Here is a 72,089-nt window from a genome sequence, read left to right on the forward strand (position 1 = left end):
TCTAAGGCTCTGAACACCTTAGAAGGTTGGGACCCCAAAGTGGGTCGCAAGCCCATTTTGATGGGGTTGCCAGGGCTGGTTTTAGACTGGTTGGGACCCGGGGCCAAAGCCGAAACCCGAGCCCCACTGCCCAGGGCTGAAGCCTGAGCCCCACCAACCGGTTGCAAGCCCTCTGCCCAGGGCTGAAGCCCTTGATCTTTGGTTTTGACCGCTTCCCCCCACGCCTGCTTGGAGCAGCAGGGCTTGGGTTGGCTCAGGCTTCAGTTCCTCCTCTTGGGGTCATGTAGTAATTTTTGTCAGAAGGGGGTCATGGTGCAATGAAGTTTGAGAATCTCTGGTCTAGATATTAATTCCTTGTAAAGTGACGCTGTTACTCAATACAAGGGTGTCTTCCAGGAATAAACTATCATTATCACCATAATTCAATACTTTAGACATCAAAAGCCTTCATGAGTGTTTGCGAAGAGGGTGGCTATCCAGTGTGTCAAGGAAGCGGAACATCCATGACAAGTGATATTGTCCCTGTTATCTACGTGGATAAACACAGGCACATTGAGAATAAGGTCTTACAGGAAATGAGTTGCAGAGACAGAATTAGACACATTAGTCTTGAAAACACGTGCTTCCCGTTGAGCCTGGACCCTGTCAGACCCTTCACATTTTTGGATTCTAAAGGTGTGACAAAGAGGAGAGTAATACATAGAGCAGCGGTTCTCAAACTGTGGGTCAGGACCCCAAAGTGGGTTGCGACCCCATTTTAATAGGGTCGCCAGAGCTGGTTTAGACTTGCTGAGGCTCAGGGCCAAAGCCCAAGCCAAAGCCAGAAGGCTTCAGCCCTGGGTGGCGGGGCTAAGCTTATAGGCCTCTGCCCTTGGGCTTCGGCTTTGTCCCTGTGGCCTGAGGCAGTGGGGCTTTCGCTTTGCCCCCCGCCCCCACACCGCAGGTAGCAGGGCTTGGGCGGGATCAGGCTTCAGGCCGAGCTCCTGTGGTGCTGTCGTAATTTTTGAGAACCCCTGCCATAGAGAGACGCATTCATGAGTTCTTTTTTTGTTTTGTTTTGACAAGTTTCTGGAGGAAACATCTTCTGATTCTTCTGCATGGGAGTGACGAAACTTTATATTGGAATTCTAAGTTCAAGTTGACTATCCTACACCACCGATTACCAACTATGTAACTGACATACTCAGCAAATAAATGTGGAACAAGTGAAGGGTCCATGTTGCTGGAGGTGGTGGAAAAATGTTTTGAGGCAAACGAGGCTGGAGTTAAGATTTTGCTTGACAATAACAGCCGGATTTTTCACAGGAAGAGACATGTGTCTTGTCACTTCAGTACTTAATATTTGAATAATAAATGGCAGTTTATAATCTTAAGCCACCAATGAACATTTATGTAATTTACATCCTGATCATTCCTTTGGCAAATTAGTATCTCCATGCACAAAGAAGGCAAAATTGAAGGGGATCAGCACATTATTTAGTTGGTCTTTGTTTATGCTTAGATCAGAAGAGAATTCGTCCAGAAGCTTGCCAAACAAAACAAGAATACAATAGAGTCGCCGTAATCATTAGAGTCTTGTAAATTGCATATGAGGAAGCCCAAAACACGAAATGTTATTAACAAAACACTTGATTAACGTCACGTAATGAGGTCAACTAATGTTCAACCCAGAGAGTAGCGTGTGGCATGAGAAATCGGACTACGTGGTTTTATTGCTGTCTCTGCAACGGACTCCTTGGGTGACCTTCCGCACAGCGTGCCTCTGTTTATTTGCATAGACAATAAGGATAGGAACACTCGTGTCGGATGGTAAGTGGTAACTCAGGATGCCAACCACTTCGCAAACAGTCATTAAAGTTCTATATATGCAAAGTGTTGTATGATTAGAATGTTGATTGTTTTGTTCATAGAAGATGCCCATGTTTGAGTAATAGAGTCACTTCAAAAATGTATTTCCGTGGCTCTCATTTCTAGGCCTTAGTCAGGTCATGATTTCTCGCTTCAGAATTTGTAGCTGTGTCGATTTTCATTCTATAGCAGCTAGGTGTTTCTCTTTTCTAGAAAATTCCATTGTATAGTTATTGAGCCAGCTGTAAATCGTTCCGGCTCTGTTGACTACTGGAAGTATTCCCGGCAGAGAAAGACCTGGAAACATGACCTCCAGGTGGTGATAGTATGCATTGTCCTAAACTCATTCCAGAGAGGTCTCTTGCTTGGTCCGTGATGCCTTTTCTTCATCTTCCCGTGGTTCACTTGGGCTCTCTTGGCCGCACTTTCCCATAAGATCTCCCTTCTCTTAGCTGCTCATGGACGGAGATGTGGTTGCTGAGGTGGTATAGATTCAAGATTGTAAGTCCAGGCCTTTATAAAACACTGTGCCACCAACCCCGAACACAGTCAATGAGCAGCCCTGGAACAAATAGTACTGTGTGCTTCTGCCATGATGCTCTACCATTCATTTCAGGGAGCATTAGCTTAGATGCATTATGGGTGGATGTGCAGAGTACGCAGATTACAGGCTCCCTGAAATTGCAGTGCTTAATGGCAGAATATCCCAAACCAATATCAGCATGGATTTGAAAGACCAGACTGGATTGTTGTACATGCTACTGATGCTCAGATCCACCGCTGAATTTCCTTCAGATTCATTCCCACTTCCCAATGAAGTCATGTATTAAACCATGACTGAAAAGGCCGAGCTGTTCCAAAGAGAAGGGATACCGAACACCCGACTGGCGTTAGTTGGTACTAGCAGGGGAACCACAGGGTAATACCCCTTCTGATTTACGGCCTCTTGCCGGACCTGATTCTCTTATAACCAAGGGCGCATTGGGACTTAAGTAGTACCCAGGCACTGGGTCCCTGCGCAGGAGTGAATTGTTACCGACAAGGCCAGATTTACCAAGTGTTTAGGCACCTAACTCACAGAGGTGGCTAACTGAGGAATGCAGCAGAAACGAAACCAGAAGACTGATCTCATGATGCAGAATCCTATGGCTGGCCAGAGGCTGAATTGGTGTAATATCATCCCATGTCCGTGTCCTGGTTTTTCTCCATCTCTCCTGTGCTTCTTGTGGGCTACATCATCTGCATTTTCTCAGACGACCTCAGTTCTCTTAGGTGCTCATGGATGGAGATGTGAGTGCTGAGGTTGTAACTCCAAACCCTTAGAAAGCCCTGTGCCGCCAACCTTCAATTCAAACAATGAGCAACCCTACAATTAACAGAAGTGTATGGTTCTGCTTTGATGATCACCCTAGTAAGGGAGGTCTATTGAGAGATGATTTTGTAATCCCGATAAAGTGAAATTTACCCCAGGGCAGAACAAAAGTCTAGCAAACTTACGTCTGAGAAGAGCTATTTTGAAAGCTAGCGTGGTTCAAAGGCCTGGTATTGCCCTTCTGCAAGGGGTGAAGAGTTGCTAGGGGGAGCAGGGAGTCTGTTCTGTTTGTGAGCTCCAGGGGACCCTTAAAGGGGTAGACAGTTCTTGGACTTGTAGTGTGGGACAATCGGGACCACAGAAGGGGTGGAGAAAAGTTGGTGACCCGACCGGAGAGCCACGTTAGCAGGCAGAGGAACCACCACTGGAGCGAGCATTAGCAGGGGCTTTCCCCAGCGGGAAAGAGGTGAGGCCGTGCCTGGCCACGAGGGGAGGCTAGTGAGGAGTGGACTCTGTTGCAGGAGGTAAGAACAATGGTCTCAGAGCTACCAGGGCGTTAGTTTTCCATGAGTGCGTTGATCTGAAGATGAAATGCCCATTGGTAGATTGCGCAAGGCTTTATTCCACAGGAAGCCGGGCTGTAAAGGTGCTAGTCACCCTGGTATCTCGAAGGAGAGCGAGAAGCTGGTGCGTACCCTGGGCAATCCAGGCACAATGGTGTGTGCCGTACCCTCGAGCAGTGGTAGATTGAGACGGACTTATTCCATTCTGTTTGGCAGGGATATAAACTTTCCTGCCTCAGGGCATTAGCCAATAATGAAGAATAGGTCTGAGTAATTAATAGAAATGAGTCAGAAACTTCTCCTATGGGCAGGTTATCCCACAACTGCCTTCTGCAGAGTTTCTTGAGCCTTCCTCTGAAGCAGCTGTTGTTGGTCACTGTCAGAGCCGATGAAGTGAGCTGTAGCTCACAAAAGCTTATGCTCTAATAAATGTGTTAGTCTCTAAGGTGCCACAAGTCCTCCTTTTCTTTTTACGGATACAGACTGACACGGCTGCTACTCTGAAACCTGGACTAGCTGGGTGATTGATTGGATCAAAATGGAAAGTCTTGTGTTTCTGTATTTCAAAGAATGTGGCCATACTACGGGTCCCATATTAGAGGGCAAAGGTATATTATCTTTAAATCAAATGTATGGCCGGAGAGCTGTAAGTCATCACACCAGCAAGACATGAGGGGGTTTCCATGGAGGGGTAACAGAGTCTGAGGAAATAATCAGAAAGGCTGGGAGTCTGGAAATTGTGAGTTTTAATCCCAGTTTTGCCAGGGCCTGACTGTGTGAACTTGAGCAAATCACTTCCCGCACCTGTGAGCAAATCCCTGGCTGCCTCTGTGCCTCAGTTTCCCTAGCTGTGGAAGTTAACAAAAGCAGAGAGTTGTGTCGCAGAGGAGGTCTGAGGAGTAATGAGTCAGTGTTTATGCATCAGTCAGTTGTTCAGAAGCAGTGCCCAGGCATTGGTTCCCTGCGCAGGAGTGAATTGTTACCCACATTTACAAAGTATTTGGCATCTAACTCATAGATGTTTGTAAAATGAGGAATGGACCAGAACGGAAACCAGAGGATTGCTATCGTGTTTCAGAATCCCTTTAATGCTAATATGATAGGATTACATAGGAACAGGCAGAATGCAGAGTAGAAAATACATTGCCAGGTTTTCCAGGATTACAACAAATGAACTGCTCCCAGGTGATGCATTTCTCATCAGATGTTCTTCTTTCTTTGGTGCCGCTGTAGAGTTTGACAATCAAATCCTGTTTGCAGCCATTTTCAGTTAATTGTGTTATCCCAGCCCCAGTCTAATTAGACAACGCACAATATCAGGAGAGGACTAAGTTCTTTCTCTGTTGTACATCTTCTGTAGCAGTGTTGAAACTGGAAACAAATGGTACATATTTATGGAAAGGCTAGAAAACATAGGCCCTAATTCTCATTGACACTTACGTCCCAGGACGTTGCTTTGTAAAGAGCCTTTGAGCGAGTGTAAATATCATTTGTATGAACTCACAGGCCCCTGCTGCATTGACACTGTCAGAGTGGCCGAAAGGGGCCATGATGGAGCTGAGATTCGGGCCGTCCGATAGCTAGAGTAAAGGAGAGAGTATGGCGGTATTAGAGGAAACTGTCCTAAAGTGTCCCCTGGCAAATAGAAATCTGGTGCAGGTTTCCTGCGGTGCTGAGAACTCACAGCTCCCTTGGGAGTTGTGGGCACTCAGCATTTCCCAAAGCCATTGTCCATGAGCTCAGCCGTGAATCGGTATCTTGCTTTTCGTTTGCTGGTTGTTCCTTGTTCCGTGGCTATTCCTCCTCAGCGAAACATGGATACAGGCCTGTTGGGCCGCAGGGATAGGGGTGGGGGTAGCAGCAGGGGTAGGGGCAGGGGTAGCAGCACTTGAATGGCTTTTTCCAGCAGTATGGCGGGCAGTGTCCATAATCGCCTCCGTAACCGCTTGAGTCCCCATAACCCCACGGTTTACAGAACCAAGGTTTACAAATCTTTTGGTGTGGTTTACAGCACAAAGGTTTACAAATCTTTTGGTGGTGGAACAACATCTCTGTGCGTTGGAAGTAAACCTGAAACACACAGAAAGGAAAAGAGTCAACATAATGCCTTAGAGCCAGTGGAATAAACGGGTCAAAGCTCAGTTCCTGTTGAAATGGGGGCCATGTGGAAAGAGAGAGCGCGTGGTACTTTGGCTTCTAAAGCTTGCGAGTCAGCAATACTTGACCATGTACGTATGGAAAATATTCTTCGTCAGTACAAAACGCTAAGGACCAGAGCCCGAGCCAGCGGAAATCGCCACTGTTCAACGGAGATGAATGGTGCTAAGCTAACTTACAGCAGCTGGGGATCTGCACCTATCATTGCTAGCAGAGCACATAAGAACAGAGAAATTGCCGTACTGGTTCAGAGCAGAGATCCATCTAATGTAGCAATCTGCCTGAGCTGCTGTTGAATTAAAAGTGGTTTATGAGCTTTTTCAAAGCTGCCAAAGGGATTCGAATGCCTATTTCTTTATGAAAATAAACCTGAACTTGTGTCCCAAATGCCTATGTAGCTCTGCAAAAAATTGCCACCCTCGCTTTATGCCATGAATCCGCCAATGCCTGCAACTTAATAATCAAAATTTTTTAGTGGAAACTCCCGTAAGATAGACAGTAATTGGAGTCTCTATGCAAAATTGAAATGATCACTAACGAGACATCTGGATAGCTATGGAGAGATTCAGTCAAATCGCACTTACCCAGCTCACTGAGGAGGAGACGTCAAGAGAAGCGGTTAAAGAACCCTGAGTTGCGAGGGCTTTTATGCAGGTTGTTAGATGGCCTGGAGAACCTGAGACACCCTTTTGCTTGAGGTCTTAATTAGTTAGAAAAACATTCTGCTGTGCACGTCACTCCTTCAGTGGATCTAATTGGTTGCTTCAATCTTCAGGATTGTTGTTTTCTACCTCACATGGTTTGGCATGCATATGACACACTGCAGGTTTCCTTCATCTTAAAAGTTTTCTGAGACAAATTCATTTCTGGTGTCCTTCTAGTGCTTCCACCATAGTTACTCTGGGAATGAATTGGGAGGTTATTAAGAGCTGTATCTGTTGCACAATCTCCTGTCACATAGAGGACTCCAATTTGATCTTTTAAAGCGACCCTGATATGTGTTGGTATGTACTGGGGGCCAAGGGCAGTTCCCCCCGTGGAATTTCCAAGGAGGACGGCACATTGAGGCCCTGTGGCTTGAAATTTCCCTCTGTCAGACGGACAGTTTAAGACCTATGAACCACTGAAGTCCCACTTACAGTTCCAAAAAAGATCGTACCAGGGACCTGAGATTTGCACCGGCTTTTGTGCTGACCCTCTGCTTAGGGGCGTGTTTCCCCTCAGGTTAATTAGAAATTCAATTAGTTGTGGCACCAGTGCTGTGGGATGAGGGTGATCACCATGGCAGAAGCTCACTGTGCTTCCTCTTGCAGGGCTGCTCTTGGTTTGAGGTGAGGGTTGGTGGTGGGTGAAAACAAGTTATGTTTGATAAAGGCTTTGAGATAAACCTTGGAACGTTTCTGGCATCAGTCACATGATCTGCATCCAACAACAGCCAAACACAATTGTTGTCTTGCATGAAAAAGCAGCGGATAAAGTCTCAGATGACAGACAGGAAAGATGGAGATGTGGCTTTCTTAACTAAGGCTGTGGGCTGAGATCAGACTTATTTAAAATCTGATCAGTTTAAGGCATGCTGGAAGACCCTGAGCTTAGAATCATAGAATATCAGGGTTGGAAGGGACCTCAGGAGGTCATCTAGTCCAACCCCCTGCTCAAAGCAGGACCGATCCCCAATTAAATCATCCCAGCCAGGGCTTTGTCAAGCCTGACCTTAAAAACTTCTAAGGAAGGAGATTCCATCAGCTCCCTAGGTAACGCATTCCAGTGTTTCACCACCCTCCTAGTGAAAAAGTTTTTCCTCATATCCAACCTAAATCTCCCCCACTGCAACTTGAGACCATTACTCCTTGTTCTGTCATCTGCTACCACTGAGAACAGTCTAGAGCCATCCTCTTTGGAACCCCCTTTCAGGTAGTTGAAAGCAGCTATCAAATCCCCCCTCATTCTTCTCTTCCGTAGACTAAACATCCCAGTTCCCTCAGCCTCTCCTCAGAAGTCATGTGTTCCAGTCCCCTAATCATTTTGGTTTCCCTCCGCTGGACTCTTTCCAATTTTTCCACATCCTTCTTGTAGCGTGGGGCCCCAAACTGGACACAGTACTCCAGATGAGGCCTCACCAGCGTTCAATAGAGGGGAACGATCACGTCCCTCGATCTGCTGGCAATGCCCCTACTTATACATCCCCAAATGCCATTGGCCTTCTTGGCAACAAGGGCACACTGTTGACTCATATGCAGCTTCTCGTCCACTGTAACCCCTAGGTCCTTTTCTGCAGAACTGCTGCCGAGCCATTCGGTCCCTAGTCTGTAGCGGTGCATGGGATTCTTCCGTCCTAAGTGCAGGACTCGGCACTTGTCCTTGTTGAACCTCATCAGATTTCTTTTGGCCCAATCCTCCAATTTATCTAGGTCCCTCTGTATCCTATCCCTACCCTCCATCGTATCTACCTCTCCCCCCAGTTTAGTGTCATCTGCAAACTTGCTGAGGGCGCAATCCAAACCATCTTCAAGATGATTTATGAAGATATTGAACAAAACCGGCCCGAGAACCGACCCTTGGGGCACTCCACTTGATTCCGGCTGCCAACTAGACATGGAGCCATTGATAACTACCCGTTGAGCCCGACAATCTAGCCAGCTTTCTAGCCAGCAGAATGTTTGTCTACTATGAGGAGAATGATGTTGAAATTGTAACATACACTCCATGGAAAGGTTTCAGAGTAACAGCCGTGTTAGTCTGTATTCGCAAAAAGAAAAGGAGTACTTGTGGCACCTTAGAGACTAAGCAATTTATTTGAGCATAAGCTTTCGTGAGCTACAGCTCACTTCATCGGATGCATACTGTGGAAAATACAGAAGATGTTTGTTTTTATGCACACAAATCATGAAAAATGGGTGTTTATCACTACAAAAGGTTTTCTGGAAAGTTTCCTGGAATGAGCGTGAGAAGCCTTGTTGTGATTCTAAGGCTCTGAACACCTTAGAAGGTTGGGACCCCAAAGTGGGTCGCAAGCCCATTTTGATGGGGTTGCCAGGGCTGGTTTTAGACTGGTTGGGACCCGGGGCCAAAGCCGAAACCCGAGCCCCACTGCCCAGGGCTGAAGCCTGAGCCCCACCAACCGGTTGCAAGCCCTCTGCCCAGGGCTGAAGCCCTTGATCTTTGGTTTTGACCGCTTCCCCCCACGCCTGCTTGGAGCAGCAGGGCTTGGGTTGGCTCAGGCTTCAGTTCCTCCTCTTGGGGTCATGTAGTAATTTTTGTCAGAAGGGGGTCATGGTGCAATGAAGTTTGAGAATCTCTGGTCTAGATATTAATTCCTTGTAAAGTGACGCTGTTACTCAATACAAGGGTGTCTTCCAGGAATAAACTATCATTATCACCATAATTCAATACTTTAGACATCAAAAGCCTTCATGAGTGTTTGCGAAGAGGGTGGCTATCCAGTGTGTCAAGGAAGCGGAACATCCATGACAAGTGATATTGTCCCTGTTATCTACGTGGATAAACACAGGCACATTGAGAATAAGGTCTTACAGGAAATGAGTTGCAGAGACAGAATTAGACACATTAGTCTTGAAAACACGTGCTTCCCGTTGAGCCTGGACCCTGTCAGACCCTTCACATTTTTGGATTCTAAAGGTGTGACAAAGAGGAGAGTAATACATAGAGCAGCGGTTCTCAAACTGTGGGTCAGGACCCCAAAGTGGGTTGCGACCCCATTTTAATAGGGTCGCCAGAGCTGGTTTAGACTTGCTGAGGCTCAGGGCCAAAGCCCAAGCCAAAGCCAGAAGGCTTCAGCCCTGGGTGGCGGGGCTAAGCTTATAGGCCTCTGCCCTTGGGCTTCGGCTTTGTCCCTGTGGCCTGAGGCAGTGGGGCTTTCGCTTTGCCCCTCGCCCCCACACCGCAGGTAGCAGGGCTTGGGCGGGATCAGGCTTCAGGCCGAGCTCCTGTGGTGCTGTCGTAATTTTTGAGAACCCCTGCCATAGAGAGACGCATTCATGAGTTCTTTTTTTGTTTTGTTTTGACAAGTTTCTGGAGGAAACATCTTCTGATTCTTCTGCATGGGAGTGACGAAACTTTATATTGGAATTCTAAGTTCAAGTTGACTATCCTACACCACCGATTACCAACTATGTAACTGACATACTCAGCAAATAAATGTGGAACAAGTGAAGGGTCCATGTTGCTGGAGGTGGTGGAAAAATGTTTTGAGGCAAACGAGGCTGGAGTTAAGATTTTGTTTGACAATAACAGCCGGATTTTTCACAGGAAGAGACATGTGTCTTGTCACTTCAGTACTTAATATTTGAATAATAAATGGCAGTTTATAATCTTAAGCCACCAATGAACATTTATGTAATTTACATCCTGATCATTCCTTTGGCAAATTAGTATCTCCATGCACAAAGAAGGCAAAATTGAAGGGGATCAGCACATTATTTAGTTGGTCTTTGTTTATGCTTAGATCAGAAGAGAATTCGTCCAGAAGCTTGCCAAACAAAACAAGAATACAATAGAGTCGCCGTAATCATTAGAGTCTTGTAAATTGCATATGAGGAAGCCCAAAACACGAAATGTTATTAACAAAACACTTGATTAACGTCACGTAATGAGGTCAACTAATGTTCAACCCAGAGAGTAGCGTGTGGCATGAGAAATCGGACTACGTGGTTTTATTGCTGTCTCTGCAACGGACTCCTTGGGTGACCTTCCGCACAGCGTGCCTCTGTTTATTTGCATAGACAATAAGGATAGGAACACTCGTGTCGGATGGTAAGTGGTAACTCAGGATGCCAACCACTTCGCAAACAGTCATTAAAGTTCTATATATGCAAAGTGTTGTATGATTAGAATGTTGATTGTTTTGTTCATAGAAGATGCCCATGTTTGAGTAATAGAGTCACTTCAAAAATGTATTTCCGTGGCTCTCATTTCTAGGCCTTAGTCAGGTCATGATTTCTCGCTTCAGAATTTGTAGCTGTGTCGATTTTCATTCTATAGCAGCTAGGTGTTTCTCTTTTCTAGAAAATTCCATTGTATAGTTATTGAGCCAGCTGTAAATCGTTCCGGCTCTGTTGACTACTGGAAGTATTCCCGGCAGAGAAAGACCTGGAAACATGACCTCCAGGTGGTGATAGTATGCATTGTCCTAAACTCATTCCAGAGAGGTCTCTTGCTTGGTCCGTGATGCCTTTTCTTCATCTTCCCGTGGTTCACTTGGGCTCTCTTGGCCGCACTTTCCCATAAGATCTCCCTTCTCTTAGCTGCTCATGGACGGAGATGTGGTTGCTGAGGTGGTATAGATTCAAGATTGTAAGTCCAGGCCTTTATAAAACACTGTGCCACCAACCCCGAACACAGTCAATGAGCAGCCCTGGAACAAATAGTACTGTGTGCTTCTGCCATGATGCTCTACCATTCATTTCAGGGAGCATTAGCTTAGATGCATTATGGGTGGATGTGCAGAGTACGCAGATTACAGGCTCCCTGAAATTGCAGTGCTTAATGGCAGAATATCCCAAACCAATATCAGCATGGATTTGAAAGACCAGACTGGATTGTTGTACATGCTACTGATGCTCAGATCCACCGCTGAATTTCCTTCAGATTCATTCCCACTTCCCAATGAAGTCAGGAGAATGATACAGCAATTTAGCATGCCCATGTAAAGAAAGAAAGAAAGGAAAGAAACCTGCAGGGTGTAGTTTGCATGTTGTACCATGTGAGGTTAAGAATAGACTAATGAACATAAAGACTGAGGAAAGACTTACCTCAATTAAAAGAGTCACAACAAACCGTCTAATAAAATGTGTTTTGTAACTAAGAAGGACCTGATGCACATATGGTGTCTCCGTTCCTCCAGGCAGTTTGAGAAAGTGTATAAAAGCTTCCGCCACTCAGGGCTCTTCCAACCACTTCTCTTGACTTACTGTCCTCGGTGAACTAGGTAAGTCTGATTTGAATCAATTTCTCTCTAACTTTTGAGGTGGCACATTAGGAATCTCTTCAATTCAGGACTAAATCTTGTATGTTGACTCTGTGATTCTCAGCAACTTTAAGGAGTTTTTCTGTCATTTTTTGTGACTGTTAAGTTGCAGGCATTAGCGGATTCAGGTTTTAGAAATTAAGCGTGGGATTTGCAGAGGAACATACATGTTTCCAACACAGCATTCCTATGACTCTTAACTGGAAACAGGAAATTGGAATCCCTTTGGCAGCTCTGAATATTCTCAAAGCGCAGCTTTCATTGAGGGGTTTTGGGAAGAAACCCCTCCACTTTCTTCCATATAGGGCCATTTCAGTGTTATTCTACTTCATTGGGAAGTAGCTGCTACTCAATACTGTTTGAGACAGAGTAATTGTTTCAATGGACCTCCAGTCTGATCTAGTATGACAATTCCTATGTTATGTGTGCAACTCGCAGTTTTAGATGCAGATTTTGGCTGGTGTAAATTAGCATAGCTCCATTAAAGTCAGTGTCACTGAGCTGATTTAACGCAGCTGACAATCTGGTCCTTCGAGTTTTGTTCTGAAAATAGAATATTGTCCATTCATTCATTAGCAAGTATTGCTGCCTCACAAGCGTGACAACCCGCAACGCCATAATCTGCTCAAGGAGAGAAGTGGTTAGCATGCTGTGGCAAAATGCACACAGGGCAAGGAACATTATGAATTTTATTCCTGCCATGCTTTGTATAAACATTTTGTCAAAGGGAGTAAATATCTCTTTCCTAGAAAGGGTCTCTATCATATGTTTAGTCTACTGTCAATATTTTTCAGAGAAAGGGACTGAGAGGGTCAAAGAGCTTAGTTGAGAGGGAGGTTAAGAGTAAGTGGAAGAAGAGGACTAGTAGAGGAAATGGGAGGCCACACGTAGCCAGGAACTGTGGGTCTAGGTCATCATTTGCCTGCTCTCTGTCCTTGGTCTCCAATACAATAGTAACTGAGCTTTGATCCTTTATTCCACCGGCTCTCGTGCATTATGTTGACTCTTTCCCCTGCTGTGTTTCAGGTGTACCCCCAACACAGAAAGATGTCTTTCGACGAAAGTATTATCGGCTGTTATGGGGGCTATCGTGGTTACAGAGGTTACGGCTACTGTAGGCCATGGTGTTACCAAAGGCCATACCCGTATGGTTGGTAAGATATGGTAAATGCTGTTACCCTTACCCTTACCAATGGGGCTGTGGGTACGGCTATGGAAATGGTTAGCCATGTTTCGCTGAAGAGGAATAGATCTGGAACATGGAAAGACCAGGAAATGTAAAGGAAGATACAGATTTTTGGCTGAGTTTATGGGCAATAGCTTTCAGAAATGCAGAGCGTCCTTGACTCCCCTGGGAGTCGTGAGCGCTCAGCTCCTCAGTAAATCTGCCCCATACCTCCATTTCCCCGGTTACACTTTATGACTGTTTCCTCTAATACTTTCCAAACTCTCTGCTTCTAGAATGATCAGTTTAGGCATGAATCTCAATTCCATGAAGGCCCCTTTAGGCCACTGTGACACAGTAAGTGAAGCAAGTGCCTTGTGGGTGGGTCAAAAAACATTTACACTCACTTGAAGGCTCTTTAAAGAGCTGTGTAAGGGGCCATTGTGCCAATGAGAATCGAGCCCTATGTGTTCTGGCCTTTTCATGAATGTGCCATTGGTCTCTGGTTTCAACAGGGCTACAAAAGTTGTATATTGGTGAGGCAGCTTAGTCCTGGGATTAAGTTGTGCTTTGTCTCGTTTGATTCTGACTGTGATGAAAGACGTATCTCAAAATGGCTGCAAACAGGCCTTGATTGTCAAAGTCTACAGCTGCAATGAAGAAAGAAGAACATCTGGTGTGAAATGTATCACCTTGGAGCCAGTGATTCATTGCAGATGTAAAGGAACTGTTGCCCCCTTACTAACATTCAGTGGGTGTTTTAGTTGCTAACTCCCAGTACTAAAAAGGGGGACGGGTCGATGGGGAATCAGGACCCTCAGCCTGACAGCCCCCAGGAACAATAGGGAGAGGCCAATGCTCCAGGTCAGCCTGAATGACAGGGCGAGCAGGCTAATCAGAGAGTCAGGAGGCCAGGGAGGTCCCGTCCTCCCTGTGAGCTGGGATTGCCTGGGTCAGACAGAATGGGGCCGAGCTAAGAAGAAAGCAGGGGCCCAAGCTAAGCTGGGGAGCAGAGCTGGGCCAGATCCAGAGGGACCAGAAAAGCAGCCTAGACAGGAGATCCTGTCCTGGGAGCAGAGCTGTAGCCCCAAAGCCAGAGGCACAGCCCAGGGAGAGCAGACTTACCCTGGGAGCAGAGCTGCAGCAACCAGAGCCAGAGGGGCCAGAAAAGCAGCCCAGGAAGCAGGTTAGTGCGGGGAGCAGAGTCACAGAAGCAGCCTGCAGAGCAGACCTGTCCTGGGAGCAGAGCTGCAGCAACCAGAGCCAGAGGGGCCAGAGAAGCAGCCCAGGGAGCTGGAGGCAGAGCAGCAGCAGTGCAGAGACCGAGCGGTGGAGCTGGGGCTGGAGCAGTCCGGAGCTGAGTGTGGTGAGCAGCTGGGGAAACTGAGGGGGACTCTGGGCAGCAGGCCCAGTGCAGGGAGATGCCTCAGCCAAGGGGCTCTGCAGGCCAGGCTTGGAGCGTAACCCCGACAGGGCGGGGGCGACACTGGGAAGAAGGGTCCTACCACTTAGAGCCTGAGAGCGTGTGGCCACCACCAGAGCAAGTGTTCAACCCACAGCATCCCTGCAGCACAGCCAGGGCCCGAGCAGGAGGCCTGGGACTTACAAGGAACAGACTGTGAACTGCCCTGACGTTCCAGAGACACTGTTTGTGATGTTCCCTGCCACAGAGCGGGGTGATGTGTTTCCTTTAACCTTTCCCATTTTTCCTTATCCTTTTTAACATTAATTGTTAATTAAATAACTTGCATTTGCTTTAACTTGTATGTAATTGTTAGTGGGTCAGAGAAGTGCCCAGGGCAGAGAGAGTACCCCGGAGTGGGGACACCCTAGCCCCTGTCCTAGGTGACCACAGCAGGATTGGGGGTCGAGCCCCCCAGGAATCCTGGGCCCAGCCTTGTTGGGGTTATGAGGATTCTGCCAGACAGGAGAGTGGAAGGGGAGTCCTCAAGGGCAGGGAGGCCACTGGGTAAAGGAAGTGGGAGCGGGGACTCAGATCCTTTCACTAGCCCACTTCACCGGGGTAGTGCAGAAGCCAGGAAAGTTCCCCACAAGAGCGGGACTATTCCCCCACTTACACAGACCTTCTTAAACCCTGGAAATATATTATTTCTCCTGTGCATTCCTTTTGTCTCTTGCTGTGTACTATTCTTGTTTTTTTCACATTAAACTGATTCTGTATCATAATACCAGCCTTCTGGTTTTTCTTTCTGCTCCATTCCTTATTCAGCAACCACTGTGGCCCAGGTTCACAGATCTCCTTAGGCGCTGACTCTTATTGAAATCAGTATGAATAAGGCACCTAAACATCTTTGTGAATCTGGGCCTGTGTGTAACCGTTCACTGCTGTGCAGGAAGCCAGTGTACATGCACTGCTTAAATCCCATTGGAGCCCTGTAGTGAGAGGTGGATCAGGTCTGGCAAGAGTCTGCAATTCATAAGAGAGGTATTACCCCTTCGTTCCCTTCTATGTACTGAGTAACCCAAATAACCTTCAGATACCTTCCCGTTCTAAACTCCAGTGAAGTCAGGAAAACGATACCAGAAATATAGTTTGCCAATAAAACTTTAACTTGAAAGACACCTGCAGAGCATATAATGTAATCTGCATACCATACTATCACAGTTTCTGTTAACTGTCCCTGTGATCCCTCTAGGGCAGTCCCTTAAGGTTTCTGACTCCAAGATGTCACCTATTTTGGGTAGAGAGATATTCCTCACTCTCCAACCTGACCAAAGGTTTTAAGGTTGCACAGAACCCTGCCTTAAAGTATGTTATCCCCAGCTAACCAGTCTAAAGGCCAGTTCCTGTATGCTGCTGTCTCTCTGAAATCTGTTAACAGCACATTGCTAATAGTCACAATTCATCACTCTGCTCTTTCTAAGAACACAGAGGGATTCTTAAGATAAAAACATTACAGAGAAGACATGTAAAAACAATAAAAGTTCCTCCATGCATCCTGAAAGCTTGCCAGAGGTCACCATCAGCCTTATGCATCCCTAGCTGGCCAAAGCCTTTCCAGCCCTTCTGCCAGGGTGCAAACCCCCTTGAAGAGAAGGCCTGACCATTTGTGGATGAGAAAGAAGTCCCTGAGTCAGTTCAAACCAAGCCTTTTTACATCAAGTTCTTTTCTTTGTCGTTCTCTGGAAAACCCAGTTCGCACTGGTAATTCATGAATAACCCCAGTGGCACCTCTTTGGAGGTGTTTCCATTCGTCAATGATTTATCTTAATCGCTCTCCACTGTTTTAGTTCTTGAAGAAGCTGTGGTAACCTTCCCCCTTGGAGTAGAACGCAATCATACATACAATCCCTGGCCCACAGTTATACATAAACTTCACACAATGGAGTCCTGTGAAGGTATGGCATAGAATTGCAATATACGTCACAACTCTCATGTGAGGTTGACAATAGACAAATAATCGCAAACACAGAGGAAAACAATTCTGTTGATTGATAGAATGACTTGTGCAACAAAATTTGGTTTGTAACTAATAAGGACCTTATGAAGAAAGGGTGTCTCAGATCTTCCAGGGTTCAGATCCTCAATAGTCCCTGTTGAGATATGGGACTATTCTAATGATGTCTTGTGACCTCTTTTCTTTGGTAAAGTGGGTAAGGCTGATCTGAATCACTCTCAGTATTACTGGTGAGGTGTCACATTGGTGCTAGTTGTAATTTAGGAGTCAATCTTGTGTATACACTCTGTGGTTCTTATGAATTATGGGACTTATTGTGAGATCTTGGACATGTCATTTGCCCCCTTTGTGTGCCTATGTCTGTAAAATGGGAACAGAGATATTTACTTATGTCACAAATATAAAGGGAAGGCTAACCACCTTTAAATCCCTCCTGGCCAGAGGAAAAACCCTTTCACCTGTAAAGGGTTAAGAAGCTAAAGATAATGTTTGTGGCACCTGACCAAAATGACGATTGAGGAAACAAGATACTTTCAAAGCTGGAGGCGGGGAGGGGAACAAAGGCTCTCTCTGTCTGTGTGTTGCCTTTGCCGGGACCAGAGCAGGAATGCAGGTCAGAACTCCTGTAAAGGGCTAATAAGCAATCTAGTTAGATGTGCGTTAGATTCTGTTTTGTTTAAATGGCTGATAAAATAAGTAGTGCTGTATGGAATGGATATTCCTGTTTTTGTGTCTTTTTGTAACTTAAGGTTTTGCCTAGAGGGATTCTCTATGTTTTGAATCTGATTACCCTGTAAGGTATTTACCATCCTGATTTTACAGAGGTGATTCTTTTACTTTTTCTTCAGTTAAAATTCTTCTTTTAAGAACCTGATTGCTTTTTCCTTGTTCTTAAGATCCAAGGGTTTGGGTCTGTGTTCACCTATGCAAATTGGTGAGGATTTTTATCAAGCCTTCCCCAGGAAAGGGGGTGTAGGGCTTGGGGAGATTTTGGGGGGAAAGACGTTTCCAAGTGGGCTCTTTCCAGGTTATATTTTATTAGACACTTGATGGTGGCAGCAATAAAGTCCAGGGACAAAAGGTAAAATAGTTTGTACCTTGGGGAAGTTTTAACCTAAACTGGTAAAAATAAGCTTAGGGGTTTTTTCATGCAGGTCCCCACATCTGTACCCTAGAGTTCAGGGTGGTGAAGGAAAACCTTGGCAACTTACATTATAGGCATAAACTGCACAACTCACTATCCAAGTAATTGTTCCATGGACCTTTCCTCCCATGCTTTTTGTGTGCGTCCATAATAAGGACTAATAGTGGGAAAAGGTCCCTTTAATATGGATGCTTTATCTAGAGCCCTTTGATCAAACAAAGCTCAGTTTGCATGACTAATGCTACCTCAGGCCCTAATGATGAATTTTCTAATTAATCTGTCTATGTCCATGCATGCCTGTGCAACTCTTAAACAGAAATTCCTGTGGGCCTTAATTCTGGACTCACCAGCTCTCTTTTATCATAACTATCTATTTTCCACCAGTTTCTTCTCTGCCAGATATTCCACTGATGTGTAGAGATTAGCATCCAGCTAGAGAGCTGTCATTCATGCCAGGCTAATGTTGGTGTAAATTCTGCAAGATCGGATACTAGACACTTAATTTGCAATCACTTTACAAGATCCAGGGGCAATGGCAGTTTGATATTGAAGTTTTGGATTTCACTCCAAAACTTGATAAAACTCAATTAAATGTATATTTTTTTCATTTTTTGCTCATAAACTGGGCTGCAGCAATTTCTAATTTTGTAGGGTCCAGTGAGAGACAATAGTCAAAATTAGCTTCATCTGGAATGTTGCAAACACAATTGATTGAGTCTGTTCTCCCAAAATACAATGTGTATTAATTCTGTAAGGGTTATTAAGGTAGCATGGACCCACAGCACTGCTAATGAGAATTGTCCTATACAATTATATAACCTGAAAATGAAGTACCATGGCTTGACATGGAAGAAACCTTAAATGAAAGAATATCTTTCTCATGTGGGGTGTTCTCATTTTCAAAAGATGGACATTTTTAACTGATCTTTTTTTTCTAGGATCTTTTTTTTTTTTTTGAGAATCTGCTCTCAACTACATGTGTTCGTTGTGACAAATCTTGAAACCAGAATCAGTATCTTTCGGGAAATGCTTTGTATTAAGATTATCTATCACCATCTGCAAAGCAATGTAGGTATGATTCTGTTTGACACACACAAAGGGGAGGGTTACCATAGCTTCTTCAGGAACTAAAACAGTGTCTAAGGTAAATAACCGAGGAATGGAAACACCTCCAGAGAGGTGCCACCCCTGGGAGGCTGGCGTAAGGGTTGTGCAGCCTTAAATCCTCAGGTGAGAAGGGAACCTGATGAAGATCTCCAACTAAGAAAGCTGACGATTGGGAGATGGATGGGTATAAGCTGTTCAGGAAGGACAGGCAGGGCAGAATGGGTGGGGGAGTTGCACTGTATGTAAGAGATCAGTATGACTGCTTAGAGCTCAAGTATGAAACTGCAGAAAAACCTGAGAGTCTCTGGATTAAGTTTAGAAGTGTGAGCAACAAGGGTGATGTTGTGGTGGGAGTCTGCTATAGACCACCGGACCAGGGGGATGAGGTGGACGAGGCTTTCTTCCGGCAACTCTCAGAAGTTACTAGATCGCACGCCCTGGTTCTCATGGGAGACTTCAATAACCCTGATATCTGCTGGGAGAGCAATACAGCGGTGCACAGACAATCCAGGAAGTTTTTGGAAAATGTAGGGGACAATTTCCTGGTGCAAGTGCTGGAGGAACCAACTAGGGGCAGAGCTCTTCTTGACCTGCTGCTCACAAACTGGGAAGAATTAGTAGGGGAAGCAAAAGTGGATGAGAACCTGGGAGGCAGTGACGATGAGATGGTCGAATTCAGGATCCTGACAGAAGGAAAGCAGCAGAATACGGACCCTGGACTTCAGAAAAGCAGACTTCGACTCCCTCAGGGAACTGATGGGCAAGGTCCCCTGGGAGAATAACATAAGGGGGAAAGGAGTCCAGGAGAGCTGGCTGTATTTTAAAGAATCTTTATTGAGGTTACAGGGACAAACCGTCCTGATGTGTAGAAAGAATAGTAAATATGGCAGGCGACCAGCTTGGCTTAACAGTGAAATCCTTGCTGATCTTAAATACAAAAAAGAAGCTTACAAGAAGTGGAAGATTGGACAAATGACCAGGGAAGAGTATAAAAATATTGCTCAGGCATGCAGGAGTGAAATCAGGAAGGCCAAATCACACCTGGAGTTGCAGCTAGCAAGAGATGTTAAGAGTAACAAGAAGGGTTTCTTCAGGTATGTTAGCAACAAGAAGAAAGTCAAGGAAATTGTGGGCTCCTTACTGAATGAGGGAGGCAACCTAGTGACAGAGGATGTGGAAAAAGCTAATGTACTCAATGCTTTTTTTGCCTATGTCTTCACGAACAAGGTCAGCTCCCAGACTACTGCACTGGGCAGCACAGCATGGGGAGGAGGTGACCAGCCCTCTGTGAAGAAAGAAGTGGTTCGAGACTATTTAGAAAAGCTGGACATGCACAAGTCCATGGGGCTGGATGCGTTGCATCCGAGAGTGCTAAAGGAGTTGGCGGATGTGATTGCAGAGCCATTGGCCATTATCTCTGAAAATTCATGGCGATCCGGGGAGGTCCCGGATGACTGGAAAAAGGCTAATGTAGTGCCCATCTTTAAAAAAGGGAAGAAGGAGGATCCTGGGAACTACAGGCCAGTCAGCTTGACCTCACTCCCTTGAAAAATCATGGAGCAGGTCCTCAAGGAATCAATTCTGAAGCACTTAGAGGAGAGAAAAGTGATCAGGAACAGTCAGCATGGATTCACCAAGGGCAAGTCATGCCTGACTAATCTAATTGCCTTCTATGACGAGATAACAGGCTCTGTGGATGAAGGGAAAGCAGTGGATGTGTTGTTCCTTGACTTTAGCAAAGCTTTTGACACTGTCTCCCACAGTATTCTTGCCAGCAAGTTAAAGAAGTATGGGCTGGATGAATGGACGATAAGGTGGATAGAAAGTTGGCTTGATTGTCAGGCTCAACGGGTAGTGATCAATGGCTCCATGTCTAGTTGGCAGCTGGTATCAAGTGGAGTGCCCCAAGGGTCGGTTCTTGGGCCGGTTTTGTTCAATGTCTTCATAAATGATCTGGAGGATGGTGTGGATTGCACCCTCAGCAAGTTTGCAGATGATACTAAACTGGGAGGAGAGGTAGATACACTGGAGGGTAGGGATAGGATACAGAGGGACCTAGACAAATTGGAGGATTGGGCCAAAAGAAATCTGTTGAGGTTCAACAAGGACAAGTGCCGAGTCCTGCACTTAGGACGGAAGAATCCCATGCACCGCTACAGACTAGGGACCGAATGGCAGTTCTGCAGAAAAGGACCTAGGGGTTACAGTGGACGAGAAGCTGGATGTGAGTCAACAGTGTGCCCTTGTTGCCAAGAAGGCCAATGGCATTTTGGGATGTATAAGTAGGGGCATTGCCAGCAGATCGAGGGACGTGATCGTTCCCCTCTATTCGACACTGGTGAGGCCTCATCTGGAGTACTGTGTCCAGTTTGGGGCCCCACACTACAAGAAGGATGTGGAAAAATTGGAAAGAGTCCAGCGGAGGGAAACAAAAATGATAAGGGGACTGGAACACATGACTTCTGAGGAGAGGCTGAGGGAACTGGGATGTTTAGTCTACGGAAGAGAAGAATGAGGGGGGATTTGATAGCTGCTTTCAACTACCTGAAAGGGGGTTCCAAAGAGGATGGCTCTAGACTGTTCTCAGTGGTAGCAGATGACAGAACAAGGAGTAATGGTCTCAAGTCGCGGTGGGGGAGATTTAGGTTGGATATTAGGAAAAAAATTTTCACTAGGAGAGTGGTGAAACACTGGAATGCGTTACCTAGGGAGGTGGTGGAATCTCCTTCCTTAGAAGTTTTTAAGGTCAGGCTTGACAAAGCCCTGGCTGGGATGATTTAATTGGGGATCGGTCCTGCTTTGAGCAGGGGGTTGGACTAGATGACCTCCTGAGGTCCCTTCCAACCCTGATATTCTATGATTCTATGAAGGAATCACAGGGAGGGATAAAGTTCCGGTTACCCTGAAATGCTGATAATAGAATATTCACATTATACCCAGATACATACAGGAAAGTATTACGTGTCTCTCTTACACTGATTTCAATATAGGTTATATGCCAAAGTAATTCTGTGGACCTCGGCCACAGTGGCTGGTAAATAAGAAATGGAGCAGAAAGGAAAACCAAAAGGCTGGTGATATGATGCAGAGTGACTTTAATGTGAATTAGAAGAGGAGTACATAGGAAGAGACACAAGCAATGCAGAGCAGAAAGAATATGTTTCCAGAAAAAAGAAAAGGAGGACTTGTGGCACCTTAGAGACTAACAAATTTATTTGAGCATAAGCTTTCATGAGCTACCGCTCACTTCATCGGATGCATTCAGTGGAAAATACAGTGGGGAAATCTGTATTTTCCACTACATGCATCTGATGAAGAGAGCTGTAGCTCACGAAAGCTTATGCTCAAATAAATTTGTTAGTCTCTAAGGTGCCAGAAGTACTCCTTTTCTTTTTGCGGATACAGACTAACACAGCTGCTACTATGAAACCTGTCATGTTTCCAGAGTTTCAAGAAGGTCTACAATGAATCACTGGCTCCACGGTGATGCATTTCACAACAGATCTTCTTCCTCTTTCATTGCAGCTGTGGAGATTGACAGTGAAGTCCTGTATCCAGCATTTAAGATACTTGTTCTATCTCAGTCAGGATCAAATGAGACAAAGCAGAATGTGAGCAGAGCACTACGCTCTTTCTCTGTGAGTCATCTTCTGTAGCAAAGTTAAAGGCAGAGACAAACGGCCCATACTCAGGAAGAGGCCAGTACACCCGGGGCCTAATTCTCACTGACACTAAGATCCCTTTATGTTGCTCTGTAAGGAGCCTGCACGTGAGTGTAAATGTTATTTGTGCCAACTTTAAGGTCCCTGCCTCAGTGACACTGTCAGAGTGGCCTAACGGGCCTTCATGGAATTGGGAGTCAGGCCTTTAGAGAGTTCTAGAAGAAGCCGTTAGAATAGGAGGCATTAGCGGAAACAGTCATAAAGGGAAATCCAGCTACGAGGCAGGTTTCCTGAGGCACTGAGCAATCACAGCTCCCATGGCAGTGGTGGTTGCTCAGCATTTCTGAAAGCCATTGCCCATAAGCTGATCGGTGAATCGTATCTTGCTTTTCGTTTCCTGGTTGTTCCTTGTTCCGGGTCTATTGTTCCTCAGCGAAACATGGCCAGCATCGTCCATAGCCGTACCCACTGCCCCATCGGTAAGGGTAAGAATAGCAGGAATCGTAATTATGGCCCCATCCATAACTGTATGGCCTATAGTAACCCCATGGCCGATAGCAGTCATAATGGCCCCTATAACCGCCCCAGCCCCCATTCCAACAGGGGTCACAGCCCCAGTGATGAGAAATCTTTTGGTGGTGGTAAGTCATCTTTCTGCGTTGGAGGTAAACCTGAAACACACAGCAGGGAAAAGAGTCAGCGTAATGCATTAGAGCCAAGAGAATGAAAAGGAAAAAGCTCAGTTTCTATTGTAACGGGGGCTAGAGAGAGAGAGACGGAGCCGGGAAATGATAATCTAGCCCCTCAGTTCCCAGTTCCATTTTGCCTCCTATTGCCTCATCCTAGTCCTCTTGCTCCCCTCTCTCTTAGCCTCCCTCCTAACCAACCCTTCTCAACCCTTCTGAGTCCCTTTCTCTTAAAAACACTGACTGGAACAAATAAACCTACAATACAGAGTATTTCTGTCAGACACTTTTTTCCCCCTTATACAAAAGGCTTATATAAAGTATGGCCAGGATAAAGGTGAACTTGTGAGGATTTAACTTCAGCATGCAAACCACTTCTCTTCTGGCATCAGAGTGTGGTGCTTTGGTTTCTAATGCCGGGTCCTGAGCAGGAAGATATCGGCACTGTTCAGCTGAATTCAGGGATCTAAGCTAATTTACACCAATTGTAGGTATGAATCTAAAACTGCCACTAGCGCAGATAAGGAGATAGAAATTGCCCTCCTGGATCAGACCAGAAGTCCGTCTTATGCGTTCGTCTTTCTGAAATATTGTTGAATACCACTTCCACCACCTAGAGAAGCACACAGCCGTGGTCTCTTGTGGAATAAACTGGGGATGTTTCTTTCTAACACCCCTTAGTTAAAAGTTGAGTATAAGATTTTTTCAAAGCTATCTAAGAGATTTGAACACCTAATTCCTAATGGAAATAAACAGGAACTAGTGTCCCAAATGCCTAGGTAACTGTGAAAATTTCAGCCTTTACTTCTAAACCATGAATCTACCAATGCCTGCAACTGAATAACTGCTATTTTAATGGAAAAATCCCTTTATGTAGCCAATATTCACACAGTTATATGCAAGATTCAGTCCTAATTTAAAACCATCACTAATGTAACATTTCGATAGCTCTAGAGAGATTGAGAGAAATAGGACTTACCGAGCTCACTGAGGAGGATAAATCAAGGGAAGTGGTTAAAAAGCACTGAGTCCTGAGTGCTTTTATACAATTTCGCAGACTGCCAGGAGGATCTGAGACAACCTTTAGTTTAAGGTCTTAAATGATTACAAAACAGGCTTTGCTACGCACGTCACTCCTTCATCTGATATAATTGTTTTCAGGATTGTGTTTTCAGCCTCCCATGGCATGACATGTAGAAACACCCTATAGGTTTCTCTCATCTGAAAGGTTTTATGGGGCACAATCTAACCTGAAATTATTCTAGTGACCGCCATCAGATTTACGGTAGGAATTAATGCAAAGGTTAGTCAGAGCTGTATCTATTGCACAATCTGCTGTCCTGTAAAGGAATCCAGTTTGGTCCTTGTGAGCCATTCTGGTACGTCTTTGGGGAATTACGTAGTCCCTCCTAAAATTCGTAGGAGGAAAGGACCACTGTGGAAGGCCTGCACCCTCAAGTTTTCTGATCTACTGCCCATTGAAGTCAATGACAGCCATTACTCTGCATGGGCTTTATCTCAGGCTCTATGACTTGAAATTGCCCCCTGAAAAAATTATAGTATAGCGCCTGTGCACCACTTAAGTCCCACTTAAGCCTTCAAAATAGATCTTGATAGGGACCTGAGAGTTGATTAGGCCTTTGTGCTGGCCCTCTTCTCAGGGGTGAATTTCCCCCCATGCTGACTAGGAATTCAGTTCATGATTATGAACCTCCACTGTGTCACCAGTGCTAAGGGATCGTGGGATCACACTGGCAGAAGCTTGGTGTTCTGCCTACTGCAGGGCTGCTCTAGGGTTGAGTTGCGGGATGGCAGTGGGTGAAAACAAGCAGTGCAGTCTATTAGAAAGGCTTTGAGCTAAATCTTGGAATATTTACGGCATCATCAACTTGATCTCCATCCAACAGCAGCCAAGGCAAATTGTGGTGTTGCAAGAAAATACAGCTGATTAGATGAAACACAGGAAAGATGGAGATGTGGTCTTCTTGGCCAAGGCTATGGGATGAGATTAGATTAATTGAAAACCTGATCAGCTTTAGGGCATGCTGCACGACCTTCAGCTTGCAGAATGCTTGTCTACCTTGCTGGGAATTATTTTCCAAGTGTAACAGACACCATACATTGTTTCCTCTAACCAGGCAAGCGTGACGAGCCTTCTTCTGATTTAAAAGCTCTGAACATTTTTAAATTCTGTGGAATTATTTTGATTCATTCCAGTTGATCTCCTGCTCTTAAACTTTCCAAAGGAATTTGTATAATACAAGGAAATGGAAAGCTTCTTTTAAATGGAAATCAAATAATCCCAAATCCTGAGCTGCAAATCACAACCTCATTAGGGGAATGACTCAAGTCACCTTGACATGCATATTTTTAAAGGTGAGTATATTACTCAGTTGAATGGCGTCTTTTAGTATCAAACTATTAATATCATAATAACATATCGCTTTATATATGAAAAGCTTTAATGAGTGCTTGTGAAGTGCTTTGATATTCAGAGTCCTGAGGAAGTAGAGTATCCTCCATGAGTGTTATGATCCCTGTTTTTATGCAGAGAAACAGAGGCATGTTAAGGTGAAGGTCAGACAAGAAGCAAGTTGCAAAATCAGAAATAAAACCCAGTAGACTTGACAACATGTGCTATGTACTTACCATTGGTTCCGAACTCACTTAGACCCTTCACATTTTTGGCTTTCAAATAGGTCAGGTTGAAATTTCAAGTCACAAAAGGGCCTGAGACAAAACACCCTATTGGTTTATTTCATCTGAAAAGTTTTATGGGACGCAATCTTTTCTGGAATCAGTCTAGTGACCTCCATCGGATTTACAATAGGAATTAATCTGAAGGTTAATGAGAGCTGTATCTGTTGCATAACTGCTATTTTAATGGAACAACACCTTTACGTAGCCAATACTCACAAAGTTGTATAAAAGTTTGAGTCTTAAATTAAAACCATCACTAATGCAACATCTGCTAGTATGTGTTGGGGGCATTGCATAGTTCTTCCTGAACTTCATAGGAGGGAAGGAACACTGTGCAAAGCCTGCACTCTCAAGTTTTCTAATCTACTGCCCACTGAAGTCAATGGGAGTCATTACTCTGGGTGGGTTTTGTCTCAGGCCCTGTGACTTGATATTTCAACCTGACCTATTTGAAAGTCAAGAATGTGAAGAGTCTAAGAGGGCTCAGGACCACTGGTAAGTACATAGCAGATGTCAAGACTACTGGGTTTCATTTCTGATTTTGCAACTTGTTCCCTGTTTGACCTTCACCTTAATGTGCCTCTGTTTCTCTGCATGAAAAAAGGGAATCATAGCACTCATGGAGGATGTTCTATTTCCTCAGGACTCTGGATATCAGAGCACCTCACAAATACTCATTAAGGTTTTTGGTACACAAAGAAGTATATTATAATGATATTAATAGTTTGATGCTGGAAGACGCCCTTCTATTGAGTAATATACTCACCTTTAAAAATATGTATGTCAAGGTGAGTCAAGTCATTCCCCTAATGAGGTTGTGATTTGTAGCTCAGAATATGGGATTATTTGATTTCCGTTTAAAAGAAGCTTTCCATTTCCTTTTATTATATAAATTCCTTTGGAAAGTTTAAGAGTAGGAGATCAACTGGAATGACTCAAAACAATTCCATAGAATTTAAAAATATTCAGTGCTTTTAAATCAAAACAAGGCTCTTCACCCTTGCCTGGTTAGAGGAAACAATATATGGCTTTTGTGTTCCACTTTGAAAATAATTCTCAGCAAGGTAAACAAGCATTCTGCAAACTCAGGGGCTTGCAGCATGCCCTAAGGCTCGTCAGGTTTTCAATCAATCTAAGCTTAGCCCATAGCCTTGTTCAAGAAAGCCACATCTCCATCTTTTCTGTGTTTTTTTCTGGGATTTATCAGCTGTATTTTCTTGCAAGACCGCAATTTGTCTTGGCTGCTGTTGGATGGAGATCATGTTCCTGATGCCGTAAATATTCCAGGGTTTATCTCAAAGCCTTTATAAAATATTGCACTGCTTGTTTTCACCCACTGCCATCCCTCATCTCAACCCCAGAGCAACCCCACAATAGGCAACACACTGAGATTCTGCATGATGATCACCCTGATCCTGCAGCGTTGGTGAAAGTGGTTTAGGAACTGAATTTCTAAGCAACATAAGGGCAAATTTTAAGTCATGGGGCCTGAGACAAAACTCACCCAGAGTAATGACTCCCATTGACTTCAATGGACAGTAGATCAGAAAACTTGGGGGTTCAGGCTATATACAGTGGTCCTTCCCTCCTAGAAATTTCAGGAAGAACTCTGCAATGCCACCAACATATAGCAGCATGGCTCACAAGGACACACCTGGATTCCTTTCCATGACAGTACATTGTGCAACAGATACAGCTCAAACTAACCTTTAGGTTCATTCTTATTGTAAATCTGACAGAGCTCATTAGCATGATTTCAGTGAAGATTGTGTCCCATAAACTTTTGAGATGAAAGAAATTTATAAGGTGTTTTGTGTCCGACATACCATTTGAGGCTGAAAATGCAATAAGCCTGAAAACAATTATGTCAACTGAAAGACTGACGTGTGTAGCAAAGCATGTTTTGTAACCAATTCAGAAATCAAGCTACAGGGTGTCTCATATTCTCCAGGCAATCTGAGAACCAGTATAAAAGCCCTCGCGACTCAGGGTTCTTTAACTGCTTCTCTTGACTTAACCTTTTTGGTGAGCTTGGTAAGTCCCATTTCTTTCAATCTCTCTAGAGCTATTGAAATGTTAGTGATAGTTTTAAATGAGGACTGAATCTTGCATAAAACTTTTCCATTAAAATAGGAGTTATGCAGTTGAAGGCACTGGTGGAGTAATGGTTTTGAAAAAAAAAGCTGCAATTTTCACTGGTAAATAGGCATTTGGGACATAATTTACATTAGGAATTAAGTTTATTGGAAGAAGCTGTATTGTACATTTATTTGTTCCAGTCAGTGTTTTTAAGAGAAAGGGTCTCAGAAGGGTTGAGAAGGGTTGGTTAGGAGGGAGGCTAAGAGAGAGGGGAGCAAGAGGACTAGGACGAGGCAATAGGAGGCAAAATGGAACTGGGAACTGAGGGGCTAGATTATCATTTCCCGGCTCCGTCTCTCTCTCTCTAGCCCCCGTTACAATAGGAACCGAGCTTTTTCCTTTTCATTCTCTTGGCTCTAATGCATTACGCTGACTCTTTTCCCTGCTGTGTGTTTCAGGTTTACCTCCAACGCAGAAAGATGACTTACCACCACCAAAAGATTTCTCATCACTGGGGCTATGACCCCTGTTGGAATGGGGGCTGGGGCGGTTATAGGGGCCATTATGACTGCTATCGGCCATGGGGTTACTATAGGCCATACAGTTATGGATGGGGCCAAAATTACGATTCCTGCTATTCTTACCCTTACCGATGGGGCAGTGGGTACGGCTATGGACGATGCTGGCCATGTTTCGCTGAGGAGCAATAGACCCGGAACAAGGAACAACCAGGAAACGAAAAGCAAGATACGATTCACCGATCAGCTTATGGGCAATGGCTTTCAGAAATGCTGAGCAACCACCACTGCCATGGGAGCTGTGATTGCTCAGTGCCTCAGGAAACCTACCTAGTAGCTGTATTTCCCTTTATGACTGTTTCCGCTAATGCCTCCTATTAGAGTATCAGAGTTGGAAGGGACCTCAGGAGATCATCTAGTCCAACCCCCTGCTCAAAGCAGGCACACTCCCCAATTTTTTTTTGCCCCAGATCCCTAAATGGCCCCCTCAAGGATTGAACTCACAACCCTGGGTTTAGCAGGCCAATGCTCAAAGCACTGAGCTATCCCTCCCCGCCGTTATTCTAACAGCTTCTTCTAGAACTCTCTAAAGGCCTGACTCCCAATCCATGAAGGCCCCTTTAGGCCACTCTGGCAGTGTCACTGAGGCAGGGACCTTAAAGTTGGCACAAATAACATTTACACTCACGAGCAGGCTCCTTACAGAGCAACGTAAAGGGATCTTAGTTTCAGTGAGAATTAGGCCCTGGGTGTACTGGCCTCTTCCTGAGTGTGGGCCATTTGTCTCTGCCTTTAACTTTGCTACGGAAGATGACTCACAGAGAAAGAGCGTAGTGCTCTGCTCCCATTCTGCTTTGTCTCATTTGATGCTGACTGGGATAAAAATGCTGGAAACAGGACTTCACTCCTAACGCTACAGCTGCAATGAAGGAAGAAGAACATCTGGTATGAAATGCATCATCGTGGAGCCAATGATTTCTTGTAGACCTTCTTGAAACCCTAGAAATATAGTCTTTCTGCTCTGCATTCCTTGTGTCTCTTGCTATGTCCTTCTCTTCTAATTCACATTAAAGTCCTTCTGCATCATATTACCAGCCTTTTGGTTTTCCTTTCTGCTCCATTTCTTATTTACCAACCACTGTGGCAGAGAGTCAGAGAACTAATGAGGTACATAACCTGTATTGCAATCGGCGTGAGAGAGGCACATGAGTACTGATTTGTATGTGGATGTAACGTGAATATCACACGATCACAGTTTCCGTGTAAATGCAACTGTAGCCCCCTGTGCGATTCCCTCAGCTCCCGGTTGTCAGAGTTCTTGGTTGGAGACCCGCATCAGGCTCCCTTCTCACCCAGGGATTGAAGGCTGCACAACCATATGCCAGGTTGCCAGGGGGTAGTACCTCTCTGGAAGGGTTTCCATTCCTCAGTGATTTACGTTAATCACCCCCTACTGTTTCAGTTCCTGCAGGAGCTGTGGTATCCCTCCTCTTTGTGTGTATCAGACACAATCATCCCTACATTGCTTTACACACAGTGAGAGATAATCTTAATACATAGCATTTCCCCAAAAACTCTGCATGTGGTTTCATTATTTGTCACAACTAACACCCGTAACTGAGAACAGACTAGGTTTTCCTAAAGAAAAAATATCGTTAAAAATCGATCTCCATTTGAAGCTGAATTCTCTGGGTCCCATCTGCTTTTGCTCTGGATCATGCAAACTGAGCGCGAGTGAGTATCAAGTGTCAGATCTTGTAAAATGTACGCCCACAGTACACTGGCATAAATGATGGCTCTCTAGATTGATTCTAATCTCTACGTAACAGTGGAGGATCTGGCAGCGAAGAAATGAATACCAGGATGGAGAATGGGCAGTTATGATGAAGAGAGGACTAGTGAGTCCAGAATTAAGGTCTGGAGGAATTTCTGTTTAAGAGCTGCGTAGGCATAGAGGGGGAAGAGACGGACTGATTAGAGGATTCATCAGGAACTGAGATAGTATTAGTCATGCAAACTACAAGATTTGCTCCTGAATGGAAACTGTCGCTAATGTGGCACCTCAATAGTTATAAAGAGAGTGATTCACATCAGACGTACCCAGTTCAGCAAAAAAAGAGGTGAAGAGAAGTAGGGAAGTAGCCCTGAGTTGAAAGAGCTTTTATTCAGTTTCTCAGATCTCCTGGAAGGTTTGAGATGCCCTTTGTTCATGAGGTCTTTATTAGTTGCAAATTAATGTTGTTGCATACATTACTCTTTCAACTGATATAATTGTTTTCCTTCGTGTTTGTGATTTCCAGTCTGTTCTCAACCTCACCTAGTAGTTGTGAGAAATATTGCAATTGCATGCAATAACTTTGCGGGAATATATTGTATGAAATTTACATGTCACTGTGGGTCAGAAATCACTGTTTCCCTAGAAACTAAAACAGTGTGTGCGTGGGTGATGAAGGTAAAATGCAGACGTTTGTAAACATCCGCACAGAGGTACCATCTCTCTCTGATTCATGCTGGATTTTCCAAAGACCAACGAAGAAAGGGCTTCTGGTATAAAACGTCTGGGCTTGAACTGACTCAGAGCCTTCTTTCTGATCCACAACCATACAGGACCTTCTGGCCAAGTAGGTCCCCAATCCTTGCCGAAGAGTAGGAAAGACTTTGGCCTGCTAGGGCCCCAGGAGGCTGATGGTGCCCTCTGTTAAGCTTTGAGCATGCTTATAGGAACTTTTATTGTTGTTCATCTGCTTTCTCCGAAATGCCTTTACCGTAAGAGTAGAGGTGCTTGCACCGAAAGAGCTGTGTGGTAACGTGTAACTGAAGGCACTACACTGTTCATAGACCTCAGAGAGAAAAGAAGGCACAGGGGCTACAGGTGCTCACCTTTAGGTAGTCAGGCTTGCTGGGGATATCAGAGGGTAAGGCAGGGAGCTCCTGCAGCCTGAAGGCACCCTGTCAGAAGGGAGAGAGAGAGGCAGATCTCCACCCAAGAGCACTGTTGCCTGGGAACCGGAAACTTGAAGGGGCCACAGTGGGGGAATACAGACGTATTTACATGAAACTGTAAGAGTACGATACACACATTACACCCCGCAGGTTTCTTTGGCAGGAAAAGTTTTAAGGGCAAACTACCTTCCTGACTTCACTGGAGTTACTGATATCCAGAGTTGTATCTGTGCATGAGCAATCAAGTCAGGTCATTTAGATCCAGTCTGGGCCTTCAAATCCAGGCGACAAGAGGCCAATGTGAGAGTAAACCCAAGGAAATGCCAGGTGAGAAATAAGGAGACTAACTACTGAGGGGCACTTGTCCTGCTGACAGATCGTGAAATTCTGTGTTGGCTCCAGACGATGAAGGACTCAAATGCCTGTCTTACCCAGTGGTACTTGGCATTGCAGTTCTTTTGGGTCTGGGTAGGACACCGTCCTAAAAAGGAGCGTGAGAAGGTGGACTTCTTCTCATGAACAGATGAGGAGATCTGGCTATTCGGTGAGTGCACCAACTGGTCCACTCACGGTCTGGAGGTATGTGAAGCAGTGTACTCCCCTTTTAGCAGTCAGCCTGGAGGCCACAAACAGAACAGACGGTGTGCAAATAAGGAGACTCCCTGCTCTGCGCTAGTGACTAGTTCATCCGGAAGAAGGAGCTGGATAGGGGAGAGGACACGAGGAGCTGACCAGCCTGCAAGAGGCTGTGATCTCCCAGCTGTGGAAGTTTACCCCGCGCAGGCACAAGAGACTTTGGACTTTAGTGAGTGGGATCTGAACATGGATCTGGCAAAAAGGGCATTTGGTTTGTTATTACATGGGCTCCTGTCCCCGGGGCTTCATTAAGGGAAACACGCTTCTTTGGACTAGTTTGTTTTGTCTCTTCGTTGTTCTGAACTGTGCAGGTGCATGGGTTGACACAAGTAGGGTGCGGTAAGGTGGCTCACCCAGAGTGGCACATCTGGCCAAAAGGGGGCACTTAGGTTGCCCCTTCCCTTTACACAGGACCAAGGCCCAGTGATGCACAAGATTTCTGAAATTTAAACCTGACAGGCTTTTAATTAAACACCCTTGGGAATAGGGGGGATAGTTTCAGTGTTGGCATTGTCCATCTTGGGGGTACCACGCACCTATTGTTCTAGATTGAACCAGGACTGGCAAGGTCTAGAAGCTGTGAATCAGAAGGCATCCCCGACACCTAATTGGTAAAGAGAGGGGACCTAGAGGGCTAATACCTCTCTTATGATATACAGACTTTTGCCAGACCTGATGCTCTTCGCAATACAGGGCTTGAGTGGGACTTAAGTAATGCACAGGCACTGGTTCCCTGCCCAGCAGCGAGTTGTTACCCACAGACCCAGATTCACACAGGTATTTAGGTGCCTGGCTCGCACTGATTTCAGTGGGCACGTAAGTAGCTCTTTTGAATATGGGCCATAGTGGCTAGTAAATCGGGAATGGAGCCGAAAGGAAAACAAAAAGATTGATATTATGAGGCAGAATCAGTTTAATGTGAAAAAGAGGAGAAGTACACAGGAAGAGACAGAGAGTAGGCAGCGTAAAAAGAACCTATTTCCAGGGTTTCATGAAAGTCGCCAAGAAATCACCCGTTACAAGGTGACGCCTTTCAGACCAGATGTTCTGGAAGACAATAGAGGAAAAAGTCATAAAGTGTAAGTGGGGAAATAAAGATCCTGGGCAGATTTCCAGAGGTGCTGAGGACTCAGAGCTCCCATGGGAGTTGTGTGCAATCAGCATTTCTGAACGGCATTGCCCATAAGCCCAGCTGTGATTCCGTATCTCGCTTTACGTTTCCTGGTTGTTCCTTGTTCCGGGTCTATTGCTCCTCGGCTAAACATGGCCAGAACTTTCCATAGCCGTACCCATGGCCCCATCGGTAAGGGTAGTGACCACCATACTGATGGCCCCACCCATACCTGTATGGCCTCCAGGAACCCCAGGGCCTATAGCAGCCATAATGGCCTCTATAGCCGCGCCAGCCCTGGTAACAGTAGGGGTTATAATACAATTCATCATTCATGAGTTCATCGAAAGTCATCGTTCTGCACTGGAGGTTAACCTGAAACACACAGCAGGGAAAAGAGTCAACACAATGCACTAGGGCCAGTGGAATAATAAGGGTCAAAACTCAGTTACTACTGTATTGCCGGCCAGGGAGATAGAGAGAGGTAGAGAAATGGTGATCTAGACCCTTATGTCCTGGCTACCTATTGCCTCCCAGTTTCTCCTTCTAGTCCTCTGGCTCCCCTCTCTCTTAGCCCCCCTTCTATCCAACCCTTTTGAACACTTCTCAGTCCATTTCTCCTAAGAACACTGTTTGGAATAAGTAAACGTACAACACGGAGTATTTCTGTCATATACGCATGGGATTTTTATTCCTTCTTACAAAATGTTTCTAAGGAGCGTGGCAGGGACAATTTTGTTCTGGATAGTTTCCTTTGAGGATTTATCCTCATCAGAGAGATCAGTTCCCTTCAAAATCAGAGCGCGGTGCTTTGGCTTCTGAACCTTGTGGGTCAGTAATACTTACAAATGAATGAATGGACAATATTCTTTTGGGAAAACAAAACAGTAAGAACCAGATCCTCAGCCGGTAGCAATCAGCACTGATCAACTGAGTTCAGTGGAGTTACACCAGTTGTGGCTCTGCATCTTAATATGCTCCTGGTGCACAGAAGAACAAAGAAATTGCCCTGCTGGATCAGATCAGAATAATGTGTGTGAAAGAATGTTCGGTACCAGCTGCCACAGAAGAACGCAGCAGCACACAGAAGCAATCTGTTCGGCAATAAACTGGGGGAATTTCTTCCTAACCCCACGAACTGAAAAGTTGGGTCTGAGATTTTTCAAATCTACCAAAGGGATTTGAACACTTTATTCTTAATGAAAATAAAGAGGACCTCGTGTCCAGAAATTCCTATGTACCTCTGAAAGATTGCAGCCTTAACTTCTAAACCCTGAATCCACCAATGCCTGCAACTTAATAACTTAGCATTTTTTCCAGTGGGAAAACCCCTGAATAAAGCCAGTAATCACAGAGTTATGTGCAAGTTTCAGTCCTAAATCAAACCATCACGAACACGTCTTGATAGCTATAGAAAGATAGAGTCAAATCAGACTTACCAAGGTCACCAGGGAGGAGAAGTCAAGAGAAGTGGTTAAAGAACCCTGAGTCGCGAGCACTTTTATACAGTTTCTTAAACAGCCTGGAGAATTTGAGACATCCTTTTGCTCGAGGTCCTAATTAGTTACAAAACATATGTTGCTGGGCACATGACTCCTGCAATTGATATAATTGTTTTCTTCTGTGTTCGGGATTGTTGTGTTATCAGCCTCACATGGGGTATAACATGCACATACAAGCCCACGGGTTTCTTTTATTTTAAAAGTTTTATGGGACACGTTCGTGCCTGGTATCATTCTAGTGATTTCCTCAGGAGTGCTAATGAGAGTGATTGTCAAGGAGATTCAGGGCTGTATCAGTTTCTCAGTCTGCTGTCCTGCAGAGGAATCCAGTTTGGTCCTGCTAAGATATGCTGATATGTATTGCGGGCATTGTACTGCTCTTGTAATTCCTAGGAGGGAGGGAAAATCTCAATGTTCAGAACCTGTAACCCCAAGTTTCGAGATCTAATGCCTATTGAAATCAATGTGAGACATTAGTGTGGGAGGGTTTTGACTCAGACCTTTTGACTATAAAATTCCCCCTGGAAGAAAGAGAGGATAAGGTCTTTGAACTCTCTAAGTCCCATTATATCTTTCAAATTGTGTTGGTCCTCTGTGCAGGGGTGAATTTTCTGATACATTGATTAGAAATTGAGTTCATAATCTACCTCTAGTTATGTCACCAATGCTGTGGGGTCAGGATGATCATGATGGCAGAAGCTCATGGTGCTGCCTACTGCAGGGTTCCTCTTGCGTTGAGGTGAGAGTGGGTGATAAAAAGCATTGCAATATTTTATAAAGGCTTTGAGGTCAATCCCGGAACATTTACAACATCAGCAATATGATTTCCCTCCAACAAGAGCCAAGACAATTCTTGTCTTGCAGGAAAATGCAGCTGATAAAGCCTCAGGAAAATGGAGATATGGCCTTCTCGGCCAAGGCTGTGTCATGAGGTTAGATTAATTCCACGTCTGACCAACTTTAGGGCATGTTGCAAGACCCGGAGCTTGCAGAAAGCTTTCTTAGCATGATGAGAATGTTTTTTAAAGTGTAACAACCTCTCTTCCCAAAGGCTCTTTCCTCTAACCAGACAAGGTTGAAGACGCTTGATGTTGATTCAAATGCCATGAACATCTCTGAATTCTATGGAGCTGTGCTTATTTATGCCAGCTGATCTCCTGCTCTTAAACTTGACAAGGAATTTTTATCTGAAAAGGAAATGCCATTTTTTTTCAATGGAAATCCAATAGTCCGAAACTCTGTGCTACAAATCATGACTTAATTAGGAGAATGACACGAGTGACCTTGACATGCTTTTTAAAGCGACTCTATTGCTCATTCGAAGGGCGTCTTCCAGGAAGAAACTATTACCATTGTAATAATCCAACACTTTGGACATCAACAACCTTAATGAATGTTTGTGAAGTGCTTTGAGATCTGGTGTCCTGGGGAAATAGAACATCCACTAGATTGTTATCACTCCTGTCTTATGTGCAAATAAATAGAGTTACGTTGGGGTGAAGGTCACAGAGGAAGTGACAAAGTTACAAATAACGCACCGTAATCCAGATAGCATTTGCTATCCACTTCTCACTGTTGCTAAACTTTCTTAGACCCTTCCCTTTCTCAGCTTCCACATATTTCACTAACAAAAGAAAAAGTAGTTAACGCCATATATTTTATTGGACCAACTTGTGTAAGTTTTCCAGCCCATGCAGAAGAATCGTTCTGTGGAAACTTGTCTCTTTCACCTACAAAAGATATTACCTCTCCAACCTTGTCTTTCGAATACCCTGGGCCCAAGACAGCTAGCACAACATTGCAAACCACTTCTTCAAATCTTAACTGCAACCTCAGCTAATGTAGGTGGAACAGGTCCAGGGCCCATGTTGCTGGAGGAGATGGGAAAATGTTTGGAGGGAAATATGAGGTTGGAGTTAAGATTCTGCTTTATAGTCACAGTCAGATGGAGAGAAGCGAGGAATGGGATTTTCCACAGGAACAAACGTAAGGGTCTTATCACAATCTTCTGGATATTTGAATTGTAAACTGAAGATTATGATACTGATCTTTATGATGATCATTATGATTATGATCCATGAGGGATGAGTTCTGGGTCCAGTTTTGTTCCATTTCTTCATCAATGATTTAGATAATGGCATAGAGAGTACACTGAGAAAGTTTGCGTCCGATACCTGAGAGAAAACCCACCCAGTCAGAGTAATGGCTGTCATTGACTTCAATGGGCAGTAGATCAGAAAACTTGAGGGTTCAGACTTTGGAGAGCGTTCCTTCCCTCCTTTGAATTTTAAGAGGAACTGTGCGATGCCCGCAACACATACCGGCTTGGCTCACAAGGACCAAACTGGATTCTTTTACAGGACAGCAGATTGTTCAATAGATACAGCTCTGACGAACCTTTGCATTAATTCTTCCTGTAAATCTGATGGAGGACCCTAGAATAATTCCAGGTTAAATTGTGCCCCATAAAACCTTTCAGATGAAAGAAACCTAAAGGGTGTTTTTGTGGCACCTTAGAGACTAACAAAGGTGCCACAAGTCCTTCTTTTCTTTTTGCAGATTCAGACTAACACAGCTGCTACTCTGAAACCGAAAGGGTGTTGTGTGCATGTCATGCCATGGGAGGCTGAAATCACAATAATCTTGAAAACAATTATATCAGATGAAGGAGCGACGTGCGTAGCAAAGCCTGTTTTGTAATCATTTAAGACCTTAAACTAAAGGTTGTCTCAGATTCTCCTGGCAGTCTGCGAAATTGTATAAAAGCGCTCGGCACTCAGGGCTCTTTAACCACTTCCCTTGATTTATCCTCCTCGGTGAGCTCGGTGAGTCCTATTTCTCTCAAACTCTCTAGAGCTATCGAAATGTTACATACGTGATGGTTTTAATTTAGGACGGAATCTTGCAAGTAACTTTGTGAATATTGGCTACGGAGAGGGGATTCTCCATTAAAATAGCAGTTAGTCAGTTGCAGGCATTGGTAGATTCATGGTTTAGAAGCAAAGGCTGCAATTTTTACAGGTACGTAGGCGTTTGGGACACTAGAGCCTGTTTATTTCCCTTAAGAATTAGGTGTTCAAATCTCTTAGGTAGATTGGAAAAATCTCATACCCACCTTTTTACTAAGGGGTGCTAGAAAGAAACTTCCCCAGTTTACTGCATAAGAAACCACGTCTGTGTGCTTCTTTATACTGTGACAGCTGCTGCTCAACAATAGTTCAGAGAGACTGACATTACATGGACTTCTGGTGTGATCCAGGAGGGCAATTTCTGTGGTCTTGTGCGCATGAGTAGCCATGTCAGACGCAGATCCTCAGGTAGTGTAAGTTAGCTTAGATCCTTAAATTTAGTTGACCAGTGCTGATATCTACCTGCTCAGGTTTCTGGTTCTTCGTATTTCGCTTTGACAAAAGAATAGTCCATTCATTCATTTGTAAGTATTGCTGACTCACAAGCTTCAGAAGCCAAAGTGCCATGCTCCGATTCTGGAGAGAACTGGTCTCTAAGCTGAGGTAAAATCCTCACAAGCTAATCTTAACACATTTGTCCCTGCCAAGCGTTGTATAAACCTTTTATATAAGGGAAGAAAAATCCCATGAGTGTCTGACAGAAATACTCTATATTGTATGTTTATTTATTCCAGTCAGTTTTTTTAAGAGAAAGAGACTCAGAAGGGTTGAGAAGGGTTGGTTAGGAGGGAGGCTAAGAGAGAGGGGAGCAAGAGGACTAGGACGAGGCAATAGGAGGCAAAATGGAGCTGGGAACTAAGGGGCTAGATTATCATTTCCCGGCTCCGTCTCTCTCTCTCTCTAGCCCCCATCACAATAGGAACCGAGCTTTTTCCTTTTCATTCTCTTGGCTCTAATGCATTACGCTGACTCTTTTCCCTGCTTTTCCCTGTGTGTTTCAGGTTTACCTCCAACGCAGAAAGATGACTTACCACCACCAAAAGATTTCTCATGGTTGGGGCTGTGACCCCTGTTGGAATGGGGGCTGGGGCGGTTATAGGGGCCATTATGACTGCTATCGGCCATGGGGTTACTATAGGCCATACAGTTATGGATGGGGCCCTAATTACGATTCCTGCTACTCTTACCCTTACCGATGGGGCAGTGGGTACGGCTATGGAAGATGCTGGCCATGTTTCGCTGAGGAGCAATAGACCCGGAACAAGGAACAACCAGGAAACGAAAAGCAAGATACGATTCACCGATCAGCTTATGGGCAATGGCTTTCAGAAATGCTGAGCAACCACCACTGCCATGGGAGCTGTGATTGCTCAGTGCCTCAGGAAACCTACCTAGTAGCTGTATTTCCCTTTATGACTGTTTCCGCTAATGCCTCCTATTAGAGAATCAGAGTTGGAAGGGACCTCAGGAGATCATCTAGTCCAACCCCCTGCTCAAAGCAGGCACACTCCCCAATTTTTTTTGCCCCAGATCCCTAAATGGCCCCCTCAAGGATTGAACTCACAACCCTGGGTTTAGCAGGCCAATGCTCAAAGCACTGAGCTATCCCTCCCCACCGTTATTCTAACGGCTTCTTCTAGAACTCTCTAAAGGCCTGACTCCCAATCCATGAAGGCCCCTTTAGGCCACTCTGGCAGTGTCACTGAGGCAGGGACCTTAAAGTTGGCACAAATAACATTTACACTCACGAGCAGGCTCCTTACAGAGCAACGTAAAGGGATCTTAGTGTCAGTGAGAATTAGGCCCTGGGTGTACTGGCCTCTTCCTGAGTGTGGGCCATTTGTCTCTGCCTTTAACTTTGCTACGGAAGATGACTCACAGAGAAAGAGCGTAGTGCTCTGCTCCCATTCTGCTTTGTCTCATTTGATGCTGACTGGGATAAAAATGCTGGAAACAGGACTTCACTCCTAACGCTACAGCTGCAATGAAGGAAGAAGAACATCTGGTATGAAATGCATCATCGTGGAGCCAATGATTTCTTGTAGACCTTCTTGAAACCCTAGAAATATAGTCTTTCTGCTCTGCATTCCTTGTGTCTCTTGCTATGTCCTTCTCTTCTAATTCACATTAAAGTCCTTCTGCATCATATTACCAGCCTTTTGGTTTTCCTTTCTGCTCCATTTCTTATTTACCAACCACTGTGGCAGAGAGTCAGAGAACTAATGAGGTACATAACCTGTATTGCAATCGGCGTGAGAGAGGCACATGAGTACTGATTTGTATGTGGATGTAACGTGAATATCACACGATCACAGTTTCCGTGTAAATGCAACTGTAGCCCCCTGTGCGATTCCCTCAGCTCCCGGTTGTCAGCGTTCTTGGTTGGAGACCCGCATCAGGCTCCCTTCTCACCCAGGGATTGAAGGCTGCACAACCATATGCCAGGTTGCCAGGGGGTAGTACCTCTCTGGAAGGGTTTCCATTCCTCAAAGATTTACCTTAATCACCCCCTACTGTTTCAGTTCCTGCAGGAGCTGTGGTATCCCTCCTCTTTGTGTGTATCAGACACAATCATCCCTACATTGCTTTACACACAGTGAGAGATAATCTTAATACAAAGCATTTCCCCAAAGATTCTGCATGTGGTTTCATTATTTGTCACAACTAACACCCGTGACTGAGAACAGACTAGGTTTTCCTAAAGAAAAAATATCGTTAAAAATCAATCTCCATTTGAAGCTGAATTCTCTGGGTCCCATCTGCTTTTGCTCTGGATCATGCAAGCTGAGCGCGAGTGTCAAGTGTCAGATCTTGTAAAATGTACGCCCACAGTACACTGGCATAAATGATGGCTCTCTAGATTGATTCTAATCTCTACGTAACAGTGGAGGATCTGGCAGGGAAGAAATGAATACCAGGAATGGAGAATGGGCAGTTATGATGAAGAGAGGACTAGTGAGTCCAGAATTAAGGTCTGGAGGAATTTCTGTTTAAGAGCTGCGTGGGCATAGAGGGGGAAGAGACGGACTGATTAGAGGATTCATCAGGAACTGAGATAGTATTAGTCATGCAAACTACAAGATTTGCTCCTGAATGGAAACTGTCGCTAATGTGGCACCTCAATAGTTATAAAGAGAGTGATTCACATCAGACGTACCCAGTTCAGCAAAGAAAAGAGGTGAAGAGAAGTAGGGAAATAGCCCTGAGTTGAAAGAGCTTTTATACAGTTTCTCAGATCTCCTGGAAGGTCTGAGATGCCCTTTGTTCATGAGGTCTTTATTAGTTGCAAATTAATGTTGTTGCATACATTACTCTTTCAACTGATATAATTGTTTTCCTTCGTGTTTGTGATTTCCAGTCTGTTCTCAACCTCACCTAGTAGTTGTGAGAAATATTGCAATTGCATGCGATAACTTTGCGGGAATGTATTGTATGAAATTTACATGTCACTGTGGGTCAGAGATTGTACGTAGGATTGTGTTTTACTCCAGCGGGAAGGGTATCACTGCTTCCCTAGAAACTAAAACAGTGTGTGCGTGGGTGATGAAGGTAAAATGCAGACGTTTGTAAACATCCGCACAGAGGTACCATCTCTCTCTGATTCATGCTGGATTTTCCAAAGACCAACGAAGAAAGGGCTTCTGGTATAAAACGTCTGGGCTTGAACTGACTCAGAGTCTTCTTTCTGATCCACAACCATACAGGACCTTCTGGCCAAGTAGGTCCCCAATCCTTGCCAAAGAGTAGGAAAGACTTTGGCCTGCTAGGGCCCCAGGAGGCTGATGGTGCCCTCTGGTAAGCTTTGAGCATGCTTATAGGAACTTTTATTGTTGTTCATCTGCTTTCTCCGAAATGCCTTTACCATAAGAGTAGAGGTGCTTGCACCGAAGGAGCTGTGTGGTAACGTGTAACTGAAGGCACTACACTGTTCATAGACCTCAGAGAGAAAAGAAGGCACAGGGGCTACAGGTGCTCACCTTTAGGTAGTCAGGCTTGCTGGGGATATCAGAGGGTAAGGCAGGGAGCTCCTGCAGCCTGAAGGCACCCTGTCAGAAGGGAGAGAGAGAGGCAGATCTCCACCCAAGAGCACTGTTGCCTGGGAACCGGAAACTTGAAGGGGCCACAGTGGGGGAATATAGACGTATTTACATGAAACTGTAAGAGTACGATACACACATTACACCCCGCAGGTTTCTTTGGCAGGAAAAGTTTTAAGGGCAAACTACCTTCCTGACTTCACTGGAGTTACTGATATCCAGAGTTGTATCTGTGCATGAGCAATCCAGTCAGGTCATTTAGATCCAGTCTGGGCCTTCAAATCCAGGCGACGAGAGGCCAATGTGAGAGTAAACCCAAGGAAATGCCAGGTGAGAAATAAGGAGACTAACTACTGAGGGGCACTTGTCCTGCTGACAGATCGTGAAGTTCTGTGTTGGCTCCAGACGATGAAGGACTCAAATGCCTGTCTTACCCAGTGGTACTTGGCACTGCAGTTCTTTTGGGTCTGGGTAGGACACCGTCCTAAAAAGGAGTATGAGAAGGTGGACTTCTTCTCATGAACAGATGAGGAGATCTGGCTATTGGGTGAGTGCACCAACTGGTCCACTCACGGTCTGGAGGTATGTGAAGCAGCGTACTCCCCTTTTAGCAGTCAGCCTGGAGGCCACAAACAGAGCAGACGGTGTGCAAATAAGGAGACTCCCTGCTCTGCGCTAGTGACTAGTTCATCCGGAAGAAGCAGCTGGATAGGGGAGAGGACACGAGGAGCTGACCAGCCTGTAAGAGGCTGTGATCTCCCAGCTGTGGAAGTTTACCCCGCGCAGGCACAAGAGACTTTGTCTGGACTTTAGTGAGTGGGATCTGAACATGGATCTGGCAAAAAGGGCATTTGGTTTGTTATTACATGGGCTCCTGTCCCGGGGCTTCATTAAGGGAAACACCCTTCTTTGGACTAGTTTGTTTTGTCTTTTTGTTGTTCTGAACTGTGCAGGTGCATGGTTGACACAGTGGCAGCACAGCATGGGGAGGAGGTGACCAGACCTCTGTGGATAAAGTAGTGGTTTGGGGATATTTAGAAAAGCTGGAGAAGCTCAAGTCCATGGGGCCGGATGCGCTGCATTCGAGAGTGCTAAAGGAGTTGGAGGATGTGATTGCAGAGCCATTGGCCATTGGCCATTATCTTTGAAAACTCGTGGCAATCGGGGGAGGTCCCGAACGCCTGGAAAAAGGCTAATGTAGTGCCCATCTTTAAAAAAGGGAAGAAGGAGGATCCTGGGAACTACTGGCCAGTCAGCCTGACCTCAGTCCCTGGAAAAATCATGGAGCAGGTCCTCAAGGAATCAATTCTGAAGCACTTAGAGGAGAGGAAAGTGATCAGGAACAGTCAGCATGGATTCACCAAGGGCAAGTCATGCGTGACTAATCTAATTGCCTTCTATGGCGACATAACTGGCTCTGTGGATGAGGGAAAAGCAGTGGATGTGTCGTTCCTTGACTTTAGCAAAGCTTTTGACACGGTCTCCCACAGTATTCTTGCCAGCAAGTTACAGAAGTATGGGCTGGATGAATGGACTCTAAGGTGGATAGAAAGTTGGCTAGATTGTCGGGCTCAATGGGTAGGGATCAATGGCTCCATGTCTAGTTGGCAGCTGCTATCAAGTGGAGTGCCCCAAGGGTTGGTTCTCGGGCCGGTTTTGTTCAATATCTCCATAAATGATTTGGAGGATGATGTGCATTGCACCCTCAGCAAATTTGCAGATGACACTAAACTGGGAGGAGAGGTAGATACACTGGAGGGTAGGGATAGGATACAGAGGGCTCTAGACAAATTAAAGGATTGGGTCAAAAGAAGTCTGATGAGGTTCAACAAGGACAAGTGCAGAGTCCTGCACTGAGGATGGAAGAATCCCATGCACCGCTACAGACTAGGGACCGAATGGCTCGGCAGCATTTCTGCAGAAAAGGACCAAGGGGTTACAGTGGACGAGAAGCTGGATATGAGTCAACAGTGTGCCCTTGTTGCTAAGAAGGCCAATGACATTTTGGGATGTATAAGTAGGGTCATTGCCAGCACATCGAGGGACGTGATCCTTCTCCGGTATTCGACGTTGTTAAGGTCTCATCTGGAGTACTGGGTCCAGTTTTGGGCCCCACACTACAAGAAGGATGTGGAAAAATTGGAAAGAGTCCAGCGGAGGGCAACAAAAATGATTAGGGGACTGGAACACATGAGTTATGAGGAGAGGCAGAGGGAACTGGGATTGTTTAGTCTGCGGAAGAGAAGAATGAGGGGGATTTGATAGCTGCTTTCAACTACCTGAAAGGGGGTTCCAAAGAGGATGGCTGTAGACTGTTCTCAGTGGTAGCAGATGACAGAACAAGGAGTAATGGTCTCAAGTTGCAGTGGGGAAGGTTTAGGCTGGATATTAGGAAAAACTTTTTCACTAGGAGAGTGGTGAAACACTGGAATGCATTACCTAGGGAGGTGGTGGAATCTCCTTCCTTTTAAGTTTTTAAGGTCAGGCTTGACAAAGCCCTGGCTGGGATGATTTAGTTGGGGATTGGTCCTGCTTTGAGCAAGGGGTTGGACTAGATGACCTCCTGAGGTCCCTTCCAACCCTGATATTCTATGATTCTAAGTAGGTGGCGGTAAGGTGGCTCACCCAGAGTGGCACATCTGGCCAAAAGGGGGCGCTTAGGTTGCCCCTTCCCTTTACACAGGACCAAGGCCCAGTGATGCACAAGATTTCTGAAATTTAAACCTGACAGGCTTTTAATTAAACACCCTTGGGAGGGGGGGAATAAGAGGGATGGTTTCAGTGTTGGCATTGCTCATCTTTAGGGTACCAAGCATCTATTGTTCGAGATTGAACCGGGACTGGCAAGGTCTAGAAGCTGTGAATCAGAAGGCATCCCCGACACCTAATTGGTAAAGAGAGGGGACCTAGAGGGCTAATACCTCTCTTATGATATACAGACTTTTGCCAGACCTGATGCTCTTCGCAATACAGGGCTTGAGTGGGACTTAAGTAATGCACAGGCACTGGTTCCCTGCCCAGCAGCGAGTTGTTACCCACAGACCCAGATTCACAAAGGTATTTAGGTGCCTGGCTCACACTGATTTCAGTGGGAGCTAGGCACGTAAGTAGCTCTTTTGAATCTGGACCATAGTGGCTAGTAAATCGGGAATGGAGCCGAAAGGAAAACAAAAAGATTGATATTATGAGGCAGAATCAGTTTAATGTGAAAAAGAGGAGAAGTACACAGGAAGAGACAGAGAGTAGGCAGCGTAAAAAGAACCTATTTCCAGGGTTTCATGAAAGTCGCCAAGAAATCACCCTTTACAAGGTGACGCATTTCACACCAGATGTTTTGGAAGACAATAGAGGAAAAAGTCATAAAGTGTAAGTGGGGAAATAAAGATCCTGGGCAGATTTCTGGAGGTGCTGAGGACTCAGAGCTCCCATGGGAGTTGTGCGCAATCAGGATTTCTGAACGGCATTGCCCATAAGCCCAGCTGTGATTCCGTATCTCGCTTGACGTTTCCTGGTTGTTCCTTGTTCCGGGCCTATTGCTCCTCGGCTAAACATGGCCAGAACTTTCCATAGCCGTACCCATGGCCCCATCGGTAAGGGTAGTGGCCACCATACTGATGGCCCCACCCATACCTGTATGGCCTCCAGGAACCCCAGGGCCTATAGCAGCCATAATGGCCTCTATAGCCGCGCCAGCCCTGGTAACAGTAGGGGTTATAATACAATTCATCATTCATGAGTTCATCGAAAGTCATCTTTCTGCGCTGGAGGTTAACCTGAAACACACAGCAGGGAAAAGAGTCAACACAATGCACTAGGGCCAGTGGAATAATAAGGGTCAAAACTCAGTTACTACTGTATTGCCGGCCAGGGAGATAGAGAGAGGTAGAGAAATGGTGACCTAGACCCTTATGTCCTGGCTACCTATTGCCTCCCAGTTTCTCCTTCTAGTCCTCTGGCTCCCTCCTCTCTTAGCCTCCCTCTTATCCAACCCTTTTGAACACTTCTCAGTCCATTTCTCCTAAGAACACTGTTTGGAATAAGTAAACGTACAACACAGAGTATTTCGGTCATACACACATGGGATTTTTATTCCTTCTTACAAAATGTTTCTAAGGCGCATGGCAGGGGCAATTTTGTTCGGGATAGTTTCCTTGTGAGGATTTATCCTCATCAGAGAGATCAGTTCCCTTCAAAATCAGAGCGCGGTGCTTTGGCTTCTGAACCTTGTGGGTCAGTAATACTTACAAATGAATGAATGGACAATATTCTTTTGGGAAAACAAAACAGTAAGAACCAGATCCTCAGCCGGTAGCAATCAGCACTGATCAACTGAGTTCAGTGGAGTTACACCAGTTGTGGCTCTGCATCTTAATATGCTCCTGGTGCACAGAAGAACAAAGAAATTGCCCTGCTGGATCAGATCAGAATAATGTGTGTGAAAGAATGTTCGGTACCAGCTACCACAGAAGAACGCAGCAGCACACAGAAGCAATCTGTTCGGCAATAAACTGGGGGAATTTCTTCCTAACCCCACGAACTGAAAAGTTGGGTCTGAGATTTTTCAAATCTACCAAAGGGATTTGAACACTTTATTCTTAATGAAAATAAAGAGGACCTTGTGTCCAGAAATTCCTATGTACCTCTGAAAGATTGCAGCCTTAACTTCTAAACCCTGAATCCACCAATGCCTGCAACTTAATAACTTAGCATTTTTTCCAGTGGGAAAACCCCTGAATAAAGCCAGTAATCACAGAGTTATGTGCAAGTTTCAGTCCTAAATCAAACCATCACGAACACGTCTTGATAGCTATAGAAAGATAGAGTCAAATCAGACTTACCAAGGTCACCAGGGAGGAGAAGTCAAGAGAAGTGGTTAAAGAACCCTGAGTCGCGAGCACTTTTATACGGTTTCTTAAACAGCCTGGAGAATTTGAGACATCCTTTTGCTCGAGGTCCTAATTAGTTACAAAACATATGTTGCTGGGCACATGACTCCTGCAATTGATATAATTGTTTTCTTCTGTGTTCGGGATTGTTGTGTTATCAGCCTCACATGGGGTATAACATGCACATACAAGCCCACGGGTTTCTTTCATTTTAAAAGTTTTATGGGACACGTTCGTGCCTGGTATCATTCTAGTGACCTCCTCAGGAGTGCTAATGAGAGTGATTGTCAAGGAGATTCAGGGCTGTATCAGTTTCTCAGTCTGCTGTCCTGCAGAGGAATCCAGTTTGGTCCTGCTAAGATATGCTGATATGTATTGCGGGCATTGTACTGCTCTTGTAATTCCTAGGAGGGAGGGAAAATCTCAATGTTCAGAACCTGTAACCCCAAGTTTCGAGATCTAATGCCTATTGAAATCAATGTGAGACATTAGCGTGGGAGGGTTTTGACTCAGACCTTTTGACTTGAAAATTCCCCCTGGAAGAAAGAGAGGATAAGGTCTTTGAACTCTCTCAGTCCCATTATATCTTTCAAAGTAGGTCTTAAGAGGGACCTGTGAGTTGAATAGGCCTTTGTGTTGGTCCTCTGTGCAGGGGTGAATTCCCCCATACATTGATTAGAAATTCAGTTCATAATCTACCTCTAGTTATGTCACCAATGCTGTGGGGTCAGGATGATCATGATGGCAGAAGCTCATGGTGCATTTCTTGGTGCAATTCTTGTCTTGCAGGAAAATGCAGCTGATAAAGCCTCAGGAAAATGGAGATATGGCCTTCTCGGCCAAGGCTGTGTCATGAGGTTAGATTAATTCCACGTCTGACCAACTTTAGGGCATGTTGCAAGACCCGGAGCTTGCAGAAAGCTTTCTTAGCATGATGAGAATGTTTTTTAAAGTGTAACAACCTCTCTTCCCAAAGGCTCTTTCCTCTAACCAGACAAGGTTGAAGACGCTTGATGTTGATTCAAATGCCATGAACATCTCTGAATTCTATGGAGCTGTGCTTATTTATGCCAGCTGATCTCCTGCTCTTAAACTTGACAAGGAATTTTTATCTGAAAAGGAAATGCCATTTTTTTTCAATGGAAATCCAATAGTCCGAAACTCTGTGCTACAAATCATGACTTAATTAGGAGAATGACACGAGTGACCTTGACATGCTTTTTAAAGCGACTCTATTGCTCATTCGAAGGGCGTCTTCCAGGAAGAAACTATTACCATTGTAATAATCCAACACTTTGGACATCAACAACCTTAATGAATGTTTGTGAAGTGCTTTGAGATCTGGTGTCCTGGGGAAATAGAACATCCACTAGATTGTTATCACTCCTGTCTTATGTGCAAATAAATAGAGTTACGTTGGGGTGAAGGTCACAGAGGAAGTGACAAAGTTACAAATAACGCACCGTAATCCAGATAGCATTTGCTATCCACTTCTCACTGTTGCTAAACTTTCTTAGACCCTTCCCTTTCTCAGCTTCCACATATTTCACTAACAAAAGAAAAAGTAGTTAACGCCATATATTTTATTGGACCAACTTGTGTAAGTTTTCCAGCCCATGCAGAAGAATCGTTCTGTGGAAACTTGTCTCTTTCACCTACAAAAGATATTACCTCTCCAACCTTGTCTTTCGAATACCCTGGGCCCAAGACAGCTAGCACAACATTGCAAACCACTTCTTCAAATCTTAACTGCAACCTCAGCTAATGTAGGTGGAACAGGTCCAGGGCCCATGTTGCTGGAGGAGATGGGAAAATGTTTGGAGGGAAATATGAGGTTGGAGTTAAGATTCTGCTTTATAGTCACAGTCAGATGGAGAGAAGCGAGGAATGGGATTTTCCACAGGAACAAACGTAAGGGTCTTATCACAATCTTCTGGATATTTGAATTGTAAACTGAAGATTATGATACTGATCTTTATGATGATCATTATGATTATGATCCATGAGGGATGAGTTCTGGGTCCAGTTTTGTTCCATTTCTTCATCAATGATTTAGATAATGGCATAGAGAGTACACTGAGAAAGTTTGCGTCCGATACCTGAGAGAAAACCCACCCAGTCAGAGTAATGGCTGTCATTGACTTCAATGGGCAGTAGATCAGAAAACTTGAGGGTTCAGACTTTGGAGAGCGTTCCTTCCCTCCTTTGAATTTTAAGAGGAACTGTGCGATGCCCGCAACACATACCGGCTTGGCTCACAAGGACCAAACTGGATTCTTTTACAGGACAGCAGATTGTTCAATAGATACAGCTCTGACGAACCTTTGCATTAATTCTTCCTGTAAATCTGATGGAGGACCCTAGAATAATTCCAGGTTAAATTGTGCCCCATAAAACCTTTCAGATGAAAGAAACCTAAAGGGTGTTTTTGTGGCACCTTAGAGACTAACAAAGGTGCCACAAGTCCTTCTTTTCTTTTTGCAGATTCAGACTAACACAGGTGCTACTCTGAAACCGAAAGGGTGTTGTGTGCATGTCATGCCATGGGAGGCTGAAATCACAATAATCTTGAAAACAATTATATCAGATGAAGGAGCGACGTGCGTAGCAAAGCCTGTTTTGTAATCATTTAAGACCTTAAACTAAAGGTTGTCTCAGATTCTCCTGGCAGTCTGCGAAATTGTATAAAAGCGCTCGGCACTCAGGGCTCTTTAACCACTTCCCTTGATTTATCCTCCTCGGTGAGCTCGGTGAGTCCTATTTCTCTCAAACTCTCTAGAGCTATCGAAATGTTACATACGTGATGGTTTTAATTTAGGACGGAATCTTGCAAGTAACTTTGTGAATATTGGCTACGGAGAGGGGATTCTCCATTAAAATAGCAGTTAGTCAGTTGCAGGCATTGGTAGATTCATGGTTTAGAAGCAAAGGCTGCAATTTTTACAGGTACGTAGGCGTTTGGGACACTAGAGCCTGTTTATTTCCCTTAAGAATTAGGTGTTCAAATCTCTTAGGTAGATTGGAAAAATCTCATACCCACCTTTTTACTAAGGGGTGCTAGAAAGAAACTTCCCCAGTTTACTGCATAAGAAACCACGTCTGTGTGCTTCTTTATACTGTGACAGCTGCTGCTCAACAATAGTTCAGAGAGACTGACATTACATGGACTTCTGGTGTGATCCAGGAGGGCAATTTCTGTGGTCTTGTGCGCATGAGTAGCCATGTCAGACGCAGATCCTCAGGTAGTGTAAGTTAGCTTAGATCCTTAAATTTAGTTGACCAGTGCTGATATCTACCTGCTCAGGTTTCTGGTTCTTCGTATTTCGCTTTGACAAAAGAATAGTCCATTCATTCATTTGTAAGTATTGCTGATTCACAAGCTTCAGAAGCCAAAGTGCCAAGCTCCGATTCTGGAGAGAACTGGTCTCTAAGCTGAGGTAAAATCCTCACAAGCTAATCTTAACACATTTGTCCCTGCCAAGCGTTGTATAAACCTTTTATATAAGGGAAGAAAAATCCCATGAGTGTCTGACAGAAATACTCTATATTGTATGTTTATTTATTCCAGTCAGTTTTTTTAAGAGAAAGAGACTCAGAAGGGTTGAGAAGGGTTGGTTAGGAGGGAGGCTAAGAGAGAGGGGAGCAAGAGGACTAGGACGAGGCAATAGGAGGCAAAATGGAGCTGGGAACTAAGGGGCTAGATTATCATTTCCCGGCTCCGTCTCTCTCTCTCTCTAGCCCCCATCACAATAGGAACCGAGCTTTTTCCTTTTCATTCTCTTGGCTCTAATGCATTACGCTGACTCTTTTCCCTGCTTTTCCCTGTGTGTTTCAGGTTTACCTCCAACGCAGAAAGATGACTTACCACCACCAAAAGATTTCTCATGGTTGGGGCTGTGACCCCTGTTGGAATGGGGGCTGGGGCGGTTATAGGGGCCATTATGACTGCTATCGGCCATGGGGTTACTATAGGCCATACAGTTATGGATGGGGCCCTAATTACGATTCCTGCTACTCTTACCCTTACCGATGGGGCAGTGGGTACGGCTATGGAAGATGCTGGCCATGTTTCGCTGAGGAGCAATAGACCCGGAACAAGGAACAACCAGGAAACAAAAAGCAAGATACGATTCACCGATCAGCTTATGGGCAATGGCTTTCAGAAATGCTGAGCAACCACCACTGCCATGGGAGCTGTGATTGCTCAGTGCCTCAGGAAACCTACCTAGTAGCTGTATTTCCCTTTATGACTGTTTCCGCTAATGCCTCCTATTAGAGTATCAGAGTTGGAAGGGACCTCAGGAGATCATCTAGTCCAACCCCCTGCTCAAAGCAGGCACACTCCCCAATTTTTTTTGCCCCAGATCCCTAAATGGCCCCCTCAAGGATTGAACTCACAACCCTGGGTTTAGCAGGCCAATGCTCAAAGCACTGAGCTATCCCTCCCCACCGTTATTCTAACGGCTTCTTCTAGAACTCTCTAAAGGCCTGACTCCCAATCCATGAAGGCCCCTTTAGGCCACTCTGGCAGTGTCACTGAGGCAGGGACCTTAAAGTTGGCACAAATAACATTTACACTCACGAGCAGGCTCCTTACAGAGCAACGTAAAGGGATCTTAGTGTCAGTGAGAATTAGGCCCTGGGTGTACTGGCCTCTTCCTGAGTGTGGGCCATTTGTCTCTGCCTTTAACTTTGCTACGGAAGATGACTCACAGAGAAAGAGCGTAGTGCTCTGCTCCCATTCTGCTTTGTCTCATTTGATGCTGACTGGGATAAAAATGCTGGAAACAGGACTTCACTCCTAACGCTACAGCTGCAATGAAGGAAGAAGAACATCTGGTATGAAATGCATCATCGTGGAGCCAATGATTTCTTGTAGACCTTCTTGAAACCCTAGAAATATAGTCTTTCTGCTCTGCATTCCTTGTGTCTCTTGCTATGTCCTTCTCTTCTAATTCACATTAAAGTCCTTCTGCATCATATTACCAGCCTTTTGGTTTTCCTTTCTGCTCCATTTCTTATTTACCAACCACTGTGGCAGAGAGTCAGAGAACTAATGAGGTACATAACCTGTATTGCAATCGGCGTGAGAGAGGCACATGAGTACTGATTTGTATGTGGATGTAACGTGAATATCACACGATCACAGTTTCCGTGTAAATGCAACTGTAGCCCCCTGTGCGATTCCCTCAGCTCCCGGTTGTCAGCGTTCTTGGTTGGAGACCCGCATCAGGCTCCCTTCTCACCCAGGGATTGAAGGCTGCACAACCATATGCCAGGTTGCCAGGGGGTAGTACCTCTCTGGAAGGGTTTCCATTCCTCAAAGATTTACCTTAATCACCCCCTACTGTTTCAGTTCCTGCAGGAGCTGTGGTATCCCTCCTCTTTGTGTGTATCAGACACAATCATCCCTACATTGCTTTACACACAGTGAGAGATAATCTTAATACAAAGCATTTCCCCAAAGATTCTGCATGTGGTTTCATTATTTGTCACAACTAACACCCGTGACTGAGAACAGACTAGGTTTTCCTAAAGAAAAAATATCGTTAAAAATCAATCTCCATTTGAAGCTGAATTCTCTGGGTCCCATCTGCTTTTGCTCTGGATCATGCAAGCTGAGCGCGAGTGTCAAGTGTCAGATCTTGTAAAATGTACGCCCACAGTACACTGGCATAAATGATGGCTCTCTAGATTGATTCTAATCTCTACGTAACAGTGGAGGATCTGGCAGGGAAGAAATGAATACCAGGAATGGAGAATGGGCAGTTATGATGAAGAGAGGACTAGTGAGTCCAGAATTAAGGTCTGGAGGAATTTCTGTTTAAGAGCTGCGTGGGCATAGAGGGGGAAGAGACGGACTGATTAGAGGATTCATCAGGAACTGAGATAGTATTAGTCATGCAAACTACAAGATTTGCTCCTGAATGGAAACTGTCGCTAATGTGGCACCTCAATAGTTATAAAGAGAGTGATTCACATCAGACGTACCCAGTTCAGCAAAGAAAAGAGGTGAAGAGAAGTAGGGAAATAGCCCTGAGTTGAAAGAGCTTTTATACAGTTTCTCAGATCTCCTGGAAGGTCTGAGATGCCCTTTGTTCATGAGGTCTTTATTAGTTGCAAATTAATGTTGTTGCATACATTACTCTTTCAACTGATATAATTGTTTTCCTTCGTGTTTGTGATTTCCAGTCTGTTCTCAACCTCACCTAGTAGTTGTGAGAAATATTGCAATTGCATGCGATAACTTTGCGGGAATGTATTGTATGAAATTTACATGTCACTGTGGGTCAGAGATTGTACGTAGGATTGTGTTTTACTCCAGCGGGAAGGGTATCACTGCTTCCCTAGAAACTAAAACAGTGTGTGCGTGGGTGATGAAGGTAAAATGCAGACGTTTGTAAACATCCGCACAGAGGTACCATCTCTCTCTGATTCATGCTGGATTTTCCAAAGACCAACGAAGAAAGGGCTTCTGGTATAAAACGTCTGGGCTTGAACTGACTCAGAGTCTTCTTTCTGATCCACAACCATACAGGACCTTCTGGCCAAGTAGGTCCCCAATCCTTGCCGAAGAGTAGGAAAGACTTTGGCCTGCTAGGGCCCCAGGAGGCTGATGGTGCCCTCTGGTAAGCTTTGAGCATGCTTATAGGAACTTTTATTGTTGTTCATCTGCTTTCTCCGAAATGCCTTTACCGTAAGAGTAGAGGTGCTTGCACCGAAGGAGCTGTGTGGTAACGTGTAACTGAAGGCACTACACTGTTCATAGACCTCAGAGAGAAAAGAAGGCACAGGGGCTACAGGTGCTCACCTTTAGGTAGTCAGGCTTGCTGGGGATATCAGAGGGTAAGGCAGGGAGCTCCTGCAGCCTGAAGGCACCCTGTCAGAAGGGAGAGAGAGAGGCAGATCTCCACCCAAGAGCACTGTTGCCTGGGAACCGGAAACTTGAAGGGGCCACAGTGGGGGAATATAGACGTATTTACATGAAACTGTAAGAGTACGATACACACATTACACCCCGCAGGTTTCTTTGGCAGGAAAAGTTTTAAGGGCAAACTACCTTCCTGACTTCACTGGAGTTACTGATATCCAGAGTTGTATCTGTGCATGAGCAATCCAGTCAGGTCATTTAGATCCAGTCTGGGCCTTCAAATCCAGGCGACGAGAGGCCAATGTGAGAGTAAACCCAAGGAAATGCCAGGTGAGAAATAAGGAGACTAACTACTGAGGGGCACTTGTCCTGCTGACAGATCGTGAAGTTCTGTGTTGGCTCCAGACGATGAAGGACTCAAATGCCTGTCTTACCCAGTGGTACTTGGCACTGCAGTTCTTTTGGGTCTGGGTAGGACACCGTCCTAAAAAGGAGTATGAGAAGGTGGACTTCTTCTCATGAACAGATGAGGAGATCTGGCTATTGGGTGAGTGCACCAACTGGTCCACTCACGGTCTGGAGGTATGTGAAGCAGCGTACTCCCCTTTTAGCAGTCAGCCTGGAGGCCACAAACAGAGCAGACGGTGTGCAAATAAGGAGACTCCCTGCTCTGCGCTAGTGACTAGTTCATCCGGAAGAAGCAGCTGGATAGGGGAGAGGACACGAGGAGCTGACCAGCCTGTAAGAGGCTGTGATCTCCCAGCTGTGGAAGTTTACCCCGCGCAGGCACAAGAGACTTTGTCTGGACTTTAGTGAGTGGGATCTGAACATGGATCTGGCAAAAAGGGCATTTGGTTTGTTATTACATGGGCTCCTGTCCCGGGGCTTCATTAAGGGAAACACCCTTCTTTGGACTAGTTTGTTTTGTCTTTTTGTTGTTCTGAACTGTGCAGGTGCATGGTTGACACAGTGGCAGCACAGCATGGGGAGGAGGTGACCAGACCTCTGTGGATAAAGTAGTGGTTTGGGGATATTTAGAAAAGCTGGAGAAGCTCAAGTCCATGGGGCCGGATGCGCTGCATTCGAGAGTGCTAAAGGAGTTGGAGGATGTGATTGCAGAGCCATTGGCCATTGGCCATTATCTTTGAAAACTCGTGGCAATCGGGGGAGGTCCCGAACGCCTGGAAAAAGGCTAATGTAGTGCCCATCTTTAAAAAAGGGAAGAAGGAGGATCCTGGGAACTACTGGCCAGTCAGCCTGACCTCAGTCCCTGGAAAAATCATGGAGCAGGTCCTCAAGGAATCAATTCTGAAGCACTTAGAGGAGAGGAAAGTGATCAGGAACAGTCAGCATGGATTCACCAAGGGCAAGTCATGCGTGACTAATCTAATTGCCTTCTATGGCGACATAACTGGCTCTGTGGATGAGGGAAAAGCAGTGGATGTGTCGTTCCTTGACTTTAGCAAAGCTTTTGACACGGTCTCCCACAGTATTCTTGCCAGCAAGTTACAGAAGTATGGGCTGGATGAATGGACTCTAAGGTGGATAGAAAGTTGGCTAGATTGTCGGGCTCAATGGGTAGGGATCAATGGCTCCATGTCTAGTTGGCAGCTGCTATCAAGTGGAGTGCCCCAAGGGTTGGTTCTCGGGCCGGTTTTGTTCAATATCTCCATAAATGATTTGGAGGATGATGTGCATTGCACCCTCAGCAAATTTGCAGATGACACTAAACTGGGAGGAGAGGTAGATACACTGGAGGGTAGGGATAGGATACAGAGGGCTCTAGACAAATTAAAGGATTGGGTCAAAAGAAGTCTGATGAGGTTCAACAAGGACAAGTGCAGAGTCCTGCACTGAGGATGGAAGAATCCCATGCACCGCTACAGACTAGGGACCGAATGGCTCGGCAGCATTTCTGCAGAAAAGGACCAAGGGGTTACAGTGGACGAGAAGCTGGATATGAGTCAACAGTGTGCCCTTGTTGCTAAGAAGGCCAATGACATTTTGGGATGTATAAGTAGGGTCATTGCCAGCACATCGAGGGACGTGATCCTTCTCCGGTATTCGACGTTGTTAAGGTCTCATCTGGAGTACTGGGTCCAGTTTTGGGCCCCACACTACAAGAAGGATGTGGAAAAATTGGAAAGAGTCCAGCGGAGGGCAACAAAAATGATTAGGGGACTGGAACACATGAGTTATGAGGAGAGGCAGAGGGAACTGGGATTGTTTAGTCTGCGGAAGAGAAGAATGAGGGGGATTTGATAGCTGCTTTCAACTACCTGAAAGGGGGTTCCAAAGAGGATGGCTGTAGACTGTTCTCAGTGGTAGCAGATGACAGAACAAGGAGTAATGGTCTCAAGTTGCAGTGGGGAAGGTTTAGGCTGGATATTAGGAAAAACTTTTTCACTAGGAGAGTGGTGAAACACTGGAATGCATTACCTAGGGAGGTGGTGGAATCTCCTTCCTTTTAAGTTTTTAAGGTCAGGTTTGACAAAGCCCTGGCTGGGATGATTTAGTTGGGGATTGGTCCTGCTTTGAGCAAGGGGTTGGACTAGATGACCTCCTGAGGTCCCTTCCAACCCTGATATTCTATGATTCTAAGTAGGTGGCGGTAAGGTGGCTCACCCAGAGTGGCACATCTGGCCAAAAGGGGGCGCTTAGGTTGCCCCTTCCCTTTACACAGGACCAAGGCCCAGTGATGCACAAGATTTCTGAAATTTAAACCTGACAGGCTTTTAATTAAACACCCTTGGGAGGGGGGGAATAAGAGGGATGGTTTCAGTGTTGGCATTGCTCATCTTTAGGGTACCAAGCATCTATTGTTCGAGATTGAACCGGGACTGGCAAGGTCTAGAAGCTGTGAATCAGAAGGCATCCCCGACACCTAATTGGTAAAGAGAGGGGACCTAGAGGGCTAATACCTCTCTTATGATATACAGACTTTTGCCAGACCTGATGCTCTTCGCAATACAGGGCTTGAGTGGGACTTAAGTAATGCACAGGCACTGGTTCCCTGCCCAGCAGCGAGTTGTTACCCACAGACCCAGATTCACAAAGGTATTTAGGTGCCTGGCTCACACTGATTTCAGTGGGAGCTAGGCACGTAAGTAGCTCTTTTGAATCTGGACCATAGTGGCTAGTAAATCGGGAATGGAGCCGAAAGGAAAACAAAAAGATTGATATTATGAGGCAGAATCAGTTTAATGTGAAAAAGAGGAGAAGTACACAGGAAGAGACAGAGAGTAGGCAGCGTAAAAAGAACCTATTTCCAGGGTTTCATGAAAGTCGCCAAGAAATCACCCTTTACAAGGTGACGCATTTCACACCAGATGTTTTGGAAGACAATAGAGGAAAAAGTCATAAAGTGTAAGTGGGGAAATAAAGATCCTGGGCAGATTTCCGGAGGTGCTGAGGACTCAGAGCTCCCATGGGAGTTGTGCGCAATCAGGATTTCTGAACGGCATTGCCCATAAGCCCAGCTGTGATTCCGTATCTCGCTTGACGTTTCCTGGTTGTTCCTTGTTCCGGGCCTATTGCTCCTCGGCTAAACATGGCCAGAACTTTCCATAGCCGTACCCATGGCCCCATCGGTAAGGGTAGTGGCCACCATACTGATGGCCCCACCCATACCTGTATGGCCTCCAGGAACCCCAGGGCCTATAGCAGCCATAATGGCCTCTATAGCCGCGCCAGCCCTGGTAACAGTAGGGGTTATAATACAATTCATCATTCATGAGTTCATCGAAAGTCATCTTTCTGCGCTGGAGGTTAACCTGAAACACACAGCAGGGAAAAGAGTCAACACAATGCACTAGGGCCAGTGGAATAATAAGGGTCAAAACTCAGTTACTACTGTATTGCCGGCCAGGGAGATAGAGAGAGGTAGAGAAATGGTGACCTAGACCCTTATGTCCTGGCTACCTATTGCCTCCCAGTTTCTCCTTCTAGTCCTCTGGCTCCCTCCTCTCTTAGCCTCCCTCTTATCCAACCCTTTTGAACACTTCTCAGTCCATTTCTCCTAAGAACACTGTTTGGAATAAGTAAACGTACAACACAGAGTATTTCGGTCATACACACATGGGATTTTTATTCCTTCTTACAAAATGTTTCTAAGGAGCATGGCAGGGGCAATTTTGTTCGGGATAGTTTCCTTGTGAGGATTTATCCTCATCAGAGAGATCAGTTCCCTTCAAAATCAGAGCGCGGTGCTTTGGCTTCTGAACCTTGTGGGTCAGTAATACTTACAAATGAATGAATGGACAATATTCTTTTGGGAAAACAAAACAGTAAGAACCAGATCCTCAGCCGGTAGCAATCAGCACTGATCAACTGAGTTCAGTGGAGTTACACCAGTTGTGGCTCTGCATCTTAATATGCTCCTGGTGCACAGAAGAACAAAGAAATTGCCCTGCTGGATCAGATCAGAATAATGTGTGTGAAAGAATGTTCGGTACCAGCTACCACAGAAGAACGCAGCAGCACACAGAAGCAATCTGTTCGGCAATAAACTGGGGGAATTTCTTCCTAACCCCACGAACTGAAAAGTTGGGTCTGAGATTTTTCAAATCTACCAAAGGGATTTGAACACTTTATTCTTAATGAAAATAAAGAGGACCTTGTGTCCAGAAATTCCTATGTACCTCTGAAAGATTGCAGCCTTAACTTCTAAACCCTGAATCCACCAATGCCTGCAACTTAATAACTTAGCATTTTTTCCAGTGGGAAAACCCCTGAATAAAGCCAGTAATCACAGAGTTATGTGCAAGTTTCAGTCCTAAATCAAACCATCACGAACACGTCTTGATAGCTATAGAAAGATAGAGTCAAATCAGACTTACCAAGGTCACCAGGGAGGAGAAGTCAAGAGAAGTGGTTAAAGAACCCTGAGTCGCGAGCACTTTTATACGGTTTCTTAAACAGCCTGGAGAATTTGAGACATCCTTTTGCTCGAGGTCCTAATTAGTTACAAAACATATGTTGCTGGGCACATGACTCCTGCAATTGATATAATTGTTTTCTTCTGTGTTCGGGATTGTTGTGTTATCAGCCTCACATGGGGTATAACATGCACATACAAGCCCACGGGTTTCTTTCATTTTAAAAGTTTTATGGGACACGTTCGTGCCTGGTATCATTCTAGTGACCTCCTCAGGAGTGCTAATGAGAGTGATTGTCAAGGAGATTCAGGGCTGTATCAGTTTCTCAGTCTGCTGTCCTGCAGAGGAATCCAGTTTGGTCCTGCTAAGATATGCTGATATGTATTGCGGGCATTGTACTGCTCTTGTAATTCCTAGGAGGGAGGGAAAATCTCAATGTTCAGAACCTGTAACCCCAAGTTTCGAGATCTAATGCCTATTGAAATCAATGTGAGACATTAGCGTGGGAGGGTTTTGACTCAGACCTTTTGACTTGAAAATTCCCCCTGGAAGAAAGAGAGGATAAGGTCTTTGAACTCTCTCAGTCCCATTATATCTTTCAAAGTAGGTCTTAAGAGGGACCTGTGAGTTGAATAGGCCTTTGTGTTGGTCCTCTGTGCAGGGGTGAATTCCCCCATACATTGATTAGAAATTCAGTTCATAATCTACCTCTAGTTATGTCACCAATGCTGTGGGGTCAGGATGATCATGATGGCAGAAGCTCATGGTGCATTTCTTGGTGCAATTCTTGTCTTGCAGGAAAATGCAGCTGATAAAGCCTCAGGAAAATGGAGATATGGCCTTCTCGGCCAAGGCTGTGTCATGAGGTTAGATTAATTCCACGTCTGACCAACTTTAGGGCATGTTGCAAGACCCGGAGCTTGCAGAAAGCTTTCTTAGCATGATGAGAATGTTTTTTAAAGTGTAACAACCTCTCTTCCCAAAGGCTCTTTCCTCTAACCAGACAAGGTTGAAGACGCTTGATGTTGATTCAAATGCCATGAACATCTCTGAATTCTATGGAGCTGTGCTTATTTATGCCAGCTGATCTCCTGCTCTTAAACTTGACAAGGAATTTTTATCTGAAAAGGAAATGCCATTTTTTTTCAATGGAAATCCAATAGTCCGAAACTCTGTGCTACAAATCATGACTTAATTAGGAGAATGACACGAGTGACCTTGACATGCTTTTTAAAGTGACTCTATTGCTCATTCGAAGGGCGTCTTCCAGGAAGAAACTATTACCATTGTAATAATCCAACACTTTGGACATCAACAACCTTAATGAATGTTTGTGAAGTGCTTTGAGATCTGGTGTCCTGGGGAAATAGAACATCCACTAGATTGTTATCACTCCTGTCTTATGTGCAAATAAATAGAGTTACGTTGGGGTGAAGGTCACAGAGGAAGTGACAAAGTTACAAATAACGCACCGTAATCCAGATAGCATTTGCTATCCACTTCTCACTGTTGCTAAACTTTCTTAGACCCTTCCCTTTCTCAGCTTCCACATATTTCACTAACAAAAGAAAAAGTAGTTAACGCCATATATTTTATTGGACCAACTTGTGTAAGTTTTCCAGCCCATGCAGAAGAATCGTTCTGTGGAAACTTGTCTCTTTCACCTACAAAAGATATTACCTCTCCAACCTTGTCTTTCGAATACCCTGGGCCCAAGACAGCTAGCACAACATTGCAAACCACTTCTTCAAATCTTAACTGCAACCTCAGCTAATGTAGGTGGAACAGGTCCAGGGCCCATGTTGCTGGAGGAGATGGGAAAATGTTTGGAGGGAAATATGAGGTTGGAGTTAAGATTCTGCTTTATAGTCACAGTCAGATGGAGAGAAGCGAGGAATGGGATTTTCCACAGGAATAAACGTAAGGGTCTTATCACAATCTTCTGGATATTTGAATTGTAAACTGAAGATTATGATACTGATCTTTATTATGATCATTATGATTATGATCCATGAGGGATGAGTTCTGGGTCCAGTTTTGTTCCATTTCTTCATCAATGATTTAGATAATGGCATAGAGAGTACACTGAGAAAGTTTGCGTCCGATACCTGAGAGAAAACCCACCCAGTCAGAGTAATGGCTGTCATTGACTTCAATGGGCAGTAGATCAGAAAACTTGAGGGTTCAGACTTTGGAGAGCGTTCCTTCCCTCCTTTGAATTTTAAGAGGAACTGTGCGATGCCCGCAACACATACCGGCTTGGCTCACAAGGACCAAACTGGATTCTTTTACAGGACAGCAGATTGTTCAATAGATACAGCTCTGACGAACCTTTGCATTAATTCTTCCTGTAAATCTGATGGAGGACCCTAGAATAATTCCAGGTTAAATTGTGCCCCATAAAACCTTTCAGATGAAAGAAACCTAAAGGGTGTTTTTGTGGCACCTTAGAGACTAACAAAGGTGCCACAAGTCCTTCTTTTCTTTTTGCAGATTCAGACTAACACAGCTGCTACTCTGAAACCGAAAGGGTGTTGTGTGCATGTCATGCCATGGGAGGCTGAAAACACAATAATCTTGAAAACAATTATATCAGATGAAGGAGCGACGTGCGTAGCAAAGCCTGTTTTGTAATCATTTAAGACCTTAAACTAAAGGTTGTCTCAGATTCTCCTGGCAGTCTGCGAAATTGTATAAAAGCGCTCGGCACTCAGGGCTCTTTAACCACTTCCCTTGATTTATCCTCCTCGGTGAGCTCGGTGAGTCCTATTTCTCTCAAACTCTCTAGAGCTATCGAAATGTTACATACGTGATGGTTTTAATTTAGGACGGAATCTTGCAAGTAACTTTGTGAATATTGGCTACGGAGAGGGGATTCTCCATTAAAATAGCAGTTAGTCAGTTGCAGGCATTGGTAGATTCATGGTTTAGAAGCAAAGGCTGCAATTTTTACAGGTACGTAGGCGTTTGGGACACTAGAGCCTGTTTATTTCCCTTAAGAATTAGGTGTTCAAATCTCTTAGGTAGATTGGAAAAATCTCATACCCACCTTTTTACTAAGGGGTGCTAGAAAGAAACTTCCCCAGTTTACTGCATAAGAAACCACGTCTGTGTGCTTCTTTATACTGTGACAGCTGCTGCTCAACAATAGTTCAGAGAGACTGACATTACATGGACTTCTGGTGTGATCCAGGAGGGCAATTTCTGTGGTCTTGTGCGCATGAGTAGCCATGTCAGACGCAGATCCTCAGGTAGTGTAAGTTAGCTTAGATCCTTAAATTTAGTTGACCAGTGCTGATATCTACCTGCTCAGGTTTCTGGTTCTTCGTATTTCGCTTTGACAAAAGAATAGTCCATTCACTCATTTGTAAGTATTGCTGACTCACAAGCTTCAGAAGCCAAAGTGCCATGCTCCGATTCTGGAGAGAACTGGTCTCTAAGCTGAGGTAAAATCCTCACAAGCTAATCTTAACACATTTGTCCCTGCCAAGCGTTGTATAAACCTTTTATATAAGGGAAGAAAAATCCCATGAGTGTCTGACAGAAATACTCTATATTGTATGTTTATTTATTCCAGTCAGTTTTTTTAAGAGAAAGAGACTCAGAAGGGTTGAGAAGAGTTGGTTAGGAGGGAGGCTAAGAGAGAGGGGAGCAAGAGGACTAGGACGAGGCAATAGGAGGCAAAATGGAGCTGGGAACTAAGGGGCTAGATTATCATTTCCTGGCTCCGTCTCTCTCTCTCTCTAGCCCCCATCACAATAGGAACCGAGCTTTTTCCTTTTCATTCTCTTGGCTCTAATGCATTACGCTGACTCTTTTCCCTGCTTTTCCCTGTGTGTTTCAGGTTTACCTCCAACGCAGAAAGATGACTTACCACCACCAAAAGATTTCTCATGGTTGGGGCTGTGACCCCTGTTGGAATGGGGGCTGGGGCGGTTATAGGGGCCATTATGACTGCTATCGGCCATGGGGTTACTATAGGCCATACAGTTATGGATGGGGCCCTAATTACGATTCCTGCTACTCTTACCCTTACCGATGGGGCAGTGGGTACGGCTATGGAAGATGCTGGCCATGTTTCGCTGAGGAGCAATAGACCCGGAAAAAGGAACAACCAGGAAACGAAAAGCAAGATACGATTCACCGATCAGCTTATGGGCAATGGCTTTCAGAAATGCTGAGCAACCACCACTGCCATGGGAGCTGTGATTGCTCAGTGCCTCAGGAAACCTACCTAGTAGCTGTATTTCCCTTTATGACTGTTTCCGCTAATGCCTCCTATTAGAGTATCAGAGTTGGAAGGGACCTCAGGAGATCATCTAGTCCAACCCCCTGCTCAAGGCAGGCACACTCCCCAATTTTTTTTGCCCCAGATCCCTAAATGGCCCCCTCAAGGATTGAACTCACAACCCTGGGTTTAGCAGGCCAATGCTCAAAGCACTGAGCTATCCCTCCCCACCGTTATTCTAACGGCTTCTTCTAGAACTCTCTAAAGGCCTGACTCCCAATCCATGAAGGCCCCTTTAGGCCACTCTGGCAGTGTCACTGAGGCAGGGACCTTAAAGTTGGCACAAATAACATTTACACTCACGAGCAGGCTCCTTACAGAGCAACGTAAAGGGATCTTAGTGTCAGTGAGAATTAGGCCCTGGGTGTACTGGCCTCTTCCTGAGTGTGGGCCATTTGTCTCTGCCTTTAACTTTGCTACGGAAGATGACTCACAGAGAAAGAGCGTAGTGCTCTGCTCCCATTCTGCTTTGTCTCATTTGATGCTGACTGGGATAAAAATGCTGGAAACAGGACTTCACTCCTAACGCTACAGCTGCAATGAAGGAAGAAGAACATCTGGTATGAAATGCATCATCGTGGAGCCAATGATTTCTTGTAGACCTTCTTGAAACCCTAGAAATATAGTCTTTCTGCTCTGCATTCCTTGTGTCTCTTGCTATGTCCTTCTCTTCTAATTCACATTAAAGTCCTTCTGCATCATATTACCAGCCTTTTGGTTTTCCTTTCTGCTCCATTTCTTATTTACCAACCACTGTGGCAGAGAGTCAGAGAACTAATGAGGTACATAACCTGTATTGCAATCGGCGTGAGAGAGGCACATGAGTACTGATTTGTATGTGGATGTAACGTGAATATCACACGATCACAGTTTCCGTGTAAATGCAACTGTAGCCCCCTGTGCGATTCCCTCAGCTCCCGGTTGTCAGCGTTCTTGGTTGGAGACCCGCATCAGGCTCCCTTCTCACCCAGGGATTGAAGGCTGCACAACCATATGCCAGGTTGCCAGGGGGTAGTACCTCTCTGGAAGGGTTTCCATTCCTCAAAGATTTACCTTAATCACCCCCTACTGTTTCAGTTCCTGCAGGAGCTGTGGTATCCCTCCTCTTTGTGTGTATCAGACACAATCATCCCTACATTGCTTTACACACAGTGAGAGATAATCTTAATACAAAGCATTTCCCCAAAGATTCTGCATGTGGTTTCATTATTTGTCACAACTAACACCCGTGACTGAGAACAGACTAGGTTTTCCTAAAGAAAAAATATCGTTAAAAATCAATCTCCATTTGAAGCTGAATTCTCTGGGTCCCATCTGCTTTTGCTCTGGATCATGCAAGCTGAGCGCGAGTGTCAAGTGTCAGATCTTGTAAAATGTACGCCCACAGTACACTGGCATAAATGATGGCTCTCTAGATTGATTCTAATCTCTACGTAACAGTGGAGGATCTGGCAGGGAAGAAATGAATACCAGGAATGGAGAATGGGCAGTTATGATGAAGAGAGGACTAGTGAGTCCAGAATTAAGGTCTGGAGGAATTTCTGTTTAAGAGCTGCGTGGGCATAGAGGGGGAAGAGACGGACTGATTAGAGGATTCATCAGGAACTGAGATAGTATTAGTCATGCAAACTACAAGATTTGCTCCTGAATGGAAACTGTCGCTAATGTGGCACCTCAATAGTTATAAAGAGAGTGATTCACATCAGACGTACCCAGTTCAGCAAAGAAAAGAGGTGAAGAGAAGTAGGGAAATAGCCCTGAGTTGAAAGAGCTTTTATACAGTTTCTCAGATCTCCTGGAAGGTCTGAGATGCCCTTTGTTCATGAGGTCTTTATTAGTTGCAAATTAATGTTGTTGCATACATTACTCTTTCAACTGATATAATTGTTTTCCTTCGTGTTTGTGATTTCCAGTCTGTTCTCAACCTCACCTAGTAGTTGTGAGAAATATTGCAATTGCATGCGATAACTTTGCGGGAATGTATTGTATGAAATTTACATGTCACTGTGGGTCAGAGATTGTACGTAGGATTGTGTTTTACTCCAGCGGGAAGGGTATCACTGCTTCCCTAGAAACTAAAACAGTGTGTGCGTGGGTGATGAAGGTAAAATGCAGACGTTTGTAAACATCCGCACAGAGGTACCATCTCTCTCTGATTCATGCTGGATTTTCCAAAGACCAACGAAGAAAGGGCTTCTGGTATAAAACGTCTGGGCTTGAACTGACTCAGAGTCTTCTTTCTGATCCACAACCATACAGGACCTTCTGGCCAAGTAGGTCCCCAATCCTTGCCGAAGAGTAGGAAAGACTTTGGCCTGCTAGGGCCCCAGGAGGCTGATGGTGCCCTCTGGTAAGCTTTGAGCATGCTTATAGGAACTTTTATTGTTGTTCATCTGCTTTCTCCGAAATGCCTTTACCGTAAGAGTAGAGGTGCTTGCACCGAAGGAGCTGTGTGGTAACGTGTAACTGAAGGCACTACACTGTTCATAGACCTCAGAGAGAAAAGAAGGCACAGGGGCTACAGGTGCTCACCTTTAGGTAGTCAGGCTTGCTGGGGATATCAGAGGGTAAGGCAGGGAGCTCCTGCAGCCTGAAGGCACCCTGTCAGAAGGGAGAGAGAGAGGCAGATCTCCACCCAAGAGCACTGTTGCCTGGGAACCGGAAACTTGAAGGGGCCACAGTGGGGGAATATAGACGTATTTACATGAAACTGTAAGAGTACGATACACACATTACACCCCGCAGGTTTCTTTGGCAGGAAAAGTTTTAAGGGCAAACTACCTTCCTGACTTCACTGGAGTTACTGATATCCAGAGTTGTATCTGTGCATGAGCAATCCAGTCAGGTCATTTAGATCCAGTCTGGGCCTTCAAATCCAGGCGACGAGAGGCCAATGTGAGAGTAAACCCAAGGAAATGCCAGGTGAGAAATAAGGAGACTAACTACTGAGGGGCACTTGTCCTGCTGACAGATCGTGAAGTTCTGTGTTGGCTCCAGACGATGAAGGACTCAAATGCCTGTCTTACCCAGTGGTACTTGGCACTGCAGTTCTTTTGGGTCTGGGTAGGACACCGTCCTAAAAAGGAGTATGAGAAGGTGGACTTCTTCTCATGAACAGATGAGGAGATCTGGCTATTGGGTGAGTGCACCAACTGGTCCACTCACGGTCTGGAGGTATGTGAAGCAGCGTACTCCCCTTTTATCAGTCAGCTGGAGGCCACAAACAGAACAGACGGTGTGCAAATAAGGAGACTCCCTGCTCTGTGCTAGTGACTAGTTCATCCGGAAGAAGGAGCTGGATAGGGGAGAGGACACGAGGAGCTGACCAGCCTGTAAGAGGCTGTGATCTCCCAGCTGTGGAAGTTTACCCCGCGCAGGCACAAGAGACTTTGTCTGGACTTTAGTGAGTGGGATCTGAACATGGATCTGGCAAAAAGGGCATTTGGTTTGTTATTACATGGGCTCCTGTCCCCGGGCTTCATTAAGGGAAACACCCTTCTTTGGACTAGTTTGTTTTGTCTTTTTGTTGTTCTGAACTGTGCAGGTGCATGGTTGACACAGTGGCAGCACAGCATGGGGAGGAGGTGACCAGACCTCTGTGGATAAAGTAGTGGTTTGGGGATATTTAGAAAAGCTGGAGAAGCTCAAGTCCATGGGGCCGGATGCGCTGCATTCGAGAGTGCTAAAGGAGTTGGAGGATGTGATTGCAGAGCCATTGGCCATTGGCCATTATCTTTGAAAACTCGTGGCAATCGGGGGAGGTCCCGAACGCCTGGAAAAAGGCTAATGTAGTGCCCATCTTTAAAAAAGGGAAGAAGGAGGATCCTGGGAACTACTGGCCAGTCAGCCTGACCTCAGTCCCTGGAAAAATCATGGAGCAGGTCCTCAAGGAATCAATTCTGAAGCACTTAGAGGAGAGGAAAGTGATCAGGAACAGTCAGCATGGATTCACCAAGGGCAAGTCATGCGTGACTAATCTAATTGCCTTCTATGGCGACATAACTGGCTCTGTGGATGAGGGAAAAGCAGTGGATGTGTCGTTCCTTGACTTTAGCAAAGCTTTTGACACGGTCTCCCACAGTATTCTTGCCAGCAAGTTACAGAAGTATGGGCTGGATGAATGGACTCTAAGGTGGATAGAAAGTTGGCTAGATTGTCGGGCTCAATGGGTAGGGATCAATGGCTCCATGTCTAGTTGGCAGCTGCTATCAAGTGGAGTGCCCCAAGGGTTGGTTCTCGGGCCGGTTTTGTTCAATATCTCCATAAATGATTTGGAGGATGATGTGCATTGCACCCTCAGCAAATTTGCAGATGACACTAAACTGGGAGGAGAGGTAGATACACTGGAGGGTAGGGATAGGATACAGAGGGCTCTAGACAAATTAAAGGATTGGGTCAAAAGAAGTCTGATGAGGTTCAACAAGGACAAGTGCAGAGTCCTGCACTGAGGATGGAAGAATCCCATGCACCGCTACAGACTAGGGACCGAATGGCTCGGCAGCATTTCTGCAGAAAAGGACCAAGGGGTTACAGTGGACGAGAAGCTGGATATGAGTCAACAGTGTGCCCTTGTTGCTAAGAAGGCCAATGACATTTTGGGATGTATAAGTAGGGTCATTGCCAGCACATCGAGGGACGTGATCCTTCTCCGGTATTCGACGTTGTTAAGGTCTCATCTGGAGTACTGGGTCCAGTTTTGGGCCCCACACTACAAGAAGGATGTGGAAAAATTGGAAAGAGTCCAGCGGAGGGCAACAAAAATGATTAGGGGACTGGAACACATGAGTTATGAGGAGAGGCAGAGGGAACTGGGATTGTTTAGTCTGCGGAAGAGAAGAATGAGGGGGATTTGATAGCTGCTTTCAACTACCTGAAAGGGGGTTCCAAAGAGGATGGCTGTAGACTGTTCTCAGTGGTAGCAGATGACAGAACAAGGAGTAATGGTCTCAAGTTGCAGTGGGGAAGGTTTAGGCTGGATATTAGGAAAAACTTTTTCACTAGGAGAGTGGTGAAACACTGGAATGCATTACCTAGGGAGGTGGTGGAATCTCCTTCCTTTTAAGTTTTTAAGGTCAGGTTTGACAAAGCCCTGGCTGGGATGATTTAGTTGGGGATTGGTCCTGCTTTGAGCAAGGGGTTGGACTAGATGACCTCCTGAGGTCCCTTCCAACCCTGATATTCTATGATTCTAAGTAGGTGGCGGTAAGGTGGCTCACCCAGAGTGGCACATCTGGCCAAAAGGGGGCGCTTAGGTTGCCCCTTCCCTTTACACAGGACCAAGGCCCAGTGATGCACAAGATTTCTGAAATTTAAACCTGACAGGCTTTTAATTAAACACCCTTGGGAGGGGGGGAATAAGAGGGATGGTTTCAGTGTTGGCATTGCTCATCTTTAGGGTACCAAGCATCTATTGTTCGAGATTGAACCGGGACTGGCAAGGTCTAGAAGCTGTGAATCAGAAGGCATCCCCGACACCTAATTGGTAAAGAGAGGGAACCTAGAGGGCTAATACCTCTCTTATGATATACAGACTTTTGCCAGACCTGATGCTCTTCGCAATACAGGGCTTGAGTGGGACTTAAGTAATGCACAGGCACTGGTTCCCTGCCCAGCAGCGAGTTGTTACCCACAGACCCAGATTCACAAAGGTATTTAGGTGCCTGGCTCACACTGATTTCAGTGGGAGCTAGGCACGTAAGTAGCTCTTTTGAATCTGGACCATAGTGGCTAGTAAATCGGGAATGGAGCCGAAAGGAAAACAAAAAGATTGATATTATGAGGCAGAATCAGTTTAATGTGAAAAAGAGGAGAAGTACACAGGAAGAGACAGAGAGTAGGCAGCGTAAAAAGAACCTATTTCCAGGGTTTCATGAAAGTCGCCAAGAAATCACCCTTTACAAGGTGACGCATTTCACACCAGATGTTTTGGAAGACAATAGAGGAAAAAGTCATAAAGTGTAAGTGGGGAAATAAAGATCCTGGGCAGATTTCTGGAGGTGCTGAGGACTCAGAGCTCCCATGGGAGTTGTGCGCAATCAGGATTTCTGAACGGCATTGCCCATAAGCCCAGCTGTGATTCCGTATCTCGCTTGACGTTTCCTGGTTGTTCCTTGTTCCGGGCCTATTGCTCCTCGGCTAAACATGGCCAGAACTTTCCATAGCCGTACCCATGGCCCCATCGGTAAGGGTAGTGGCCACCATACTGATGGCCCCACCCATACCTGTATGGCCTCCAGGAACCCCAGGGCCTATAGCAGCCATAATGGCCTCTATAGCCGCGCCAGCCCTGGTAACAGTAGGGGTTATAATACAATTCATCATTCATGAGTTCATCGAAAGTCATCTTTCTGCGCTGGAGGTTAACCTGAAACACACAGCAGGGAAAAGAGTCAACACAATGCACTAGGGCCAGTGGAATAATAAGGGTCAAAACTCAGTTACTACTGTATTGCCGGCCAGGGAGATAGAGAGAGGTAGAGAAATGGTGACCTAGACCCTTATGTCCTGGCTACCTATTGCCTCCCAGTTTCTCCTTCTAGTCCTCTGGCTCCCTCCTCTCTTAGCCTCCCTCTTATCCAACCCTTTTGAACACTTCTCAGTCCATTTCTCCTAAGAACACTGTTTGGAATAAGTAAACGTACAACACAGAGTATTTCGGTCATACACACATGGGATTTTTATTCCTTCTTACAAAATGTTTCTAAGGAGCATGGCAGGGGCAATTTTGTTCGGGATAGTTTCCTTGTGAGGATTTATCCTCATCAGAGAGATCAGTTCCCTTCAAAATCAGAGCGCGGTGCTTTGGCTTCTGAACCTTGTGGGTCAGTAATACTTACAAATGAATGAATGGACAATATTCTTTTGGGAAAACAAAACAGTAAGAACCAGATCCTCAGCCGGTAGCAATCAGCACTGATCAACTGAGTTCAGTGGAGTTACACCAGTTGTGGCTCTGCATCTTAATATGCTCCTGGTGCACAGAAGAACAAAGAAATTGCCCTGCTGGATCAGATCAGAATAATGTGTGTGAAAGAATGTTCGGTACCAGCTACCACAGAAGAACGCAGCAGCACACAGAAGCAATCTGTTCGGCAATAAACTGGGGGAATTTCTTCCTAACCCCACGAACTGAAAAGTTGGGTCTGAGATTTTTCAAATCTACCAAAGGGATTTGAACACTTTATTCTTAATGAAAATAAAGAGGACCTTGTGTCCAGAAATTCCTATGTACCTCTGAAAGATTGCAGCCTTAACTTCTAAACCCTGAATCCACCAATGCCTGCAACTTAATAACTTAGCATTTTTTCCAGTGGGAAAACCCCTGAATAAAGCCAGTAATCACAGAGTTATGTGCAAGTTTCAGTCCTAAATCAAACCATCACGAACACGTCTTGATAGCTATAGAAAGATAGAGTCAAATCAGACTTACCAAGGTCACCAGGGAGGAGAAGTCAAGAGAAGTGGTTAAAGAACCCTGAGTCGCGAGCACTTTTATACGGTTTCTTAAACAGCCTGGAGAATTTGAGACATCCTTTTGCTCGAGGTCCTAATTAGTTACAAAACATATGTTGCTGGGCACATGACTCCTGCAATTGATATAATTGTTTTCTTCTGTGTTCGGGATTGTTGTGTTATCAGCCTCACATGGGGTATAACATGCACATACAAGCCCACGGGTTTCTTTCATTTTAAAAGTTTTATGGGACACGTTCGTGCCTGGTATCATTCTAGTGACCTCCTCAGGAGTGCTAATGAGAGTGATTGTCAAGGAGATTCAGGGCTGTATCAGTTTCTCAGTCTGCTGTCCTGCAGAGGAATCCAGTTTGGTCCTGCTAAGATATGCTGATATGTATTGCGGGCATTGTACTGCTCTTGTAATTCCTAGGAGGGAGGGAAAATCTCAATGTTCAGAACCTGTAACCCCAAGTTTCGAGATCTAATGCCTATTGAAATCAATGTGAGACATTAGCGTGGGAGGGTTTTGACTCAGACCTTTTGACTTGAAAATTCCCCCTGGAAGAAAGAGAGGATAAGGTCTTTGAACTCTCTCAGTCCCATTATATCTTTCAAAGTAGGTCTTAAGAGGGACCTGTGAGTTGAATAGGCCTTTGTGTTGGTCCTCTGTGCAGGGGTGAATTCCCCCATACATTGATTAGAAATTCAGTTCATAATCTACCTCTAGTTATGTCACCAATGCTGTGGGGTCAGGATGATCATGATGGCAGAAGCTCATGGTGCATTTCTTGGTGCAATTCTTGTCTTGCAGGAAAATGCAGCTGATAAAGCCTCAGGAAAATGGAGATATGGCCTTCTCGGCCAAGGCTGTGTCATGAGGTTAGATTAATTCCACGTCTGACCAACTTTAGGGCATGTTGCAAGACCCGGAGCTTGCAGAAAGCTTTCTTAGCATGATGAGAATGTTTTTTAAAGTGTAACAACCTCTCTTCCCAAAGGCTCTTTCCTCTAACCAGACAAGGTTGAAGACGCTTGATGTTGATTCAAATGCCATGAACATCTCTGAATTCTATGGAGCTGTGCTTATTTATGCCAGCTGATCTCCTGCTCTTAAACTTGACAAGGAATTTTTATCTGAAAAGGAAATGCCATTTTTTTTCAATGGAAATCCAATAGTCCGAAACTCTGTGCTACAAATCATGACTTAATTAGGAGAATGACACGAGTGACCTTGACATGCTTTTTAAAGCGACTCTATTGCTCATTCGAAGGGCGTCTTCCAGGAAGAAACTATTACCATTGTAATAATCCAACACTTTGGACATCAACAACCTTAATGAATGTTTGTGAAGTGCTTTGAGATCTGGTGTCCTGGGGAAATAGAACATCCACTAGATTGTTATCACTCCTGTCTTATGTGCAAATAAATAGAGTTACGTTGGGGTGAAGGTCACAGAGGAAGTGACAAAGTTACAAATAACGCACCGTAATCCAGATAGCATTTGCTATCCACTTCTCACTGTTGCTAAACTTTCTTAGACCCTTCCCTTTCTCAGCTTCCACATATTTCACTAACAAAAGAAAAAGTAGTTAACGCCATATATTTTATTGGACCAACTTGTGTAAGTTTTCCAGCCCATGCAGAAGAATCGTTCTGTGGAAACTTGTCTCTTTCACCTACAAAAGATATTACCTCTCCAACCTTGTCTTTCGAATACCCTGGGCCCAAGACAGTAGCACAACATTGCAAACCACTTCTTCAAATCTTAACTGCAACCTCAGCTAATGTAGGTGGAACAGGTCCAGGGCCCATGTTGCTGGAGGAGATGGGAAAATGTTTGGAGGGAAATATGAGGTTGGAGTTAAGATTCTGCTTTATAGTCACAGTCAGATGGAGAGAAGCGAGGAATGGGATTTTCCACAGGAACAAACGTAAGGGTCTTATCACAATCTTCTGGATATTTGAATTGTAAACTGAAGATTATGATACTGATCTTTATTATGATCATTATGATTATGATCCATGAGGGATGAGTTCTGGGTCCAGTTTTGTTCCATTTCTTCATCAATGATTTAGATAATGGCATAGAGAGTACACTGAGAAAGTTTGCGTCCGATACCTGAGAGAAAACCCACCCAGTCAGAGTAATGGCTGTCATTGACTTCAATGGGCAGTAGATCAGAAAACTTGAGGGTTCAGACTTTGGAGAGCGTTCCTTCCCTCCTTT

This window comes from Natator depressus, chromosome 24 (genome assembly GCF_965152275.1).
Source record: "Natator depressus isolate rNatDep1 chromosome 24, rNatDep2.hap1, whole genome shotgun sequence".
Taxonomy (NCBI): domain Eukaryota; kingdom Metazoa; phylum Chordata; order Testudines; family Cheloniidae; genus Natator; species Natator depressus.